General features: G+C 42.3%; 1 protein-coding gene across 4 annotated transcripts; it reads right to left on the bottom strand.

Annotated features, from left to right (window-relative positions):
• Window positions 1–13,994: 13,994 nt before the first annotated feature.
• Window positions 13,995–65,754, bottom strand: LOC123998630 (vacuole membrane protein 1-like). 4 transcript variants are annotated; one of them, XM_046303683.1, is made up of 5 exons: window positions 56,828–56,887; window positions 51,092–51,159; window positions 50,527–50,631; window positions 44,629–44,690; window positions 13,995–18,269 (listed from the first exon to the last, which is right to left on the bottom strand). In XM_046303683.1, the coding sequence occupies exons 2-5, from the start codon at window positions 51,134–51,136 to the stop codon at window positions 18,098–18,100; spliced, it is 384 nt and encodes a 127-aa protein (XP_046159639.1). In that variant the 5' UTR covers window positions 51,137–51,159; window positions 56,828–56,887; the 3' UTR covers window positions 13,995–18,097. The 4 variants fall into 4 exon arrangements, 1 of the variants encoding a protein (XP_046159639.1); XR_006832300.1 differs by lacking the exons at window positions 13,995–18,269; window positions 56,828–56,887 and adding exons at window positions 26,750–28,075; window positions 64,173–65,754; XR_006832299.1 differs by lacking the exon at window positions 13,995–18,269 and adding an exon at window positions 26,750–28,075.
• Between the last annotated feature and the right edge of the window lie 3,375 nt (window positions 65,755–69,129).

Raw genomic sequence — 69,129 nt, 5'->3', positions numbered from 1 at the left:
CCCACGAAAAGTACTTCCAGCCAACTTGACACAACTGTGGGAAGCATGGGAGTCAACATGGGCCAGCATCCCTGTGAAATGCTTTGTAGAGTCCCATGCCCCAATGAACTGAGGCTGTTCTGAGGGCAAAAGAGGGGGGTGCAATTCAATATTAGGAAGCTGTTCCTAATGTTTGGTATACACAGTGTATAATGTGTAACCTTCAATTACAACACTCTCTGCCTTGCACATGAAGATGTTTTATTCATTAGTGATTCCTGTGTGTAACTGAAACACCTGAGTGATATGCATTCTTTGGCCTAGGCTGTTGGTGCAGGGCAGGGAGAAAGAAATGAATTAAAAGGGATGAGAGGAAGGGAGGAAATGAGAGAGAAAGGGGAGACAAACATGGACAAATGAATAGGCAATATTTTTTTTATTCATGGCCATAGAGAGAGACCGTGGGTATGTATTTGGCTGTAGATGACTTTAGATGTTTTTATTCATGGCCATAGAGAGAGACCGTGGGTACGTATTTGGCTGCAGATGACTTTAGATGATGGTGGCAGATAGAAGCATGCTTGATCTGTAAGTAACAAATGAGCCTATTGGCTCCCTTCTCTCTTCCTCACAGCATGAAACCACAGGAATAGATTCAAAAAGGGTCTTTCTGGTTTTGATGTGTTGAAAGAGAGACAACACATTTACTTGCAAATGACTGCAAAGGGCAATTTCCAAAATATCTTCAAAGAAGTTGAGAGAACGGGAAAAAGTTGGGCGTTAATTATTGGCGCTTACATGGTTATGTTGTCGGTTTCTTCCCTTAAATAATCATCACGAAAACATGGTAGTGCTTTTTCCAAAGAAAATTAACTGCAAGGGGGCACTCTTTTGTTATGTATTAGTCAGTGACAGGATAACAATCACAAAACATGAAATGATTACAGTTATGTAATCTGTGAATTGGAGTGAATAGAATGTGGTGTGATGAACAGTAGATTTGAACAACGGGACAGAGCAGGACAGGTTGTGCCAGCCAGGTGATTACTAGGGTGTGTCTGTTCTCTTCTGTATGCTCACAGTTCACACATACACACACACACACTCTATATCCTGCTGACATTGCCACCTGGCTGGCTTTTGCGGTTAGGTTAAGGGTGAGGCACTCTGCCACACTGGCAATGGCGTGGGTAGGCAGAGGACTGGAAGCTGTTGCTCAAACTGCCCATATCTGACCAAAGGTCAAATAGAATCAGAATTTTAGGAAAACTAAATCCTAACCACTATTGGTCAAATAACAAATAATTAAGCAGCAGCAGTAAAATAACAAGTGAGGCGATATACAAGGGGTACCAGTAAAGAGTCAATGTGCGGGGGCACCGGTTAGTCGAGGTAATTGAGGTAATATGTACATGTAGGTTAAAGTGACTATGCATAGATTATAAACAGAGAGTAGCAGCAGCGTAAAAGAGAGGTCTGGGTAGCCCTTTGATTAGCTATTCAGGATTCTTCTGGATTGGGGGTAGAAGCTGTTAAGAAGCCTTTTGGACCTAGACTTGGCGCTCCGGTACAGCTTGCCATGTGGTAGCAGAGAGAACCACAGATTCTATTGCACTCCACACTGCCCTTTCCCACCTGGACAAAAGGAACACCTATGTGAGAAGGCTGTTAATTGACTACAACTCAGCGTTCAACACCATAGTGGTGGTAAGGGTAGGTAACAACAAATCCGCCATACTGTCCTCAACATGGGGGCCCCTCAGGGGTGCATGCTCAGTCCCCTCCTGTACTCCCTGTTCACTCATGACTGCATGGCCAGACACGACTCCAACACCAAGTTTGCTGTTTTGTTGTTGTTGAATTTTACCCCTTTTTCACCCCAATTTTGTGGTATCCAATTGTTTTAGTAGCTACTATCTTGTCTCATCTCTACAACTCCCGTAGGGGCTTGGGAGAGACAAAGGTTGAAAGTCTCCGATACACAACCCAAATAAGCCGCACTGCTTCTTAACACAGTGCCATCCAACCCGGAAGCCAGCCGCACCAATGTGTCGGAGGAAACACCGTGCACCTGGCAACCTTGGTTAGCGCATACTGCGCCCGGCCTGCCACAGGAGTCGCTGGTGCGCGATGAGACAAGGACTTCCCTACCGGCCAAACCCTCCATAACCCGGACGACGCTAGGCCAATTGTGCGTCGCCCCACGGACCTCCCGGTCACGGCCAGTTACGACAGAGCCTGGGCACGAACCCAGAGTCTCTGGTGGCACAACTGGCGCTGCAGTACAGTGCCCTTAACCACTGAGCCACCCGGGAGGCCCTGCATCTTGCCATCTTTAATGTAATACACGTATCACTAGCCACTTTAAACAATGCCACTTAATATAATGTTTACATAACCTACATGACTCATCTCATATGTTCTGTATATACTGTACTCGATACCATCTACTGCATCTTGCCTATGCCGTTCTGTACCATCACTCATTCATATATCTTTAGGTACATATTCTTCATCCATTTACACTTGGGGGTATAAGGTAGCTGTTGTGAAATTGTTCGGTTAGATTACTCATTGGTTATTACTGCATTGTCGGAACTAGATGCACAAGCATTTCGCTACACTCGCATTAACATCTGCTAACCATCTGCTAAGATGTGACAAATACATTTGATTTGATTTGATTTGATTTGGAGAGCGTGATCAAACAGTTGTCTGGAACAGCTGGTGCTCTCATTCATGTTTCAGTGTTACTTGCCTCGAAGCGAGTATAGAAGTAATTTAGCTCATTTGGTAGGTTTGTGTCACTGGGCAGCTCGCGGCTGTGCTTCCCTTTAATTCTGTAATGGTTTGCAAGCCCTGCCACATAGCGGGATTTTTTATAAACTTCCGGATTAGAGTCCCGCTCCTTGAAAGCGGTAGCTCTACCTTTTAGCTCAGTGCGGATGTTGCCTGTAATCCATGGCTTCTGGTTGGGGTACGTACAGTCACTGTGGTGACGACGTCATCAATGCACTTATTGATGAAGCCAGTGACTGATGTGGTGTACTCCTCAATGCCATCGGAAGAATCCCTGAACATATTCCAGTCTGTGCTAGCAAAACAGTCCTGTAGCTTAGTATCAGCTTCATCTGACCATTTTCTTGTTGACCGAGTCACTGGTGCTTCCTGCTTTAGCTTTTGCTTGTTAGCAGGAATCAGGAGGGTAGAATTATGGTCAGATTTGCCAAATGGAGGGCGAGGGAGAGCTTTGTACGCATCTCTGTGTGTGGAGTAAAGGTGGTCTAGAGTTTTTTCCCCTCTGGTTGCACATTTAACATGCTGCTAGAGATTAGGTAGAACGGATTTGAGTTTCCCTGCGTTAAAGTCCCAGGCCACTAGGAGTGCCGTCTCTGAATGAGCGATTTCCTGTTTGCTTATGGCCGTATACAGCTCATTGAGTGCGAAATTAGTGCCATCATCAGTCTGCGGTGGTATATAGACAGCTACCAAAAAGATAGATGTAAACTGTCTTGGTAAATAGTGTGGTCTACAGCTTATCATGAGATACTCCACCTCAGGTGAGCAAAACCTTGAGACTTCCTTAGATTTTGTGCACCACGTGTATTCTCTGTTCCCAACGCACTAGACGACCAGTTCTTTTAGCCTTTATCCGTAACCTTATCCTACTCCTCCTCTGTTCCTCTGGTGATGTAGAGGTTAACCCAGGCCCTGCAGACCCCAGTACTACACCTATTCCCCAGGCACTATCATTTGTTGACTTCTGTAACTGTAAAAGCCTTGGTTTCATGCATGTTAACATCAGAAGCCTCCTCCCTAAGTTTGTTTTATTCACAGCTTTAGCACATTCTGCCAAACCTGATGTACTAGCCATGTCTGAGTCCTGGCTTAGGAAGGCCACCAAAAATGCAGAAATTTCCATCCCCAACTACAACATTTTCCGCCAAGATAGAACTGCTAAAGGTGGCGGAGTTGCAATCTATTGCAGAGATAGTCTGGACTCCATATGTGAATTGATTTATCTTCAGAGTTCGTACTATTGGTTGACCTAAACTGGGATATGCTTAACACCCTGGCCATCCTACAATCTAAGATAGCTGCCCTCAATCTTACACAAATAATCAAGGAACCTACCAGGTACAACCACAAATCCGTAAACACGGGCACCCTCTTAGATATCATCCCGACAAACTTGCCCTTTAAATACACCTCTGCTGTCTTCAACCAGGATCTCAGCGATCACTGCCTCATTGTCTGTGTCCGTAATAGGTCCGCGGTCAAACGACCACCCCTCATCACTGTCAAACGCTTCCTAAAACACTTCAGCAAGCAGGCCTTTCTAATCGACCTGGCCCGGGTATGCTGGAGGATATTGACCTCATCCCTTCAGTAAAGGATGCCTGGTTATTCTTTAAAAGTCCTTTCCTCACCATCTTAAATAAGCATGCCCCATTCAAAAAATGTAGAACTAGGAACAGATATAGCCCTTGGTTCACTCCAGACTTGACTGCCCTTGACCAGCACAAAAACATCCTGTGGCGTACTGCATTAGCATCGAATAGCCTCTGCGATATGCAACTTTTCAGGGAAGTTAGGAACCAATATACACAGGCAGTTAGGCTAGCTTTTTCAAACAGAAATTTGCATCCTGTAGCACAGATTCAAAAAAGTTTTGGGACACTGTAAAGTCCTCCTCCCAGCTGCCCACTGCACTGAGGCTAGGAAACACTGTCACCACCGATAAATCCAGGATAGTCTCGATTTCAATGAGCATTTTTCTATGGCTGGCTATGCTTTCCACCTGGCTTACCCCTACCCTGGCCAACAGCTCTGCACCCCCCACAGCAACTTGCCCATGCCCCCCCCTCCCTCCCGCTTCTCCTTCACCCAAATCCAGATAGCGGATGTTCTGAAAGAGCTGAAAGAGCTGCAAAATCTGGAACCCTACAAATTAGCTGGGCTAGACCATCTGGACCCTCGCTTTCTAAAATTGTCCGCCAAAATTGTTGCAACCCCTATTACTAGCCTGTTCAACCTCTCTTTTCTATCGCCTGAGATCCCTAAAGATTGGAAAGCTGCCGAGGTCATCCCTCTCTTCAAAGAGGGAGACACTCTAGACCCAAACTGTTATAGACCTATATCCATCCTGTTCTGCCTTTCTAAGGTCTTCAAAGGCCAAGTTAACAAACAGATCACTGACCATTTCGAATCCCACCGTACCTTCTCCGCTATGCAATCTGGTTTCCGATCTGGTCATGGGTGAACCTCAGCCACGCTGAAGGTCCTAAACGATATCATAACCGCCATCGATAAAAGACAGTACTGTGCAGCCGTCTTCATCGACCTGGCCAAGGCTTTCGACTCTGTCAATCACCGCATTCTTATCAGCAGACTCAATAGCCTTGGTTTCTCAAATGATTGCCTCGCCTGGTTCACCAACTACTTCTCAGATAGAGTTCAGTGTGTCAAATCGGGGGGCCTGTTGTCCGGACCTCTGGCAGTCTCTATCCCACAGGGTTCAAATCTTGGGCTGACTCTTTTCTCTGTAAATATCAATGATGTCACTCTTGCTGCTGGTGATTCTCTGATCCACCTCTATGTAGACGACATCATTCTGTATACTTCTGGCGCTTCTTTGGACACTGTGTTAACAAACCTCCAGACGAGCTTCAATGCCATACAACACTCCTTCCGTGGCCTTCAAATGCTCTTAAATGCAAGTAAAACTAAATGCATGCTCTTCAACCGATCGCTGCTTGTACCCGCCCGCTCGACTAGCATCACTACTCTGGAAGGTTCTGACTTAGAATATGTGGACAACTACAAATGCCTAGGTGTCTGGTTAGACTGTAAACTCTCCTTCCAAACTCAAAGCATCTCCAATCCAAAATTAAATCTAGAATCGGCTTCCTATTTCGCAACAAAGCGTCCTTCACTCATGCTGCTAAACATACACTCGTAAAACTGACTATCCTACCGATCCTTGACTTCAGCGATGTCATTTACAAAATAGCCTCCAACACTCTACTTAGCATATTCGATGTAGTTTATCACAGTGCCATCCGTTTTGTCACCAAAGCCCCATATACTACTCACCATTGCCACCTGTATGCTCTTGTTGGCTGGCCCTCGCTTCATATTTGTCGCAAAAACCGACTGGCTCCAGGTCATCTATAAGTCTTTGCTAGGTAAAGCCCCGCCTTATCTCAACTCACTGGTCACCAGCAGCTCCAGCAGGTATATTTCACTGGTCATCCCAAAGCCAACTCCTCTTTTGGCCACCTTTCCTTCCAGTTATCTGCTGCCAATGACTGGAACGAATTGCAAAAATCACTGAAGCTGGAGACATATATCTCCCTCACTAACTTTAAGCATCAGCTGTCAGAGCAGCTTACCGATCACAGCACCTGTACACAGCCCATCTGTAAATATCCCCCCCAACTACCTCATCCCCATATTGTTGGTTTTTTGTTGCTCTTTTTTACCCCGGTATCTCTACTTCCACATCATCATCTGCACATCTATCACTCCAATATTAATGCTAAATTGTAATTATTTCACCACTATGGCCTATTTATTGCCTTACCTCTAATCTGACTATATTTGCACACACTGTATATGGATTTTTCTATTGTGTTATTGACTGTACGTTTGTTTTTCCCATGTGTAACTCTGTGTTGTTTGTGTCGCACTGCTTTGCTTTATCTTGGCCAGGTCGCAGTTGTAAATGAGAACTTGTTCTCAACTGGCCTACCTGGTTAAATAAAGATGCAATAAAATAAATAACTAAATAAAACCTGCGGTTGTTTACAAATATACATAGGCCGCCGCCCCTTGCCTTACCAGAGTCAGCTGCCGAAAATGATTAAAACCCACTAGCTGTATGTTAATCATGTCGTCGTTCAGCCACGACTCTGTGAAATATAAGATATTACAGTTTTCAATGTCCCGTTGGTAGGTTATACATGCTCGTAGTTCGTCTATTTTGTTATCAATTGATTGTACGTTGGCTAATAGGACCGATGGTACAGGTAGATTACCCTCTCAGTGACGGATCCTTACAAGGCACCCGGACCGTGATCCACAATATCTCTGTCTTTTCCTCCTGCGAAAGAAGGGGATGAGGGCCCTGTCAGTCGTCCAAAGTAAATCCTTCCCCTCCGACTCGTTGAAGAAGAATAATTGCTCCAGTACGGGGTGAGTAATCACTGCCCTGATATCAAGAAGCTCTTTTCGGTCATAAGACACCGTGGCAGAAACATTATGTACAAAATAAGTTACAAATAATGCGAAAAAACATACACAATAGCACAATTTGTTACGGGATCGTAAGAAAGGCAGCCATCTTCTTCGGCGCCATTATATCTTTAGTCTTGCAGATGTAGGATCTTAATTTGAGCCAGTTTGCTACAGCAGGAAAATAAGCCTGCAGCAACAGGAAATGTGGGTTATAATTAATGGACATTTGTTTTGTAGGAGTTGATACATTTTTCATTATGGCAAATCAAGCCTAACATTTAGGAGTTGTGGACTCCAGTCACATGATTTGGACTGGAGTCTGATTTGAGTACAACATTTGATGACTTGACTTGATAGAAAATAAATAACTCGACTTTGACTTCGGACTGAGGACTTTGTAATGTTTAGTCACTCATTTTGTGGCACAGGGTCTTCCTGGATTACACTACATACAGCCAGAGACCCTTGCAAAAAAACTGCTACAGTTTTAGTGAAACGCTAACTCAGCGCTCTGATTGGACCAGCAAACTATCAATCAACACAAATCAGATGAGCGAGCGAACAGATTGCTGATTTGCTGTACAGCTAGCTATATGATCGTGTGCAGCGTAGAGAGGGGATTGCAATAATAAACAAATATGCACCTACAAAAAAATGGTGATCAAGAATATGAACTGTTTACTTTGCAAGCTCACCAGCAATGGGACAACAATTACTAGCATAGGTATTTTGGTATGCAATCTCAACCACACTGCACACTGCCCTAACCCACCTGGACAAGAGGAATACCTATGTGAGAATGCTGTTCATCGACTACAGCTCGGCATTCAACACCATAGTACCCTCCAAGCTCGTCATCAAGCTCGAGACCCTGGGTCTCGACCCCGCCCTGTGCAACTGGGTACTGGACTTCCTGACGGGCCGCCCCCAGGTGGTGAGGGTAGGCAACAACATCTCCTCCCCGCTGATCCTCAACACGGGGGCCCCACAAGGGTGCGTTCTGAGCCCTCTCCTGTACTCCCTGTTCACCCACGACTGCGTGGCCACGCACGCCTCCAACTCAATCATCAAGTTTGCGGACGACACAACAGTGGTAGGCTTGATTACCAACAACGACGAGACGGCCTACAGGGAGGAGGTGAGGGCCCTTGGAGTGTGGTGTCAGGAAAATAACCTCACACTCAACGTCAACAAAACTAAGGAGATGATTGTGGACTTCAGGAAACAGCAGAGGGAACACCCCCTATCCACATCGATGGAACAGTAGTGGAGAGGGTAGCTAGTTTTAAGTTCCTCGGCATACACATCACAGACAAACTGAATTGGTCCACTCACACTGACAGCGTCGTGAAGAAGGCGCAGCAGCGCCTATTCAACCTCAGGAGGCTGAAAAATTTGGCTTGTCACCAAAAGCACTCACAAACTTCTACAGATGCACAATCGAGAGCATCCTGGCGGGCTGTATCACCGCCTGGTACGGCAACTGCTCCGCCCTCAACCGTAAGGCTCTCCAGAGGGTAGTGAGGACTGCACAACGCATCACCGGGGGCAAACTACCTGCCCTCCAGGACACCTACACCACCCGTTGTTACAGGAAGGCCATAAAGATCATCAAGGACATCAACCACCCGAACCACTGCCTGTTCACCCCGCTATCATCCAGAAGGCGAGGTCAGTACAGGTGCATCAAAGCTGGGACCGAGAGACTGAAAAACAGCTTCTATCTCAAGGCCATCAGACTGTTAAATAGCCACCACTAACATTGAGTGGCTGCTGCCAACACACTGTCATTGACACTGACCCAACTCCAGCCATTTTAATAATGGGAATTGATGGAAATGATGTAAATATATCACTAGCCACTTTAAACAATGCTACCTTATATAATGTTACTTACCCTACATTATTCATCTCATATGCATATGTATATACTGTACTCTACAACATCGACTGCATCCTTATGTAACACATGTATCACTAGCCACTTTAACTATGCCACTTTGTTTACTTTGTCTACACACTCATCTCATATGTATATACTGTACTCGATACCATCTACTGTATGCTGCTCTGTACCATCACTCATTCATATATCCTTATGTACATGTTCCTTATCCCCTTACACTGTGTATAAGACAGTAGTTTTGGAATTGTTAGTTAGATTACTTGTTGGTTATCACTGCATTGTCGGAACTAGAAGCACAAGCATTTCGCTACACTCGCATTAACATCTGCTAACCATGTGTATGTGACAAATAAAATTTGATTTGATTTGATTTGATGTATCAATTGCTTGAAATGTATATTGACTTATAAAGCTTGGATTTGGAATTTGTTCAAATGAATTATTACTATGGCAAAGACGCACCATATGAGTAGCGAGTGATTTTGTTTATCTTGTTGAAATGTTTTCTGTTGCTTTCACACTTTAAATACATTGGCTCTATGAGGCAAATCGATTTCCCACGCAATACTACAATAATTGACAGCATTTCATAATTCCATCCCGGTACCGTTTATTGCAACCTGTAGACATTTACATTTCATGTTTGATAGGCCTAAGATACATTTGAATTCTATAGCCAACCATTTCTTACACTGCTCTGAGTTGGCGACAGTTTTATAGTGCACGTTCTGAAGAGGTAGAAGTTCTGTTTATTTAATTCAATGGACGCGTTCCTGGGTTATGTCGGAATTCCCTTTGTGTTGCTGCGTTCAAAACAACTGAGAACTTGGAACTGGGAACTCGGACTTTCGACATCAGTGCTTTGAAAACAACTGGGAACGCTGAGAAAAAAATAGCTCCGACTGGGAAAAATATATTTGAACGGTCACCCAACTCGGAGGTCCAATTCGGGAACTCGGTCGAACTCTTTCTGACCTGAAAATCACTGACGTCATGATTTTTTCCAGTTATTTTGGACTCGGCATAAATCGTATGTCTGTCATTTTTGTTGTGCGTAACAGGATTTCTATGTGCCTATTTCTATGCGCATCAGTACTCATAGAAGTAAGCTACATGGCCTGCTCTCCACGCTTTGGATAATAAGAATAAGAATAAGATAACATGATTGTTCCTTGTATGCATGGTGTTGAAATATCATTGTCGGATTAAGATGAATGTACCAATAACCTTTTATGTTGTAGAACCAGTTTAATGGTTGCAATTGCCAATTGGGTAAAGGTATGGTCTCGGGGCCAAGTGTTTATATTATGTAGGCCTACCAGTTTGAGCTCTTGTTTGATGGATTTGATTTGGTTTCTCAAGGGGAAGCTGTACAGTCTTGCCAGCTACCAGTGTCTGTTTAGACAGGTCAGGTTAAGCCTGATATAGAGGCTATTTCTTTTTTTTTAACCTTTATTTTACTAGGCAAGTCAGTTAAGAACAAATTCTTATTTTCAATGACTGCCTAGGAACAGTGGGTTAACTGCCTGTTCAGGGGCAGAACTACAGATTTGTCAGCTTGGGGATTTGAACTTGCAACCTTTCGGTTACTAGTCCAACGCTCTAACCACTAGGCTACCCTGCCGCATTGGGCTATTGCTCATGTATATTTGGTTAATGGACTTGTGTATTTTGTATGATATGGAGCTTTCACCATTGGATCACCAAGTCTAGGTCCAAGAGGCTTCTAAACAGCATCTACCCCCAAGCCATAAGACTCCTGAACATCTATTTGCATTGCCCCCCCCCCTCTTTTTCGCAGATGCTACTCTCTTTTGTTATCTATGCATAGTCACTTTAATAACTCTGCCTACGTGTACATATTACCCCAATTACCTCGACTAACCAGTGCCCCCGCACATTGACTCTGTACCGGTTCCCCCTGTATATTGCCTCGCTATTGTTTTTTTTACTGTTGCTCTTTAATTATTTGTTACTTTTATTTCTTTATTTTTTTAGGTATTTTTCTTAAAACTGCATTGTTGGTTACGGGCTTGCACATTGACTCTGTAAATAAATCTACACTGGTTCCCCCTGTATATTGCCTCGCTATTGTTTTTTTTACTGCTGCTCTTTAATTATTTGTTACTTTTATTTCTTTATTTTTTTAGGTATTTTTCTTAAAACTGCATTGTTGGTTACGGGCTTGTAAGTAAGCATTTCACGGTAAGGTCTACGTATTCGGAGCATGTGACAAATAAAATGTGATTTGATTTGACCTGTAAATAAATCTACACTGAGCTGGGCTGATGTCATGCCCTTATGACTGCTGTGTGTGTGTGTGTGTGTGTGTGTGTGTGTGTGTGTGTGTGTGTGTGTGTGTGTGTGTGTGTGTGTGTGTGTGTGTGTGTGTGTGTGTGTGTGTGTGTGTGTGTGTGTGTGTGTGTGTGTGTGTGTGTGTTTTCAGAGGAACCCAATAACGTTTCTATGGTCAGTTTGGAACAGATGAGGCAAATGTTGTGGGTTTCTTACTCAGAAATTAAGCCCACATGCATATTCAGTAGAAACAGAGACTGGTGACTTGCATCAATGCATGTGGTTTGTGCAGAATGGAGCATGTGAAGATTTTCATCTCTCACTTTAACCCAAAATGACATACAAATGCAAATCACTGATAATGATTTGGTAAATGAGCAATTCATGTCCATTTTACTGTCTCGGCATGCCAGTGGTTGCAAACTAACATTTAAATGGTCAACCCTGTTTCAAATTGCAATCCAATGAGTGCCCAACAAAACCAGTGTCGACTCATTCCCCCAAGCTGTGTTCTCAGCTTCCGCAACGCATATGACTTCTAATGAACTAACACATGGTGGGTACTGAGCATATAGGTAGACCACAGCGCTGCCGAGATGTAAGAGCAGCACCCTCAGACTCAGGACCCATCTTCCTCTTCCCCTTGTAGGACCCTCAATTTCATTTTTTATATTTTTTATTTAACTAGGCAAGTCAGTTAAGAACAAATTGTTATTTACAATGATAGTCATGTGGACTTCATGCTCCTACCCCATCACAAACTGTGTTGTTCTTTTGAATAAATTGATTAGTGATGAGACTTGTGCCATTTTCTCTTCCGTGCTTTAGGAAGAAAGAGGCCATGTTTTTCAGTCACTGACTGGTGTCATTCCCCTGTAAGCTCCTGAGGTGAACTCAGATGTGAAATGGTACTGTACTGTACCAAACCCTGACCAACAGTAGGTCTTCATCCAGACGTTTACAATTGCTATCATAGACACCGCCCAAACCTGCCTGTTGGAGTAGACCACTACGTTCATCACCCTGGAACTAAGTATACATTCACATGAATATCTTAATCAGCCAGACGCCCACCCATCCCACCACCAGAATAAATTATCCAACACTACGTGTGAGTGGAGTTAAGTGGATAGCCACATGTGGGCTCATTGGGTTGTGGGAGTGTAAATGAAGTCAGGGATATTCCGGCGTGCCTCGCTGGTTAGCGTTGACAGGGAGGGGAGAAGCCCCCCACAGAAAGAGAGAGCACTCAGTGTGTGTGTGTCTCAGTCCTAACCACCAGCAGGCTCCCAGACGCTCAACACATGAACAGATAGATGAGCAGCAGCCAGCCAAACTGGTACTGGTGTTATATATAAATATATATTTTAAATGTTTTATTTAAATTGAACCTTTAACTAGGCAAGTCAATTATGAACAAATTCTTATTTACAATGACGGCCTTCACCTGCCAAATCCGGATGCTGGGCCAATTGTGAGTCGCCTTATGGAACTCCTAATCACGGCTGGTTGTGATACAGTCTGGATTCAAACCAGGGTGTCTGTAACGACGCCTCAAGCACTGAGATGGTGTCTTAGACCACTGCACCACTCAGGAGCACTTCTAGAGAACAACCCAAATAAACTGCCTGGTTCAAAACTGAACAGAATAGTACAACTGTTTGCTTATTGAGTTTTTTAAAAGTACGTTTTTAAAAAGTAAAATGTTAACATAGACCACGACGCCACTCGGGAGCAGTGAGGTGGTTCATAGGGGAAAAAAAGAACAAAAGTGGCCTCGTCATTTGAATACCGCTAGCCAAGCCTGTTTGGACAGGCAAGATACAATAATTACATATTGGTTGGTTTTCAGCATTATCATTGCCATCATAAACCCTGGAAGGGAGTCTGTGTGTTGGTCTGGGTGTGGCTGGCTGTTGTGTGTACAGTCCTTCTCATACAGAGAGCCCTGTATCACTACTGGGACATCATATAGGCTATATCTGTCCCCAGAACACAAAACTACTCACTACTGTACTGTGAATTGCCTGCTGTTGTCTTCTCCATTAGAAACAGAAATGGTCAAACAGAGAGCATACCTGCAGATGTTTGAGGAGACTGAACTAATTTCTTATACATCTAGATCCACCCTAGGACTAATTTAGGTGTCTGAACCCATATGAAGGTTGATGAGCCTTCTACAGGATCTATAAAAACATGATATGATGGTAATGTGGAGTATTCTAGGAAAGTCCATCATTCAGACATAAATAATCCATAACTGTAACCCAATAGTCATTTTCCGTAAACCATTATCAAACACATTGGTTACTGAACCTCGCACGGCTTACTTGATTTACAATCTGAAAGTAATATGATGTAAATGTTGAAGGGTGAGAGTCTAATGTGATAACCATTAAATGTGAAACATAAGAGGATGAAATGTGAGAGAAAATGAGTCAATGTCCTTCCTGTCCCTCCCAAAGGCTGATATTCACATATCTCTGTGGAACTCTAGGGTCAGTACTATTGGGTTGTGTGGTCATAGTCACTGCATATCACATGATTTAAAAAATAATGAACAAAACCCAGCGACTTTAGTACAGTTCACTTTATTAAAAGAGAAAACAGCTAAAACAGTATATACATACATTGAAAAACAGACACCCACCATTACACAGGCATTTACACATAGAAACGTAAACACACACAGACACCAAAAAAGGGGGCTCCCTTATGGAACAGGACGTTCTGAAACTGCCAAGGAAAACATACTCCCTGAGCCAGCGGGACCATTCCAATGTTATCCAAGGATGTTGCTTTTATAACCAGGAAAATTTTTCCCCCATATTCCAGAAAAACAAAAGTCATTTCTCAAAAGGTAAGTCATCTTGGCTCTGCAAATTTATGACCACAGAAAGAACATCTTAATGGTCAAGCCATGATTTAAGATTTTTCTACAATTGTAAATACAAACCCTGAAGCAAAAACAAGAAAAACAGTACCAATAAAATGCAACATTAGACAAAAAAATGCAGCTATTGAGCAATAGTGGAAACTGGAAAGAAGTGTGTGAGAGAAAAGAGGAAAGGGTAAAGGGGACCTACCTGAGGTGAGGACTGTACCAGAGCAAACACTGGCTGTATTTCACAATAGAATGTTTGCAATAAGGTGTGTGCTTTCTTGATTCTCTGGAAATCAAGGGGACTGAGCTAAACCCCGGAAACACACCCTTTTAACTGGAAGGCAATGATACTGGTAAAAAAAATGGAGACACATACACCAATGGGACACATTCACGGCAATACATTTTCATGTACAGACAGACCAAGCGATAGAACCACTTTAAACCAAGTCAATAAAGAATAAATACATCGATAGAAGAGTAAATAAACAACAGACTTGGGTCTCAAACATCATTTTACAAACAGAGGGGCTAACAGAGAAACTATAACATCAGAACACGCAGCTCAAAATGGGAACTGATGCTTCAGCAATGACAACACCACCAGACGGACAAGGAGAAAACAGGATGCTGGTCAGATGAAAGAGCCCGAAATGTCAGACAGCCTACAGACTGTTGTCGCCTTGCAATGTAACAGCCAACACCAGTCTGATAAGCTATCTGACAGGCCGAGAGTGTGACGGACATGCCTAAGACACACACACGCAACACGAAGAAAGAACAGGGGAAAAAATCCTTTCATTACTTACCCTGAGAGAGAGAGAGGCTGTATTTGAATAGTGTGATTAGCAGAGCTGCAGCAGAGCGGAGGGAGGTAGGCTCTGTGCGTTCAACAGTGCCCCTCTGTTTTGAATCTACTCGACTGATTTGTCTCCTGGCTCCGTCACTGGGGCAGTGCAGCGAGTTCCTAAGAGGGTTCACTCGAGGTAATGCCACAGAAGCTTTTCACTGCACTCGATCTCTCTCTCTGCTTGCTCTCTTTCCCCACCCTGCCTGCCTGCCCGGAGCTCCCAAACCAACATACCAGGGCAACGGAGCAGAAAAAAAAAGAAGAAAAAAAAAACATTTCACAAGCAATTAAGAAAAAGAGGAATCTTGGATCACGAACCAGCCGACGTTATCCAACGAGCTTAAGATACATAAAAAAATAAACATTGATGGCATAACATCATTTTTTAAGTGCTGCCCTTCCTTTCCTCCTTCCTTCCAGAGTAATGGTGAACATGAGCTTGCAGAGAGTCCAAGCTTTACAGGCACTGAAGACAAAGGGAACACTTACCACGAGCTTCAAACCAGGCACAAAATATCTTATAAACCACTAAATGATCTTATGAACTAAACAGATACCACCAAACACAACTTGGGATCCGAATGAAAGGCTCAATAAGGAAAAGTAACAAAAGTTGCACACACTGAGATCTAATTCAATCCATCAGTGCATCTGGTTGGTTGAGGAGCCCTGGGTCCCTGACTCATGTGCTCTCTTAATGGAAGTAGAACAATAACTCCAGACAAAGGGACCAGCAGATTGATTCATGGATAATTTATCATGTCTGAGCCAAAGGTGATCACTCTGGAATTTTAAAGCGTACAAATTCCATCAATAGCAGTACGTATGTAGGCCTACAGATACACATCGGGTTCTTTAACTCCCCATTTTGATCGATTGAGATCTATCTACAGCAGATTTGTAGAAGTAGAATTTGGAAAAACTGATTCATAAGATTATTAACAAGGTATCCATTTAATGTTCATACCTTGTCTTACCATAATGTCACAACAGTTGATTTTTTTTTTTTAAAGAACAATCCTAATAAATTAACTGGGAAAAAATTATTAGGCCTCGGAACTTAAGTAATATATAACCTTAGTCAAATAAAACCCATCCAGCACAAAAAATGTAAATTAAAAAATATAACCCGTCCAAGCCAAACATAATCCCGTAAATAAAGTGGCTCTATGATAAGACCATTAGTTGTAGTACTGGAAGCTGGACCCAAGAATACTTAAGGCCTCGCAGAGCTACTCACCCACCCACACACAGTCACTGTAGAGCAGCTCAATGAAATGGATGTCCTATCCATACAACACCACACCAAATTGCCAACACGTACCTTATAGTGAACAACCACTCAAGGAAACCAAAAACTATGAGCAATCATCTCTATAAAAAAGCCTGGCAAACAAATAAATTAAGTCCAAGTTCAAGGTAAACGGATAAACTTCATTACCACTACAGAAACAAAGAAAACGGTTACTTCACATGGTGGATATCCATCAATCGATAACATGGACACCCATAATTGGTATTATGACGGTTTGTGTCTCATTGGAGATTATTGGTAAAGAGAGAAAAATGAGGAAGAAGCAGAAAGTTTGTGCTGGGGATTATTTGAGCGAGAGCCCAGAATGTATGCTAGGCTAGCTGCTCTCCTCTCAGTGTCGCCTTCACTTGCTTTTGCCCTCATTGTACTTCTGCTGCCTCGCACTTGGCATAGCTCTGGGCTGTGGAGTTGACGATGGAGCAGACAAAGAAACAAACCATGACCACGATCACCTTCTCAAAGACCCACAACAGCCAGTTCGTCCTACGAGGAACAGAACAGAAATAGAAGGGCGAGACCCTGATTTCTATGGAGTCTACCTCCCTTGTCTCTGGTCCCTGATGCTAAAGTAGAACCTATGTTCTATCTGTGTGGGATGGGATCCGCTCCCACATCCATCCATGTGCAGGACAGAGATCAGTGGTAGTAAAAAGCGAACCCGCCAACCTCCTTCCTCACCCTTAGTGACCCCAACTGGCAGCCTCACTCTCCCAAAGTTAAATGACCTCTTTTCTCCTTTAACTGCAGGAGGTTCAAGTTACAAGAAAAAAGGAACATTGTTCTAGAAACAGCCTTAATCTCTCGTTGTGCAACTCAGTCTCTCTTTTCCTTTTTTCCCTCTCTCGCACTAGCTTCGGAGGAGGGAAAAATATAAAAACGTTTTCAATTAATCACTTTGAGAGAGGGAGACAGCGACCAAGAGCGAGAGACAGAGATAGAAAGGGAAGGAGAGAAAATGAAAAAAACTTTCAAAGAGATATGGCTCCAGCTACAACTGACTCTTTCTGTTCCAGACTGCTTTTTTTGATGGATTGTCATTGGCAGGGCTGGGGGGACCCCGCCCCGGTCTCTGGTCCCCAGTCAGCGCTAGCAATGGGTTCAGGCAGGGCACTCTGTGACACGGGGGAGTGACTGACCACTCACACACACCCTTCCATCCACTCAGACTGAGCATGACTCAGCATACCTACTGCGAACACTGTTAAGTGATAACAGCGGTAACACTACTACCAGAGCTACAGCGAGACCCTACACTGGCCCCCTCTCCCTCAGCCCCTCTTAGCCCTCCCTAAGCCTGCCCAGCCGCCGTGCACCCAGCGAACCCTCTCCCTGTCACTCTAAACGCTGCCTGAGGCACAGTGCTATTACATTATTACTGCTGGACTACGGTATCATCTGCACTGTTGATATTCATCCCACTACTGTTGAAGAAAGACAGTCAGGGAGAGATGGAAGGATGACAAATCAGAGAAAATAAAAGATTGGGAAAAAAAGAGAAGAAAAAGGGATTGAAAGGAAAGCACATTTGAAATGGAAAATTAATGAGAGAAAGAGAGAGAGTGAGAAAACAAAGAAAAGTGGAAAGAAGTGGAGAGAGAATAAAAGAAAACAGCGAGGGAAACACATTCTTCAGAGAAAGGCCCCTCCATGAGGGAGGCGGTGAATAGAGGGAGGTGGTAGAGTATAGTAGAGAACGAGGTACTTACGGTTGGGGTCCCCTCTCCCGTGCATCTTGGCCCTCTGGGCCTCCAAGTACTCCCTGAAGGGCTTCTGTAGAGAGGCGCCCAGCCCTGGGATAGCACTGCCACACAGCCAACAAATTGAGGGAAAAAGAGAGGGAGGGAGAAAAAGAGAGAGAGGGGAGGGAGCAGAGCACGTCACATCATTGTTACTCACCACCAGGCCAAGGGTAGCAACAAAGGGAGACATGCTGCACTGCCTCCTGTACAGTGTTGCTTCCCCCTCCCTCCCGGTTTCCCTCCTTCCACACAGAGTGTACGCGCGAGAGAGAGACTGCGGTCTCAAACAGCTCATCCCCACAGACAGGAATTCAGAAAAGACCAAAAAAAATGAAACACTGAAAAGTACAGGATGTACTGAGAGCTACATATCCTACGCACTTTAGCTTGTTTTTTGTTTTTTTGTAAAGAGAGAAAAGAAAAGGGGAAAAAGTTGGCTTGTCCTCTAAATCCACAGACACACTGCGGCTCCGGCACCCACACATCCATGAACCCGTTCAACTCCCCTGCACTGCTCCTCTCCTCTCCTCTTGGCTGCAGCGAGCAAGTAGAAATGAATGACTTCTCAGAACTCTCACATTTATCACCGGCGGTTCCTGTAAGAACTGGTTTCAGCCAATTAATGAGGAAGTGAGTCGTGCCTGTGTCATCACTGGCTGAGAGAGGGGGAAGGCCCTGCCCTCTACCAGCCATAGGAGGAGAAGGCTCAGTAAGACAGCCCATATTAGGAAAACCCTTTACAAGATTCAGCCACCAACTACAAGCACACTGCCCCACCCACCCCCACCCCAACCCACCCCACCTCACACACACACACAAAGAAGAAAGGGAGAGAGAGAGAGAGAGAGAGAGAGAGAGAGAGAGAGAGAGAGAGAGAGAGAGAGAGAGAGAGAGAAAGAGAGAGATAAAGAGAGAGATAAAGAGAGAGATAAAGAGAGAGACAATGCTCTGGAACAGAGAATGGCCCATCACTAGTCAGGAGTTAGTGATTAATCACTGAACAAATACATACTAAAGACCTTCACTTATACTCTTTGGTGGCACTGCCAATTATATCCCTTTACCACCATTGTTAAAAGCATTCCGACTCCTTCTGTAATGGCGGGGTGGGGGTGGTATGTTCCAAGACACAACTCAAAGCGCAAACCGTATGTTCACAAAAGGCAGGGCATGGTCATATACCAGGACTGATAACTTTGTCAGGACTGAACACTTTGTCTTTCAAACTACAGTAATTCCCTACATGCTGAACACACACACGTCTGTGTGTTCTCTCACATACACACACACGCTCACGCGCACACACACCTTCCCTCTAATTGTGTAAGAAAACAAGTTGTACCAGCTTCAGCGTTTGCATGAGTTTACAAAAGTTACGTTTCTTTTAATCATTAACCAAACACAGAGTTACCGATATCCTCATCAGGAATGGACAGAAAAAAGGCTGCAAATGACAAAGAGAAGCCTAGAGATGGATCATGCTCAACTGACACAATAAAGAACACCCAAAATAAGATTCAAATAAGGATCTAAAGACCAACTGAGGAAGATGAGTGTGGATTAAAGTTTTGTCCCCTACCCCATTCATCCTTCGAATTATTTAATCCCAAACACCTTTTACACACCTATAAACCAAACTGCTTCCAAAATGCTAACTAGTATAACAATCCTAGTAATAACGTAACTCAAAGATTCAATTTCCAACTGACTAAAAACAAACTGACAAGAACAAAGAGAGAAAGTCAGGGTTTGAGAAATAGCGGGCTCAATTCATGCCCTGTACGATGAGCAATAGTGAGTCATGAACCCGGCGCAAACACTCAACAAGTAGACAGAAACTCAAACCTAACAGTCATAAACATGTTTTTAATAACTTAGGGCTGTATCTGTGTGTCCTCATGTACATACATCTGCCTGTTTTGAGCTTTTGGAACTCTCTTAAACTTTCTAGAACTTTCTACAGACCAATGCTTTGTGAACCTTCTGGACTTAGATGTTTATTCTAATCTTGCTTTGTTTTATATACCTGTGAGTATTTTAAAAACCTTATTTTGTGCTGTTATTTTGTAAGAAGCTCAGACAGTGATTGTAATGTATTTTTGTTGAAGAGGAATTTAAAAAGTTACATTAAAATCAAATCACATTTTATTGGTTGCATACACATATTTTGCAGATGTTATTGCGGGATGTATAGACATTATGGACAGTATGTGGATAGACAATTTAGTATATCTATCTGTAGTATATATAGTATAGAATAGTATATACAGCAATAGTTGAATAGGATGGCATTGACTAGAACACAGTATATACATATGAAACGAGTAAAACAGTATGTAAACATTGTTAAAGTGACCAGTGATTCAATGTATATGTACAGAGGGCAGCAGCCTCTAAGGTGCAGGGTTGAGGACCAGTGAGAATGTGAGTATGTAGAATCTGGAAAAAGTATGATTTCTGAAGGCATGCATTAAAATGCTTGTGATGTAAAACATTTTTTTTTAACTGTGATGATTGGTCATTGTTGTAGTAGATTTACTCTCTGTGAGTTATTAAATGAAATGTTTTCTCTTCAATTATTTTTGTCATCACGTCCTGAGTTTGGTGGCTCGTTAATCATAAGAGGGAGAGTGAGAGTAGCCGTATTTAGTTAAAATCCAAATAAAATAGTGTTATTCAGTCAACTTTAAATTCCTGCTATTTGCTCAACAGCTACTGAACAAACCTAGTAACCACCATGTTTGTTGAAATCATGTGGTTTACAATACTAGAACATCAATATATTTACTATTCACTTACAGTGTGGATCTAATAGTGTGAGTGGGTGGAGAAATATACATATATGTGATATTAATGACTAAAGAAAGAATTTAAAGCAAACAAGAAAAACCTAGACACTTTTAGAATTAACTAAACAATCAAATACAAAATCATGTGGCTTTTATCTAGTTTCCGTAATAAGGATATTAAATAGAGCAGTCATAATTGATGTTTATGGATTCTAGCTAAAATAATGTCAATGGTTTCAAAATAAAATTGCTCCCTAAAATAACCACAAGCAAACATAATTATAGTCAACTGAACAAAAACGTATCACAAATGTAAATGATAGATTTGAATCAATTCTGTCAATTCCGATTAATAGTTCATTCTAAATCTATTCTACATTGAATGCTACATTCCATTTCTCACATTGAATGTGTTGAGTAGATTTTCAGTGAACCATAATAAGGGAGTCAAAATAGAAATCGAATGATGCAATCCGACGGGAGAAAAAACATTGCAATGTCTCCGATGGGAGACAAAACAATTATAATTTGCAGGTTAAAAAGATATCCATTTTGAATACCTAAAATACCATCACAATATTCAGTGATAATTTAAACGATTGAAACTTAAGCATTTGATATTCATAAAAAATGTAAAAATCCTCAATCTAATACTTTTTATATCAGACGGGTCATCATTCAGTGACTCACAATATACCAGTGTCTAAATAAATACATCAAGCAAAAATAATCAAACTGAAGATAGTTAAATAAAGGTTAAATAAAATACAAAAACCTATAGGCCTAAATTCATTATTAAGGCCAATCATATGGGATCAAAAGTTAGCTAAACACTTATTTTAGACAAATAAATCAAGGTTGTTTTTATGAGAAAACCTAAGGTTAGATTTAATCAATATGCGACACTGAGAGCAAATATATGGTGCCTTTGACCAGATAAGCTGGTATGTTTGGACTACAGAGCCCCCGCTAAAGCAGCTTTGTGGACAGAACGTGGGAGCAGACGCCAGCTAGGGCACAGGGTGTGACTTTATGACTTGTAATGTATCACTAACCTAAAATAACAGATCACTTTTGCAGCAAACAATGAGTGGATACTTTTTTACATTGATATACAGCACATGTACTTTTGATCAGATATTCGTAATTACTCTCTTGTTAACGTTATGAAGTGATATAAACTGTGGGATGCATACCGTAGATACATGGAAGGAGTGACTTTATCAATCAGGTGGTGCATCTTTATCAATCAGGTGGTGCATCTTTATCAATCAGGTGCTCACTGCACTATCACAGGTCAGCGGTGGGAACTGAGGACTGACTCAGATACACAAGAGGTAGAGGTATCATCACACACACACTGGAACATACAAAAACACATTCACACACACACACACTCTCTCCCAGGTTGCCTACTGACTCTACTCCCACACAATGAATCAATGAATGCTTGTTATGACTGAAAAAAAACTCAACAACACAAAAAGCACTTCATATTCCAGACGCTGATGGTCAACTGGTCAAATCAACAGTGTTCTGTCTAATGATGGAGGAGACGAGAGGCTGTGACTGAAGCCCTGCCAGCAGACCTGGGGACTACTCCTACATGTTCACATGCTGACAAGTAAGGGGTAGGGCCTAGGCCCCGCTTAGATGAATGGAAATGATTAGCACATAATGCATCATGATATAGATGTCTGCCTGTATGAAACAAGTAGTGCCAAATCAGATAGCCGCTGTCAGTGTTTTGAGTGCCCAGTCTAGCTGAGAAAAAGGTCTGTCTGCCTACTCACGGCTAAGTCACAACAAGGAGGAAAGCAGCTCATTGATAAATTGCCAGGGAGGTGTGAATTGCTCAAGTGCTGAACCGTGTTCTTAAGATCTCACAAGGATATAGATGGGGGGTTTTGGAGGGAAATCAGACTGGCTTCCTTCCTCAAACCACCACCACCACATCCTCCTCTTACATAGAGGACAAAACATGTAAGGGTTAATTTGTGACCATCATTAACATTCCTATTTGTTATGTGCTATTATTTCCTGCTGCCGTTACAGAGAGGAAGAAAAAAACTTTTTTTCTCATTATTTTTTTTCATTTCCTTGAGACCAAATTCCACAGAACATGAGTCAGAGGTAACCTATGACCCCTGGACTCTTCTGAAGCTGCCCTACACACACACACACACACACACACACACACACACACACACACACACACACACACACACACACACACACACACACACACACACACACACACACACACACACACACACACACACACACACACACACACACACACACACACACACACACACACACACAGCTCAGGTTGCCACCTCTGAGGAGGGAGAGGGGCACACACACACACTTTCTCTCGCTCTCTTACACACAGAGATATGCACACAAAGACATGTTGTCTCTACCTTCTTGACCTTTGTGCTGTTGACTGTGCCCAATAATATTTGTACCATGTTTTGTGCTGCTATCATGTTGTTGTTATGTTGTGTTGCTACCATGCTATGTTGTTGTCTTAGCTATATCTTTTTGTAGTGTTGTCTCTCTTGTTGTGATGTGTGTTTTGTACTATATTTATATTGTATACATTTTTTAGTCCCTGCAGGAGACCTTTTGCCAGGCCGTTATTGTAAATAATAATTTGTTCTTAACTGACTTGCCTAGTTAAATAAAGGTTAAATAATTGTTTTAATAAAAAATACACACAAGCACAAAATCTCTCACACTTTTTCACTCTCAAACAAGCACACATGAACACTAGTGGCGTGATCATACACAGCTATACACACACCTCCAACTCATAGGCAGGACATGACGGCTAGTTCAGGTAGCTAACCTCTGGCCAGATCCAACTAGTTGCAACATACCAACAAAGAGCTTGTACAACATAAGACCATCAGAACCCAAGTTCACATCAAACATAACTCTTCTGCCAGTATAACCAGATAGGCCTACATCCAGAAACTCAGGCTTGGTGTTAATGGCATTGTGTCTGTCTGACCTGAGAAACTGAAACCTCTAAGTCTTTGTCACACCTCTGAATATCAATGATTAAACCATTCACATAAAAGGTGCCCATCTAATTTGACTTATGGGCCAATTAAAGTTTTTCAATGTAAAGTTTCAAATCACTTATTCAGACAGTTAATTTGTTTTGTTCACACTGTACTACAAACAGTAGAATTGCTGTTATGTGGTCAAATAAAATACTGTTAATGATAGTAGAAGTAATATGTTCGTTGAATTACAGTGAAAGATACAGTGGGGAAAAAACAGAGCGTGTGTGTAGGGAGTGTGTGTCCCTCTGATTCCATGTCTCACTCTGTCAACCGGATCTGGTCCAGTTCAATCAGGCTCTTTCCCAATGACTTCATCACTGAGGCATGGAGCCCGCTCCTGGATGGAGATCCCCCTAGTACTACCCAGCCAGGGTGTTTATCACATCCCTGCCTGCTCCCCAGCCATCTGTGACGCGCACACACACACACACACACACACACACACACACACACACACACACACACACACACACACACACACACACACACACACACACACACACACACACACACACACACACACACACACACACACACACACACACACACACACACACACTAATTCTCTCACACTCTCACAGACATACACTCAAACACGTTCACAAAAAGGAGGGACCCTTAAACAAAGAGGAAAAAAGGGATGAGATCATTTCTTTTTTGGAAATTACTTATCAGCATGGGTCTGCCGGGAGGGACAGTCAGCTAAACACACTGCCTGTCCCCTGGGGGGCCCACTGCTGAGAAACAAAGAGCACCAATTATATATAGCACTCTGTTATTCCTGTCACCTGCCATGCATGTAGTCCTATAAAACAGTCCCCAACAATCCCCTGGGTCTTAGCCTGTGAGTGGCTGAGGAGGTGTGATGAGGTGAGAGGTCTGTCTCACTCAGTGACTGTGCTGCTGGCCTTTCCAGACGCAGAGTGTGGGGAGTGGAAGGGTTGACTGTGTCACAGGCGGATGGAGACAGCCAGGACTAGCCAGGCCAGGCTGCCCAACATAAGGTGTTGGGACCCAGGGGAGGCCAGGAGGAAGGTGGGAGAGCAGGAGGGGAGCAGTGGATCTGGGAGGAAGCTAGAACCAGAGTCCAGTCATTCTTCATCCTGTGGTGCCCGGCCTATCCCATTGATCGATGCCCACACTACTAACCTAGAGATCACCAATGCTTTATTTATTGTGGCAAACTCACCACACCATTTCAGTATCACTGTCAGCAAACCAATTATGTAAGTAACAAATCTATGACAGAACAATGCTGAATATGTGGGGCTTATACAGTATCCTGTGAATAATGGGTGACTGTACGTGCGGCTTCTATAATGTTCACCTTGTTGATTGTCTGCTTTGACAACACACAGGTCACCACATAGGTTACTATGGAGCTGGAGAAAACCACAGGCAGCAAGACAGTCTTCCTCTGTGAAATACTGTACAGCATGTTCTACTTTAAGTTTCAAGATTTATGTCACATGCACAAGTACAGTGAAATGCCTTTCTTGCAGACTGCAACAATGCAGTAATCAATATAAATGAGTACATGCACAGTAATAATTCGGTATTAAACTGATTACTGCAGTAGGTAGATTATATAATGGGCATGTAAACGCCTTACGATGGTTATTTGAATCGGTGGAAGGTCAGAATCGAAGTAAGCATACACCGATTAAAACACCTGTTTTTCTGACCAATCTTTACAATGATTAGGACATGTAAACACCTAAAACGACATTCCAGTGGTGTACTTGATAAAAGTTCAATAAAATAAACACATTTGATCAGGGCATGTGCTAGCAGCAGCCAAGCAAGCCTCCCTCTTTAGTGTGAGTGAAGTGAGTTCGGAACAACTGAATGTACGTGTCTTAGAAGTCGTTTTCACATACAACCTTTATGTCCCAACTCAGAATCAAATACGCTTCCCCAAAATGGACGCTGTGGTAGAACGTTTGTTTTGATTGCCGATTTTCAGAATTTATCAGAGCGGCATGAATTAGCCTCATTTCATATGTGTCCATGTAAAAAGGATTATTAGGGAAATCACTCTTCTTGCAAAACATGTAATTGTTTTAATCAAATTATTATACTAATCTGACTATCCACAATTATCGCATTATTGTGTGCATGTAACCATACTCAATGTAGCACTAAAAATAACATAAGGTAGAACAAAAACACACAAGAAATAAAAATAAGAACACAAGAAAGTAAGAAGCTTTATACAGAGTCAGTTCCAATACCATTAACAATGTGCAGGGATACTGGAGTGATAGATGTCGATACATGTATGTATACGGGTAAGGTGACTCGGCATCAGGATATATGATAAACAGAGTAGCAGCAGAGTAAATGAGGATTGTGTGCACGTGTGTGCATGTGTAGCCATTCTGTTAGCTATTTAGCAGTCTAATGGCTTGGGGATATAAACTATTATTGAGGCTGTCGGTGTCAGACTTGATACACCGGCACCACTTGCCATAAGGAAGCAGGAAGAGCAGTCTAATGGCTTGGGTGGCTGGAGTCTTTAATGATTTTCCAGCCTTTCCATTCACACCGCCTAATATCAAATCAAATTCTGGATGGCAGGGAGCTCGGCCCCAGTGAAGTACTGGGCTGTCCGCACCTCCCTCTGTAGCGCCATGCGATCGAGGTGCTGTTGCCATACCAAGCAGTGATGCAGTCAGTCAAGATGCTCTCAAAGGTGCAGATGTAGAACTTTTTGAGGATTTGAGGGACCCAACCTTTTCAACTGCAGCCCCATCGATGTGGATGGGGGGGTGTGCCCCCTATCTCCCTCCCCTGTAGTGCTTACATTACATCACTAAAAATAACACAATAACAAGTGACAACATTTTGTGCACAGTAATAGTTAGTTTCAGGTTTGAGGCTAGGGCTAGGTTGTGCATACATGTTGGGCAGGATGTGTGTCTGTCTAACGTACAGACAGCCAGTGAAAGTGCTGTTCAAGACCTACTTCCTCCTAACGCCACAACAATACAGTTTTAGCTATTTTCACTACAAAATAGCTTTTTTTTATTGCTAGTACAAGTGCTTTACAACCACTGTTATTACCTCAGGCGAAAAGGTATTTATGGTCAATCAAACAAAACCAGAAAACATTGAAAAACAGTGACTACATTTAGATTCTCAATATAAATAAACAAAACATAAAACATTTAAAACCATTAGTTGATGACTAATGGGAAAAATGACTAAACATGCAAAGAATGATCAATAATTACTAAATAACATGCAAGTACAATCAAGTAACAGATTCTTCCATTCATTTGTAAAAAAAAAAAAAAAAAAAAATTAATCTAATCAAATTGAACACCGATGTCTGCCTCAAGGTGTTAAATATGTATAAGAGAGCCAATAGTTGTTATTTAGTCTAGGCGGGGAAATGACCCGTTGGGAACAACAGGTAGTAAATGTAAAACAGTTTTACGGTACGTTTTTATAAATAACCCCTATTTACACACAACCCCCTACTAAAACATATCCTTTGACTCATTAGCTTGGCTGCCATTGTTCTGAATGGGCATTTTTACAATTGCTTTGTTTGTGTTAATGTTGAATGAGTGGCCTTAGTTGGAGCTGTGCCCTGCCCTGCTTCGTGTTCTTATAAACGGACAGGCAGAGACGTAAAAGCAGGCCTGTGACTCAGGACTCAGGAGGATCAGAGTTGGACTGGACTGTTCTTTGATGACTGGTTTTCAAGCTCTGGGGAGAAGTGCTGAATTCAGCATCATACAGACTTGAGCATCCTAACAGACCACAGTCTGATGCTACATTATACAAAACACTCATGATGCTGACTAAGATCAGACAGGAATTGTGCTGTTATATCAAGGCATATAACATAATTGTTGTTTGTGGCTGAATTCATCAACAAGGCTAAAATCATCACAGAATAAAACAAACTGATTCATAAATAGATGAGTAGCTCCACAGCTTGGACATGAACATATGAAGCCAAGTTTTGATGGCCGGGTGGGTTGTCTAGGCCTAGCAGGGAACAGGAGACGAAAAAAAATTAATCAGGGATGAATATAGCAGGAAGCAGCATGTCGTGCGAAGAGATCACACCAAACCGAAGGGCCCGACACACGACACCGGACCCAGAGTATTAATCTGACCCCCTACTTCACCCCCATCTCCCCCACTCTTATTCATCTGTACAATAAAATAAACACAGAGAACAGAACCCTGTGTACCAGTGGCCCTTCAGTGGCCCTCAATGTGCTACACAGTGCTTTCAGAAAGTATCCCCATCCTTGACTTTTATCACATTTTGCTGTGTTACAGCCTGAATTTAAAATGTTAGACTGAATTTAAAAAATAACCTTATTATGCATGATGGTTGAACCAAAAGATTACATGTAACAAAAATGTTATGAATTGGAAACTATTAAATATATATGTGAAATTAAATTCAACAATAATGTATGTTGATACTAATATTATGTAAAATATCTAATTATGTTTCCATATGATAACAATAGCCTAATATATGCAATATGCTGACACTATTGTCTTTTATTAACAGTTTCACTTAATCAACCTAATAATTATGTACACACCCCTCACTATTGTCATGTACTATTCATGACATTACCCTGAAGAAGGCACAGTGATGCAAAAACGGTGTTTTATCCATTAAATTATTGGGAGTTTTATATATATATATATATATAAAAAAACTCCCAATAATTTAATGGATAAAACACCGTTTTTGCATCACTGTGCATCACCATAAGGACAAACCTGGTTCAGTCTGCTTTCCACCAGACACTGGGAGACCTAAACCATAAGGACAAACACACTGGAGTTGCTTACCAGGATGACATTAAAATGTTCCCGAGTGGCCTAGTTAAAGTTTTGAAATTAAATAGGCTTAAAAATCTATGGCAATACTTTCTCTTTCTATATATATATATATATATATATATATATATATATATATATATATATATATATATATATATATATATATATATATATATATATATATATATATATATATATATATAGAAAGAGAGAGAGAGAGAAAGAGAGAGAGAGAGTGTGTGTTTGACTCTCTTTATTTAATTTTATAGCATGCAGTTCATTCTCCATTTGTTTTCTCTGGATGTGTGCCAGTTCATGCTAAAAATAAGTGTAAAAAACAGACATTGAATATCCATTTGACCATGTTGAAGTTATTAATTACACTTTGGATGGTGTATCAATACACCCATTCACTAGAAAAATACCGGCGTCCTTCCTAACTCCGTTGCCGGAGAGAATGAAGCAAATCTAATGCAACATATTATGGAGTACCACTCTCCATATTTTCAAGCATAGTGGTGGCTGCATAATGTTATGGGTTGCTTGTAATCATTAAGGACTGGGGAGTTTTTCAGGATAAAAAAAGAATGGAATGGAGCTAAGCACAAACCTGGTTCAGTCTGCTTTCCACCAGACACTGGGAGACCTAAACCATAAGGACAAACCTGGTTCAGTCTGCTTTCCACCAGACACTGGGAGACCTAAACCATAAGGACAAACCTGGTTCAGTCTGCTTTCCACCAGACACTGGGAGACCTAAACCATAAGGACAAACCTGGTTCAGTCTGCTTTCCACCAGACACTGGGAGACCTAAACCATAAGGACAAACCTGGTTCAGTCTGCTTTCCACCAGACACTGGGAGACCTAAACCATAAGGACAAACCTGGTTCAGTCTGCTTTCCACCAGACACTGGGAGACCTAAACCATAAGGACAAACCTGGTTCAGTCTGCTTTCCACCTGACACTGGGAGACCTAAACCATAAGGACAAACACACTGGAGTTGCTTACCAGGATGACATTAAAATGTTCCCAAGTGGCTTAGTTAAAGTTTTTAAATTAAATAGGCTTAAAAATCTATGGCAATACTTAAAAACAGCTTTCTAGAAATGCTCAACAACCAACTTAACACAGCTTGAAGAATTTTCAGGTGTGCAAGGCTCTTAGAGACTTCCCCAGAAAGGCTCACCTCTGTAATCGCCGCGAAAGGTGATTCTAATATGTATTGACTCATGGATGTGAATACTTATGTAAATGAGATATTTCTGTATCTAATTAACAATAAACGTGCAAAGATTTAAAAATAAAAAAAATCTCACTTATTAGGGGTTATTGTGCTTAGATGGGTGAGAAAAAAAAATATTTAATACATTTTGAATTGTAACAACAAAATTTGGAGTAAGTCAAGGGGTATGAAAACTTTCTTAAGACACTGTACGTATCACCTGTACCATATTTCCTACTGACCTCTAGCCATGTCGCTCTCAGAATAGAGGTTTTCTAGCCACAAAGGTCTTTGCAGGTTAAACACAAATTAAATAAATAAAAAATATCACCTAATAACTTCCACTTAATAAGTCATATTATTTTCTGAGGTCCGATTGAGAGAAATCTGTCATTTGAGGAGAGCCAAGACACGTAATCATAATGAGAGGAGATGAGAAAACGGGCTCCCCGCTATGACTTGCATTAAACTTAACGACGCCGTTATTAAAACCGTCACCGCCAATCTGGCCCGCCATCCCTCACTCCCTCTCTCATGTCCTCCTAAATGAGGGATCTGCCTGTGTTTCTCTTAGAGAGAGCTGGCCTGGACGGCCATTGGCTTGATCAATGCCATCTTTGTGAGGGCTTTCTTAGGTGACCCGTCCTTCCCAGCCTTCATTCTCAGTAGCCAGTGACTAACAACTAACAACGTAAGGGGGAAAATCCTGTGGTCTGCCCTGTCGGCCCTCCCCCCACCACCCAGCCCTATCCAAAACCCTCAAACAACCCCCACCCTCCCTGCAGAATGCATTAATAGGAAGAATTTTCTCATATTTCTTAAAGAGGCTATGGCTATTTATAGGACCAGTGAGGTGCATTCCGTGATGTAATCTATTAACCCTGGAATAAACATGAAGGGGTTCCACTCAAAGCCATTCATTTAACTTTTATTTGATTTTGGCCTTGTAAATAGAGTCTTGTGAGAGGTGAGTAGTCATCATAAGAATCAAATTGAACCTAAATGTAACTCATCACCTAGGCCTAAAATGCATCTTCATTTGGAACAATTACTTAGTATCTGGTCAAATTCTGATTGAATTACTGAGGAAATGTGGATAATTCTCTGTCAGATCTTTATAACTGGTCAGTTACTGATACCAACACAATTAGCCCAGGCACATCTCTCTCTCTCTCTGGAACCTCCGAGCACTCCTCTGGGCAGGGCTCACGGGGCTAAGCCTACTGTGTATTGTTAGTTGGTCTCGGGGGCAGGAAAGGCCATCTGCATGGGCATTGTGCTGATAATGTGTTCCACACTGAGCGATGGACTCACATGGAAATGAGTGCTTTCTCATGGAGAGGACCCCTGCTCCCCCTTCTCCATCACGCTGACATTCACAGGGAGACCCCAGTCAGCCTGGATTTTCACCACAGCACCCCCAGCATATCAATGGACCTCTCACCAGTAGTCCCCTCCATTGACACCCAATCTGAAGGATTACTGAATTACAATACACTACATGTTACGGTGGCTGATTGACCGTGGTAATTCGATGGGCTTCAATCAAGGTGAATGATTATCAACCAGGGAATTCCTCTGGTGCTTTCAAGATAAACACAAATGTAAGTAAAGTATAGCTACAGTAAGTGTGTAAGTGTTACAAAACACACACGCACAGCTAACATGGACCAATGGTTCCCAAATGTTGTTTTATTTTTGCTGTGAAGGTGAACCACGTAAGCTTTCTCAAGCCACCGAGGAGGAGGACGTAGCCACAACGACTCAAACCTTTTAGAAATCCCTGGCCTAGACCAGCCACGCTGTAGTCCACCAGACACTGAATCGGCACCTGAAACCCGACAATGAAATCATCAAGAACCTTTTCATTCCCACATGTGATCTGGCTGTTGTGTTGAACATCTCGCAAGTTTGTTTTACTCACTGCTTTAGCACACTCTGCTAACCCTGATGTCCTTGCCGTGTCTGAATCCTGGCTCAGGAAGGCCACCAAAAATTCAGAGATTTCCATACCCAACTATAACATTTTCCGTCAAGATAGAACTGCCAAAGGGGGAGGAGTTGCAGTCTACTGCAGAGATAGCCTGCAAAGTAATGTCATACTTTCCAGGTCCATACCCAAACAGTTCGAACTACTAATTTTGAAAATTACTCTCTCCAGAAATAAGTCTCTCACTGTTGCCGCCTGTTACCGACCCCCCTCAGCTCCCAGCTGTGCCCTGGACACCATTTGTGAATTGATCGCCCCCCATCTAGCTTCCGAGTTTGTTCTGTTAGGTGACCTAAACTGGGATATGTTTAACACCCCGGCAGTCCTACAATCTAAGCTAGATGCCCTCAATCTCACACAAATCATCAAGGAACCCACCAGGTACAACGCTAACTCTGTAAGCAAGGGCACCCTCATAGACGTCATCCTGACCAACTGGCCCTCCAAATACACCTCCGCTGTCTTCAACCAGGATCTCAGCGATCACTGCCTCATTGCCTGTATCCGCTACGGAGCCGCAGTCAAACGACCACCCCTCATCACTGTCAAACGCTCCCTAAAACACTTCTGTGAGCAGGCCTTTCTAATCGACCTGGCCCGGGTATCCTGGAAGGACATTGACCTCATCCCGTCAGTTGAGGATGCCTGGTCATTCTTTAAAAGTAACTTCCTCACCATTTTAGATAAGCATGCTCCGTTCAAAAAATGCAGAACTAAGAATAGATACAGCCCTTTGTTCACTCCAGATCTGACTGCCCTCGACCAGCACAAAAACATTCTGTGGTGGACTGCAATAGCATCGAATAGTCCCCGCGATATACAACTATTCAGGGAAGTCAGGAACCAATACACTTAGTCAGTCAGGAAAGCTAAGGCCAGCTTCTTCAGGCAGAAGTTTGCATCCTGTAGCTCCAACTCCAAAAAGTTCTGGGACACTGTGAAGTCCATGGAGAACAAGAGCACCTCCTCCCAGCTGCCGACTGCACTGAGGCTAGGTAACACGGTCACCACCGATAAATCCATGATTATCGAAAACTTCAACAAGCATTTCTCGACGGCTGGCCATGCCTTCCGCATGGCTACTCCAACCTCGGCCAACAGCCCCCCCCCCAGCTCCTCTCCCAAGCCTCTCCAGGTTCTCCTTTACCCAAATCCAGATAGCAGATGTCCTGAAAGAGCTGCAAAACTTGGACCCGTATAAATCAGCTGGGCTTGACAATCTGGACCCTCTATTTCTGAAACTATCCGCCGCCATTGTCGCAACCCCTATTACCAACCTGTTCAACCTCTCTTTCATATCGAGCGGAAATGGAGGAAAACTCGCCTCCCTGCGGACCTGGCATCCTTTCACTCCCTCCTCTCTACATTTTCCTCCTCTGTCTCTGCTGCTAAAGCCACTTTCTACCACTCTAAATTCCAAGCATCTGCCTCTAACCCTAGGAAGCTCTTTGCCACATTCTCCTCCCTCCTGAATCCTCCTCCCCCCTCCCCCTCCTCCCTCTCTGCAGATGACTTCGTCAACCATTTTGAAAAGAAGATCGACGACATCCGATCCTCGTTTGCTAAGTCAAACAACACCGCTGGTTCTGCTCACACTGCCCTACCCTGTGCTCTGACCTCTTTTTCCCCTCTCTCTCCAGATGAAATCTCGCGTCTTGTGACGGCCGGCCGCCCAACAACCTGCCCGCTCGACCCTATCCCCTCCTCTCTTCTCCAGACCATTTCCGGAGACCTTCTCCCTTACCTCACCTCGCTCATCAACTTATCCCTGACCGCTGGCTACGTCCCTTCCGTCTTCAAGAGAGCGAGAGTTGCACCCCTTCTGAAAAAACCTACACTCGATCCCTCCGATGTCAACAACTACAGACCAGTATCCCTTCTTTCTTTTCTCTCCAAAACTCTTGAACGTGCCGTCCTTGGTCAGCTCTCCCGCTATCTCTCTCAGAATGACCTTCTTGATCCAAATCAGTCAGGTTTCAAGACTAGTCATTCAACTGAGACTGCTCTTCTCTGTATCACGGAGGCGCTCCGCACCGCTAAAGCTAACTCTCTCTCCTCTGCTCTCATCCTTCTAGACCTATCGGCTGCCTTCGATACTGTGAACCATCAGATCCTCCTCTCCACCCTCTCCGAGTTGGGCATCTCCGGCGCGGCCCACGCTTGGATTGCGTCCTACCTGACAGGTCGCTCCTACCAGGTGGCGTGGCGAGAATCTGTCTCCTCACCACGCGCTCTCACCACTGGTGTCCCCCAGGGCTCTGTTCTAGGCCCTCTCCTATTCTCGCTATACACCAAGTCACTTGGCTCTGTCATAACCTCACATGGTCTCTCCTATCATTGCTATGCAGACGACACACAATTAATCTTCTCCTTTCCCCCTTCTGATGACCAGGTGGCGAATCGCATCTCTGCATGTCTGGCAGACATATCAGTGTGGATGACGGATCACCACCTCAAGCTGAACTTCGGCAAGACGGAGCTGCTCTTCCTCCCGGGAAGGACTGCCCGTTCCATGATCTCGCCATCACGGTTGACAACTCCATTGTGTCCTCCTCCCAGAGCGCTAAGAACCTTGGCGTGATCCTGGACAACAAACTGTCGTTCTCAACTAACATCAAGGCGGTGGCCCGTTCCTGTAGGTTCATGCTCTACAACATCCGCAGAGTACGACCCTGCCTCACACAGGAAGCGGCGCAGGTCCTAATCCAGGCACTTGTCATCTCCCGTCTGGATTACTGCAACTCGCTGTTGGCTGGGCTCCCTGCCTGTGCCATTAAACCCCTACAACTCATCCAGAACGCCGCAGCCCGTCTAGTGTTCAACCTTCCCAAGTTCTCTCACGTCACCCCGCTCCTCCGCTCTCTCCACTGGCTTCCAGTTGAAGCTCGCATCCGCTACAAGACCATGGTGCTTGCCTACGGAGCTGTGAGGGGAACGGCACCTCAGTACCTCCAGGCTCTGATCAGGCCCTACACCCAAATAAGGGCACTGCGTTCATCCACCTCTGGCCTGCTCGCCTCCCTACCACTGAGGAAGTACAGTTCCCGCTCAGCTCAGTCAAAACTGTTCGCTGCTCTGGCTCCCCAATGGTGGAACAAACTCCCCTCACGACGCCAGGACAGCGGAGTCAATCACCACCTTCCGGAGACACTTGAAACCCCACCTCTTTAAGGAATACCTAGGATAGGATAAAGTAATCCTTCTCACGCCCCTCCCCCCCTTAAAATATTTAGATGCACTATTGTAAAGTGGTTGTTCCACTGGATGTCATAAGGTGAATGCACCAATTTGTAAGTCGCTCTGGATAAGAGCGTCTGCTAAATGACTTAAATGTAAATGTAAATATCGTCTGAGATCCCCAAGGATTGGAAAGCTGCCGCAGTCATCCCCCTCTTCAAAGGGGGAGACACCCTGGACCCAAACTGTTACAGACCTATATCCATCCTGCCCTGCCTATCTAAGGTCTTCGAAAGCCAAGTCAACAAACAGGTCACTGACCATCTCGAATCCCACCGTACCTTCTCCGCTGTGCAATCTGGTTTCCGAGCCGGTCACGGGTGCACCTCAGCCACACTCAAGGTACTAAACAATATCATAACCACCATCGATAAAAGACAGTACTGTGCAGCCGTCTTCATCGACCTTGCCAAGGCTTTCGACTCTGTCAATCACCATATTCTTATCGGCAGACTCAGTAGCCTCGGTTTTTCGGATGACTGCCTTGCCTGGTTCACCAATTACGTTGCAGACAGAGTTCAGTGTGTCAAATCGGAGGGCATGCTGTCCGGTCCTCTGGCAGTCTCTATGGGGGTGCCACAGGGTTCAATTCTCGGGCCGACTCTTTTCTCTGTATATATCAATGATGTTGCTCTTGCTGCGGGTGATTCCCTGATCCACCTCTACGCAGACGACACCATTCTATATACTTTCGGCCCGTCATTGGACACTGTGCTATCTAACCTCCAAACGAGCTTCAATGCCATACAACACTCCTTCCGTGGCCTCCAACTGCTCTTAAACACTAGTAAAACCAAATGCATGCTTTTCAACCAATCGCTGCCTGCACCCGCATGCCCGACTAGCATCACCACCCTGGATGGTTCCGACCTTGAATATGTGGACATCTATAAGTACCTAGGTGTCTGGCTAGACTGCAAACTCTCCTTCCAGACTCATATCAAACATCTCCAATCGAAAATCAAATCAAGAGTCGGCTTTCTATTCCGCAACAAAGCCTCCTTCACTCACGCCGCCAAGCTTACCCTAGTAAAACTGACTATCCTACCAATCCTCGACTTCGGCGATGTCATCTACAAAATTGCTTCCAACACTCTACTCAGCAAACTGGATGCAGTGCCATCCGTTTTGTCACTAAAGCACCTTATACCACCCACCACTGCGACTTGTATGCTCTAGTCGGCTGGCCCTCGCTACATATTCGTCGCCAGACCCACTGGCTCCAGGTCATCTACAAGTCCATGCTAGGTACAGCTCCGCCTTATCTCAGTTCACTGGTCACGATGGCAACACCCATCCGTAGCACGCGCTCCAGCAGGTGTATCTCACTGATCATCCCTAAAGCCAACACCTAATTTGGCCGCCTTTCGTTCCAGTACTCTGCTGCCTGTGACTGGAACGAATTGCAAAAATCGCTGAAGTTGGAGACTTTTATCTCCCTCACCAACTTCAAACATCAGCTATCTGAGCAGCTAACCGATCGCTGTAGCTGTACATAGTCTATTGGTAAATAGCCCACCCATTTTCACCTACCTCATCCCCACACTGTTTTTATTTATTTACTTTTCTGCTCTTTTGCACACCAATATCTCTACCTGTACATGACCATCTGATCATTTATCACTCCAGTGTTAATCTGCAAAATTGTAATTATTCGCCTACCTCCTCATGCCTTTTGCACACATTGTATATAGACTCCCCTTTTTTTCTACTGTGTTATTGACTTGTTAATGGTTTACTCCATGTGTAACTCTGTGTTGTCTGTTCACACTGCTATGCTTTATCTTGGCCAGGTCGCAGTTGCAAGTGAGAACTTGTTCTCAACTAGCCTACCTGGTTAACTAAAGGTGAAAAAATAATAAAAAAATAAAAAAATAATCCGCCCATCTCACCACCACCCTAGTCTAAACAGCTTAAACAGACATCCATACTAGAGACATCAACCATCCCTCAGGCTGGGGCTAGGGGTGAAATTAATATGGAATCACTGAGCTCTCATTACTGACTCTTATCTACCATGTTTAACTCAGGAAAACAACCAATCTATCCAGTTCTAGTAAGGAACTTACAATGATGTGTGTGTGTTTCCTCCAATGGGTCTCTGGAATCCCAACCACACTGACTGGTCGCTTATCAGAGATAGGAGAGGGAAGTAAAGGGGGAATGTAACAAAAAAAACATGCTGGTTATCTGATTACACCACAAGAGTCATCATTGAGACTTGGGGGGGGGGGGGGGGGGGTATTATGATGAGTCTGGTGTGCCATGCAGCTGTGGGACATCAGTTCACACAGGAAGTAGCATGATCTATCCACTGTGATTTGTTTATGAATGGTTTGGCAACAATAAACACGGATAGGATGTGATGAAAGCTTCTGTATTTATGGTTGTGTAATGCTGGCATTACACAACCATAATGCCAGCGTCTATTTATGATTAGAATGTTTTATAGATTTGTTTTATTTTACCCTTATTTTACCAAGTAAGTTGGTAAAACATTCTAATTTACAGCAACGACCTGGAGAATAGTTACAGGGGGGTGGATGAATGAATGAGCCAATTGGAAGATGGGGATGATTAGGTGGCCATGCTGGTATAAAAGACAGATTAAAAAATTGCCAGGACACCGGGGTTAACACCCCTACTCTCACAATAAGCGCAATGGGATCTTTAGTGACCACACAAGGTCAGGATACCCGTTAAACATCCCATCCGAAAGTCGGCATCCTACACAGGGCAATGTCCCCAATCAATGCCCTGGAGCATTGGGATATTTATTTTTGACCAGAGGAAAGAGTGTGTCCTACTGGCACACCAATACCACTTAAATCAGAAGAGTTCAATCAGAAGCTAAATTAAACGAGAGGGGCACATTCTGATCAAACATGACAACCATGAAAGGAAAAGTACTCTCTTTTGATGAAGAGGCATCATAAGTCATCAAATATAATATACGGGTAGCTACATGTCTTATCAGGACCACCACATCATATCAAACCTTTCTATTATTGTTTAACAATCCATCAGAAAATCATTGGGATGTGTTGTATTACTATATACATTACTGTATGTATGGAGCAAGTACATCTCCTTTCAATTGTGTTTCAATTTTGAAATCTAAACAGAATTTACCCACATATACTTTTCTGTTTTTAATCATTTAGAATATTGTTTAGGTGTATGTTTTCAAAATGACCCAAATGATGGATGGGAATAGATTTTGTTTTTTGGCGAGAAGTGATCTCTCATTAAACGTCATGCTATGACATGTGAGAGGCGAATTTACGGCGTATATAATGGTTATTTTTCAGTTGTGTGTTCCTTCCCCGGCCTATTGTTTAGCAGATGTTCAGATGGACTCAAATCAAAAGGGCACATCCTCAAATCTCCTGGGCCAAACTATCTGTCTGAGCCACACAGATTAGGCTGTTTAATGCCAAAAAAGATTTTTATGAAATATTTCTGATACATTCACATGTGAACAACAGCCAATGGGCTGAGCAATAGAGAAATTAATCTTTACAAGTTGAGAATAGTCCAACAACATGTGTTGAAACATTTGCTTCTAACAGCTCTTTGCCAGTACTTTAATTTTCCTTCATGTTTCTCTATGTGAGGTTAAAAGGGCATTGACCTATATGTATCTTTGCAGTTAAATGGCTAACCTGACTGAATAATAAGAAGAGGGAAATGAATACCTTCATATCATGTCAGAGTGAAATCACCACAAGTCCAAAGGTCGCTTCATTCACAATAACCGAATAAGGAATTACATGACTTAATGCTTTCACTCCTCTTTCCTTCTGAGGCAAACATGGTGGTCAGCTTCTTGAAATTCAATTGTACACAATGGTGATGAAAAAAAACAATATAAAACGACGAGGGAACTGAGGAACAGTGAGCAAGAGAGTAAATATGGCTAAATCGTTAAACTATAAAATTCCAATACAAATATGGCTTTGATTTATTTCAGAATGTTCAATGAAAAAATAGGAGAATTTCAAATCTATAAACTAGATCAATTTGATTTAATAAAACTTTAGAAGTCAGTTAACTGTTATTTCAACCCACTTAAAAGCTCTAACATACTGCAAAAATAAATACAATTAAAAATAAGATTTGTAAGCACAGCATTTGTAATGATGCAATACAGTCATTATTGTTTGTTTGTGTAAAAAAGAAACAATGGGTTAAAAATGGACAGGAACTGTATATCTGTCTGAAGACTATAAAATATGAATACGATAGGTTAAAAAACATGTCACAATGTTAACAGTCAAGTTCAATTTGTAAGTCGCTCTGGATAAGAGCGTCTGCTAAATGACTTAAATGTAAATGTAAATGTAAGTTAGGACCCTTGTACTATATAATAACTGGCTGTACAGGAAAACCGATGGGGACTGGAAGAGCCGTTTCCTCATCAATTACTAAGAGACACAGGGGGTCTGTTTTCATGAACTGTGCATAGATAAATGTTAGAAACTGTTGTGATACACCCATAGCGAAAACAGAGATATCAGCAGACACAGTGCCTTCAGAAGGTATTCACAGACCGTGACTTTTTCCACATTATGTTGTGTTACAGCCTGATTTTAAAATGGATTAAATTGAGATTTTGTGTCACTAGCCTACATATAATACTCTAGAATGTCAACGTGGACTTGTGTTTTTAGAAATGTTTAAAAGTTTATAAAAATGAAAAGCTAAAATGGCTCGAGTCAAATTCCCCGTTCCGCTGGACAATAACCTAAAACACAAGACCAAATCAACACTTGAGTTGCTTACCAAGAAGACCGTGAATATTCCTGAGTGGCTTAAATCGGCCTGAAAATCTATGTCAAGACTTGAAAATGGCTGTCTAGCAATGATATACAACCCACTTGACAGAGCTTGAAGAATTGTAAGATGAATAATGTGTAAATGTCGTACATTCCAGGTGTGCAAATTACTTAGAGACTTACCAAGAAAGACTCACAGCTGCAATCGCTGCCAAAGGTGACTCTAACATGTATTGACTCAGGGGTATGAATACGTATGTATATGAGGTATTTCTGTATTTCATTTGCAATCATTTTGCAAATATTTATAAAAACATGTTTTCACTGTGTCATTATGAGATATTTTGTGTAGATGGGTGAGAAGAAAAATAGATTTAAGCCATTTTGAATTCAGGCAGTAACACAACAAATGGTGGAATAAGTCAAGGGGTACGAATACTTTTTTGAAGACACTGTACCATCTTCTATTCCTGTGTCTAAACATCACTAAAACCTACAAAATGGTTTTATATGTTTTAAGATTGTTCTACAGACAACACTGTTATATGAGTTTGTAACAAGTTCTACCATATTGCCACAGTCCACAGCAGCACAGCAGCACTGCTGACTGCAACCAACAGACATGAGAAAACCTAAGCTGTATGACTGAAAGAATGTTATTTAATACATATAAAAAGCTATGTTAAAAAGAATCCAAGGAATTGATTTAGCATTGATTAGCAATGACACACAGGAAATGTTACAATATTAAATCAATACTGAGTGTTAACTGCAACACTGCTCCAGTGTCTGTACGGGTCCACACTTTCCTGTGTTAAATAAATAGAGTTTTTTGTTTTATTTTTCTTTATTATTTTCCTCTAACCTTACCACCCCTTCCCTTAATTGGAGTAAACTAATGAACAACAACACTTAGGCTTCTACTTCCAACTTAAACATACTATATACATTTTACGGATACAATCTATTTTTACAATAGTAACCTTTTGTTTGTTTTCACTCCTATCCTACCGCTACCCTAAACCCCTCCCATCTATTTCTGAAAACCATCCAATTTTATTTTCTATTTGCCATATGTTTTTACCTGTGCTGTTTCACAAAGGTTCTGAATCTACATTTTTGAATATATTTTACAAGAGTTATCTTGTTGTTATTAGTCCCACCCTTTAGCTCCTCTCAACCCCTCCCTCCCATCTAGCGCTTCCATATTGGATTGGATTAATACACTTCTTAGTGTAAAGCCTTATTTGCATTTCCCAGGTTGCCTTGGGATTCGAGTGAATTGTAGAGTTATCACTCATGACTGTATTTGTTAGTGACAGAGATATGATCGTTGTGGCCTTCACCCAGTGAGAACCTTAAAATTGTATTATTCATGACAATACATACTTATTTTGAGCCTAGTTTTAGCCTAAAACAGTGGCCTGAAACTAATGGTTTACAGGCCACATTGGGCCTGCATGTCACATTATGTTGGCTTGCAAAGTGATGTGTAATTCCTATTGGAATCCAGCCAGATTGGAGATATCCAACATTTGGCATTTGTATTCACCCGCAACCTGCATTCAGAATGACTGACAGGGTTGTGAAGACTAAGATATGAGACTACATAAAGCATCTAAACTGGATCAACCATTTCAGTAAAGGGTGCAATAAATCTAAGTTAAAAATTGGATTATTTTAGAAACATTTACGTTACTTATATTTCAGTAACATAAGATGAATTAATCAAACATTCTAAAAATCAACCTGCAACAGAGCATGCTGGGAAATATGATTATGATGGGCATGGTTTTGATTCAGCACTGGTTATTAACACCAACACTGGGTTCTTTTACACCACTGAGTTCTACAGAGTTAATTTAACTCCTGAATCAACACTAGAGATGTTACACTGAAAAATCTACATGAAATGATACTGGCCAATTTGCTGTGCATAAAAAAAGGTAGAAAAGGAAAAAGTAACACTGGTCAACACGACAATAAACAGGCAAAAACAGACAATGAATGGGTTAACACTGAAGATGTGGACAAGCACCTAAAGGATGAACTAAAAGTGGCAATGGGCATGGGTTGGTAATTAAAGAGTTAATACTTAAGGGTTAAAAGTGAAGTTGTGGTCAGTCCGGTAAAGGGTTAATAATAGTGAAGGTGTGTGACGTGGATATGTCACAGAGCCATCACAGGATGACAGTTTCTGTGAGAAAGCTTGACTATCAGGCAATTGTCAAGGTGGATGGGCTTCAGTCAGGAAGGAAGTTGTCAAGGTGGATGGGCTTCAGTCAGAAAGGAAGTTGTCAAGGTGGATGGGCTTCAGTCAGGAAGGAAGTTGTCAAGGTGGATGGGCTTCAGTCAGGAAGGAAGTTGTCAAGGTGGATGGGCTTCAGTCAGGAAGGAAGTTGTCAAGGTGGATGGGCTTCAGTCAGGAAGGAAGTTGTCAAGGTGGATGGGCTTCAGTCAGGAAGGAAGTTGTCAAGGTGGATGGGCTTCAGTCAGGAAGGAAGTTGTCAAGGTGGATGGGCTTCAGTCAGGAAGGAAGTTGTCAAGGTGGATGGGCTTCAGTCAGGAAGGAAGTTGACGGTTAACAGGTTGTAAAAAGGAGAGTTTGTGACTCATAGTAAAACTTGCCAATCACCTCTGATAGCTCACTCACCTCTGTATCTCAATGACTAGGGCCTGAAACCATCATTACACACACACCGCACTGACAGCTATAAAATGTTCATAAGATTTATATGATAGTTAAATGAATAGCCTATATTCAAATAAATTAATTTGAAAATAGAAACGCTGAAAACCTTCATGAATGATAAAACTCTATGAACCCTTGTAATGACCAATAGACTTTAACCAAATTCTGCAGTTTTTCGTAACCTCAATTTGGGAATAATCTGTCAACAAATTGGAGAAAAAAGACAGATTTTATTAAAACAAGCACTAAAGAGTATGTATTCTTGAAACAAAGAAAAGAGCAGTAAAAACAACTGCTGATAAAGGATGTGAGCTGATGCAATCTCAAAGTATGATTTCAGCACAGCAGTGTGTGTGTGTGTGTGTGTGTGTGTGTGTGTGTGTGTGTGTGTGTGTGTGTGTGTGTGTGTGTGTGTGTGTGTGTGTGTGTGTGTGTGTGTGTGTGTGTGTGTGTGTGTGTGTGTGTGTGTGTGTGTGTGTGTGTGTGTGTGTGCGTGCGTGCGTGCATGCATGCGTGCGATGTCTCAGGTGCCAATTTAACACCATGTTAGGTATACACAGCAAGGGCCACTCCCCCAACTGGCAGGTGTACAGACCAAGGGTAGTTTCCTGCTACACACCCTGGTCCTGACACCTTGACAAGGGCACCAACCATCCAAGGCCTAAGCCTGCTTCCTCCTATCTGTGCCCAGCAGGCAGCCCTCCATACAGGGCAGGGTTATATAACCTTTTCACAGTATTGTGCTGACCCGAATCGGACTGTGCTGGCTCTGATACATTTTTTTGTACATAGTTTTCTTCCATCACGTTTATGGTAGATGCATAACTTGGCACGGCACATCTCGGCTCAGTAATGTGAAGTGGGTATTGGTGTGAGAGGCAGGCAGCGTAGGTGGGTGGGTGTGAAGGTTCTATTAGCAGGAGGCTTGGGAAGGCCAGACCACAGGGCTGGTGACAGTGACGTCTAACTTGAGATCAGATCAGTCTGGGAGGGTGACACCAAGCTGCCAGTGGTGGGCAACAGACGGAAAAAGTACACAGTTGTTGCTCCACTCATTACGGCATGTGTGAAATGTCTTTATACGCCGATATCACCTGACCCCATTTCCACTGGAGTGTCATATGACACTAAATGAAGAGCAGAGCACAGACAGTCAGTCAGTCTAAGGTCACCATGGAAAAGCGAGAGAGACAGCAGTGACACACTGTATCACGATTTTAAACTAGATTTCAACCAGACCGTAGGCCAGAGACGGTTCATCCTAACCTGAGAAACAGTCTTACATACATACTCATACCCATAGCCATCCACACCATGTTAGAGCATGGCCATCAGTTAGCATCCAGACTATGGAAGATATTGAGGGGACAAAAGATAAATCTTACCAGAGCAGCACAAATACATTTTCTACTGTTTAATCACCACACCCTTCAAGGGTCTGTCAAAACACTTGGAAAATAAAGTGTATTCCATAAAACACTGCATCTTCCAAAAATCCCCTTGTTAAATTGATGCTAACATTTTGGTCAGTGACCTGTGTCGCAGTCAGAACGAAATTAGAGCGGGTTTTCCTAAAAGGGGCACGAATGACCTCAAAATGCCACACTTGAACTTCTCTCAACCGTCATGTTCCAAATGAACGTATTCATGTGTGATACTACCTCCCTCATTGCCCCCCTGCCTCCCCCGTGACACACAGACGCACGCAAGCCTGCACACATACACACACAAACACACTTTTGCACAGACACACACATTTCCATTTCTTCAGCGGAGGCCCAATATTACTCAATGGCTAGGTTACTTACCCAATCAGAGACACCATCTGCTCCACTATGTGCCTGCTGAAGGTTATGATCACCAACAGTTTCTGTGACAAAGAAAGAGAGAGACAGTCAGTCAGTAGACCATGAGGTCATGGAGGGTAAATACAGGCCCGGCCGGGGCAGTACACTCATGGTTTTGATCATTAATACTCCCTATATTGGATTCCCTGTAGTCAACCAACACCACACTTGGTGACTGACAAAACCAGCCATGATGTGGCCATTTGTCATCAAGGCCAGAAACAAAAGTCTGAGCCCCTATGACACATAAATGCACTCAGGTCAGGGAAATTACTGTACACAGATAGGCAGGGTGAGGGAGGGTTTGGGGCTACTGTTGATACATAGAGAACACACACATTAAAACATACTATGGTATAAATACTATATATATGGTATAAATACTATAGTATTCACTTTGGTGTTTTTTCAGACATGACTGTAGTATAATGTAGTATTTACAGTTTACTATAGTTTAAATAATGTAGTAAAATAATATGTAGTATATACTGTACTAAAGTAATTACTGTAGCGTTTTTTTTACTGTAGTATAATAGGCAATTTGGTTAACGATGATGCTGAGTCTCAGATTTTTCACTTTAAAATGTCAAACAAAAAACAATTATTGCAATGTTATACAAACAGCACAAACTGTCATTGTTACCAAACTTTGCATCTGCACTGACATTTTTCAAAGTAGTCCTTTAAAAAAAAACATTTTAAAGTGAAAAATCTTTTACTGTGAAATTGCCCATATACTATAGTAATTACGGTAGTGTTTTTTGGAATGTAGTATACTATTGTATTTACTGTAGTGATTTGTGGACTGAGGTATACTGTAGTATTTACTTTATTTTGTCTTTTCCTTTTTTTTAAATGTTTTACTTTGACCCCTTTTTCTCCCCAATTTTGTGATATCCAATTGGTAGTTACAGTCTTGTCCCATCACTGCAACTCTCCTACGGACTCAGGAGAGCCATGCGTCCTCTGAAACACGACCCTGCCAAGCCGCAATGCTTCTTGACACATTGCTTGCTTAACCAATGTGTTCGGAAGAAACACCATCCAGCTGGCGACCAGAGTCAGCTTGCAGGTGCCCGGTCCACCACATTGAGTTGCTAGAGCGAGGTGGGACAAGAAAATCCTGGCCGGCCATACCCTCCCCTCACCCGGACAACGATGGGCCAATTGTGCATCACCCCATGGGTCTACCGGTCATGGCCGGCTGTGACACAGCCTGGAATCGAACCCGGGTCTGTAGTGATGCCTCAAGCACTACGATGCAGTGCCTTAGCGCACACAAACAATCCATGTCTCAATTGTCTCAAGGCTTAAAAATACTTCTTTAACCTGTCTCCTCCCCTTCATCTACACAGATTGAAGTGGATTTAACAAGTGACATCAATGAGGAATCATAGCTTTCACCTGGATTAATCTGGTCAGTCTATGTCATGGAAAGAGCAGGTGTTCTTAATGTTTTGTATACTAAGTGTATGATCTATATTTGGCATGTAGGTTTCTCACTTATGGGTGCAACCAATTGGAACATGGGGGAGGGGAATGGGCAGTGTATAGTGTTTTTGAGGACATTACTGTAGTATTTACTGCAGTGTTTTCTTGTGGATATTACTGTGGTATTACTATAGTATTATTTTCATGTAGGGAGTTGAAGAGGGGGATTTGGGGAGGGGGATAAGGATGAGCAAGGCTATTGAGGGGATGGAGTGATCAGGAGGAGATGTGTCACTCCTCTCAGACAGCAGTTCTTAACAGTAAAAGTGAAGTTTTGGGGATTTTGTGTTCCTGTCCAGAATGACTCCTGCTTACTCATTGCTGGACAAAGAAGACATGGGGTCTCAATAAGGCTCTGTTTACCATTCAGTTACTGTTCAGCCCCCAATTGAGCAGGAAACCAGGAAACACTGGGTCTGGGATAGACCAACATAACAAAGACCAAGTCTTACAAACATGTTTTTGTCCTCTTCTCTATTGACGCCTCTGAGTGAGTTCACATGTGTAGCCCTTTCCTGCAGTCAAATGAAACTAGCGGCCTCATGGGTGGAATGTTATTCATATTTTTCATAAATTCATAACCAATAAACATTTATTTTTTTTTTAAATGCCAAAAATGTGGTGTTTCTGTGTTACATTTAAGTTTTATGTGATGTATATAAAGTGTAATATTGGGATGGAAATTCAAAATGGAATACATTTCAACTCTATATCTGACATAGTACAGGTGTCTTCTTTCTTTAAGCCCATAACCATGTGTGTCAGGTGTAAACTTTTGTTTCAAAGTAGATTTGTTTAAGACTGCCAAGAAACACTCTGTGTGACCCTGATTTAGCCAACTGCAGTAAAAGGTTAACAAGATGATACTACCCCATTGTACCATTCATACAGGGAATCAACATTTGAGTGGGTTCTCACAATGGCAATGTGCATCTGTTGAAACCCATTGAAACACAGAGACTATACCTAAACTAGTAGGAATGTGGAAGTCAGAGAGGCTATCATAATGGAGATTACTCCTATCCTATTGTTTAGACCAGACTGTGTGTCACGGGTACTGAAAGTAAAAGGCAATAGCAGAAACTTCTGCTTAACAATAAACCATTTCCTCTAAGCTTTTACTGTCCGTTTGATAATGGAAGGACATTTACTCGTGTCTCCGCCCAGCTAAACCAAACTGAGCTATTTCAACACTTTACAATTAGGACTATAAAACCAAAATTCCTTAAATGTTATGATATAATTTTTGATAGTTCCTATCAATATTTCAAAACCTAGCCACATCACCACAGTACCGTCAGAAAAACAGATCCAGTTCAGAGTATGACAGGGTTAAGAGTTATGAAAAGGCTTTCATCCTCTGGGCCTCGTGTCACAGTTGGCAGGAACAGATTGTTGTTGTGAATCTAAACGCACCACCTGACCTGAAGGTACAACCCAGTTATCCAGCTCTCAAAGGGCATTTAAGGTGGCTGAGTATTACGCCCACACAGAAAACACATTGAGGTGTCCCAGTATTACGCCCACACAGAAAACACATTGAGGTGGCTGAGTAATACGCCCACAGAGAAAACACATTGAGGTGTCCCAGTATTACGCCCACACAGAAAACACATTGAGGTGGCTGAGTATTACGCCCACACAGAAAACACATTGAGGTGTCCCAGAAAACACATTGAGGTGGCTACGCCCACACAGAAAACACATTGAGGTGGCTGAGTATTACGGCCACACAGAAAACACATTGAGGTGTCCCAGTATTACGCCCACACAGAAAACACATTGAGGTGTCCCAGTATTACGGCCACACAGAAAACACATTGAGTTGTCCCAGTATTACGCTCACACAGAAAACACATTGAGGTCTCCCAGTATTACGCCCACACAGAAAACACATTGAGGTGTCCCAGTATTACGCTCACACAGAAAACACATTGAGGTCTCCCAGTATTACGCCCACACAGAAAACACATTGAGGTGTCCCAGTATTACGCCCACACAGAAAACACATTGAGGTGTCCCAGTATTACGCCCACACAGAAAACACATTGAGGTGTCCCAGTATTACGCTCACACAGAAAACACATTGAGGTCTCCCAGTATTACGCCCACACAGAAAACACATTGAGGTGTCCCAGTATTACGCTCACACAGAAAACACATTGAGGTCTCCCAGTATTACGCCCACACAGAAAACACATTGAGGTGTCCCAGTATTACGCCCACACAGAAAACACATTGAGGTGTTCCAGTATTACGCCCACCAGACCTAATCGTCTCTATGATGCTGCTGCCCACGCCACTCTCTGTATCATCACAGACAGTGTTAATCTTCTGTACAATAGGGGTTTCTCTATGGCCAACACCCATACCCACACAACTAAATTTACCTCACTACTAGGGTATCTAGAGAAATTTAGCCATGTGAATTTAACATTACTAGAGAGATAAAGAGGATACGTTTCATTTTTTGAATCAATCTTATTAAACGTCACATAATGAATCAGCTTACTCATTTGGCACCCTACAGTCTTTGGTCATTTTTTGTATTTTGATTTATAAAATAGTTTATAGAGGATTTAGAAAGATAATCCATTAAGCATACAGACACTGTCTAACATGGCACAAAGTGGATTAGGTCATTAATCCTTCCATGCATGGGGAAAAACTGAATCAACTTTTACACAGTAATCATCAGTGTATACTTCTTTGCAGTACAAATTCACTTTTCAGTTCAATAAATAAAATAAAGGTTCCTTATTTGTTTTCTCAAGTGATAAAAAAATATTATCCCTACTAAAGTACACTATATATACACAAAAGTATGTGGACAGCCCTTCTAATGAGTAGATTCAGCTATTTCAGCCACACCCATTGCTGACAGGTGTATAAAATCAAGCACACGGTCATGCAATCGTTATAGACAAACATTGGAAGTAGAATGGACTTAATAAAGAGCCCAGTGACTTTCAACAAGGCACCGTCATAAGATGCCATCTTTCCAACAACTCAATTTGTCAAATTTCTGCCCTGCTAGAGCTGCCCTGATCAACAGTAAGTGCTGTTTATTGGGAAGTGGAAATGTACAGGAACAACAATGTCTCAGCCGCGGAGTGGTAGGCCACATAAGCTCACAGAATGGGACGGCTGAGTGCTGAAGCGCGTGAAAAAAAAAATATATACAAAATAAAAAATACATTTAAAAAATCGCCTGTCCTTATTTGCAACACTCACTCCCGAGTTCCAAACTGCCTCTGGAAACAACATCAGCACAATAACTGTTTGTCGGGAGCCTCGGGAAATGGGTTTTCGATGGCCGAGCAACCGCACGCAAGCCAAAGATCACCATACGCACTGACAAGCGTCAGCTGGAGTGCTGCAAAGCTCGCCGCCATTGGACTCTGGAGCAGTAGAAATGTGTTCTCTGGACTGATGAATCAAGCTTCATCATCTGGCAACCTGATGGACGAATATGGGTTTGGCGGATGCCAGGAGAATTCTGCCTGCCCCAACTGTAAAGTTTGGTGGAGAAGTAATAATGGTCTGGGGCTGTTTTTCATCGTTCGGGCAAGACCCCTTAGTTCCAGTGAAGGGAAATCTTAAAGCTACAGCATACAATGACATTCTAGACGATTATGTGCTTCCAACTTTGTGGCAACAGTTTGGGGAAGGCCCTTTCCTGTTTCAGCATGACAGTGCCCCCATGCACAAAGCAAGGTCCATACAGAAATGGTTTGTTGAGATAGGTGCACAGAGCCCTGACCTCAACCCCATCGGAAACCTTTGGGATGAATTGGAACGGTGGCTGCGAGCCAGGCCTAATCGCCCAACATCAGTGCCCAACCTCACTAATGCACTTGTGGCTGAATGGAAGCAAGTCCCTGCTGCAATGTTCCAACATCTAGTGGAAAGCCTTCCCAGAAGAGTGGAGGACTTTATAGCAGCAAAGTGGGAACCAACTCAATATTAATGCCCATGATTTTGGAATGAGATATTCAACGAGCAGGTGTCCATATACTTTTGGTCATGTAGTGTATGTTTCCCTGAGTGCAGCAGCTGCTTTCACAAAATGGATGACAGACCCTGCTTTCACTGCACAAAATGGCCTCCTTACACTCTTAGCTGAGTACAGAACAGGAGGATCCCTCCTTATCCTCCACATAGTTTTACTATCATGTCTGAAATATCCATTTTCAAAACAAACTAAAGTCTTGATTAAAAAAAACTTTACTTTGTCAACATTTTATATCAAACTACGGATCTGAGTAGTCTCTTTGTCATTACAAAAGAATACATAAGAAAAGTGAGTTTTGTGTGCAAGACATTTTGTGCATTCATTTCTGCCATGTGCTGGTATACAGTACTCACCTGAATGTGCATTTTGGCTAAGGCTTTCCCAATTAGCGTTGCTCCAAAAAAAGGTCCAAAAGGGAACCATGTTATTTCTGCCAGGTCAAACATTGGATTGGTAATCTGGAGAACGAGATAATATAAATTAAATATCAGAAAGGAATATGGATAAGTGACAACAATTATAGAGCAAAGAAACAACTTAACTCTATAGAAGAGTGCAAGGACTCAATATTCTTCAATATTGTTCAGTCCAAACAAAGTTTTGTTAAATGCTCCTATGTTTGAAGTATTTAGCACTGACTGGAGCTATTTAACGCATTAGTAATACAATGACTAAAATACCCAGAATAAAGATAGCTTTATATTAACAATAATAATGATTCATCTGTTCGGTCTGTTGGTTTGAGGGTTGAGCCATCAGCAGTTCACTTTAAATTGACAGACAGTTTCATTATGCACAGAAATGCTATTTTAAAGGTCTGAATTTAGACTGTAGTCACTTTCTTGTATTTTCAGACATGAATAGGGATGATGATTTTTTTGTTTTATAGAATAGAGTTCCATATGTGATTTCACTTACAGAGGCGCAGACTAGAATTCCAAAGAATCCAACCCTCTGAACCATTTGCTGCACTTGCACTGTAAGTCCTGAAAAGAACAATGGCAAATATTTAACAGATCATTCTCATTTGCATGACAACATAGACATAAATTGTATGCCTCTTTAATTATTAAAATATGATTTTCAGATTAGCAGATTCAATTTTGTTCAGCAGTTTACATCAAAAGCTACACAGGGTCTTCAGAAAGTATTCACACCCCTTGACTTATTCCACTTTTTGTTGTGTTACAAAGTGGGATTCAAATTCATTTAATTGTCATTTTCTGTCAACGATCTACACAAAATACACTGTAATATGAAAGTGGAAGAAAAATTCTAAAATTTGTAAAATAATATATATAAACAAATACATGAAAAATAAAACACTAATATATGTTGATTAGATACATATTTAATATCAATATCAATATATGTTAGGATCTCCTTTGGCAGCGATTACAGCTGTGAGTCTTGGAGAGTGGTATTCAGTAATGTGATGTATTTGATTTGCCCCAAACATAATACTTTGTATTCAGGACAAAAAAATGAATTGCTTTGCCACATTTTTTGCTGCATTTCTTTGCTGCCTTGTTGCAAAGCATGTTTTGGAGAAAAAATATTCTGTACAGGCATCCTTCTTTCACGCTTTCAACTAAGTTTGTTTTGTGGAGTAACTACAATGTTGATCCATCCATCCTATCACAGCCATTAAACTAACTGTACTAAAGTGGAACTGATAATCATTAAAAACATACAATCATAACATCGGTAAAAAATATGAAATTCCCAGTTTATGCTGAAAAACCAACTTTATAAGAAGTTTACAAAATAGGTTCTATCTGACTCAACATTCCATGACAAACAATAAGGCATCGCTGGCAGAATAGATGGATGCAGTTCAATGCATGATTAATATAATTCACCAATACATTTCTTGGCTGTCTCTATTCGAGATGCACTTTTTCAGTTACAATAACAAAAATTGCAAAAATGTAACGAATGTAACTAAGGCTCGGAATGTCAATACAATCAAACGAGCAAGAGCAATGATCACAAGACAGTCATAAGAATGAGGAGAGAATTGTGGACTACAGGAAAAGAAGGACCAAGCACACCCCCATTCTCATCGACTGGGCTGTAGTGGAGCAGGTTGAGAGCTTAAATTTCCTTGGTGTCCACATCACCAACAAACTAACATGGTCCAAGCACAACAAGACAGTCGTGAAGAGGGCATGACAAAACCTATTCCCCATGGGCATTGGTCCTCAGATCCTCAAAAGGTTCTACAGCTGCACCATCGAGAGCATCCTGACTGGTTGCATCACTGCCTGGTATGGCAACTGCTCAGCCTCCGACCACAAGGCACAACAGAGTGTAGTGCGTACGGCCCAGTACATCACTGGGGGTAAGCTTCCTGCCAACCAGGACTTATATACCAGGCGGTGTCAGAGGAAGGACCTAAAAATTGTCAAAGAATCCAGCCACCCCAGTCATAGACTGTTCTCTCTGCTACCGCACGTCAAACAGTACCCGGAGCGCCAAGTCTAGGTCCAAAAGGCTTCTAAACAGCTTCTACCCAAAAGCCATAAGACTACTGAACATGTGCATTTTGGCTAAGGCTTTCCCAATTAGCGTTGCTCCAAAAAAAGGTCCAAAAGGGAACCATGTTATTTCTGCCAGGTCAAACATTGGATTGGTAATCTGGAGAACGAGATAATATAAATTAAATATCAGAAAGGAATATAGATAAGTGACAACAATTATAGAGCAAAGAAACAACTTAACTCTATAGAAGAGTGCAAGGACTCATTATTCTTCAATATTGTTCAGTCCAAACAAAGTTTTGTTAAATGCTCCTATGTTTGAAGTATTTAGCACTGACTGACATAAGACTACTGAACATCTAATCAAATGGCTACCCAGACTATTTGCATTGCCCCCCCCCCCTTTGCACTTCTACTCTCTGTTATTATCTATGCATAAGTCACTTTAATAACTCTACCCACATGTATATATTACCTCAATTACCTCGTATAACCAGTGCCCCCGCACATTGTACCAGTACCCCCTGTATATAGCCTCTCTACTGCAATTTTACTGTCATTCTTTAATTATTTGTTACTTCATAATTTTTTTTGTGGTATTTTTCTTAAAACTGCATTGTTGATTTAAGGCTTGTAAAGTAAGCATTTCACTGTATTCGGTGCGCATGTGACAAATCAAATGAGATTTGATTTGAATTTATGAGCGCAACACCCGCTGGATATGGCCAGTGTCAGTAAACGGAGGCAGAAAAAGTAATAGCCAGGAACACTCTAAAGTGAAATGGTCATGGTAAGGTGTTCTTAGCCAGTTAGCCTGGGTGCTTGGTTGGGACAAGTATACATTAGCAGGCAAGCAGCAGAAGGATGAGGATGCTACACTTGTTTATCAGTGAAATTTAGCGGAGAAAGTTTGAGAGGGTTAATCTAATGTTCCTTCGTTGGATATTAGCTCATCTTGCCTGGCAAGCATTAGTTGTTGATCTTGCTGTTGTTTATGTGCATAACTGAGGGAGAGAGAGACTACCCTTTCATGGTTGTTTGATCAGTAGGACTGTAAAGTTCCCAAATGTAAGAGGACTCCTGTGGTTTTAAAATATTTTCAGAATTCCATTCAGGTGTATTTTGTGGCTTTTGGCGAATGCGTTCTAATGATTTATAGTCACGCAATGGCAACTGTCTGTAAACCCACAGTCCAGTTCAAAATGAATAATGGCAAATGGCTTGTTTGTATAAAGGCCTACTGTAGCGCAGATTGGCTATAGCACACCGGTCTATGTAGACTCCAGTCTTGGACGAGACAGATGCTTTTATTAGGTTTTATTTACTGCAGTGTCTATTAATTGTCAAAAAGCTCAGCCGGTTTCCCACTCTATATTGCTATATAATTTTCACAAATGCCTTAGTATACGCAATTCCCAAACATTCTACAAAAATGACCATATCCAAGTGCTCTCTTCTTAGAAAATGTTTTAAGTGTCATATTCTTCCTGGGGGTGTATAGGAACTGATTTTGTATATGATTTCATGTTGCTAAAATGCTGTCAGCTCCACTTTAAAATCACCATTTGCCTCATGGTGAAATCCCTGAGCAGTTTCCTTCCTCTCCGGCAACTGAGTAAGGAAGGAAGCCTGTATCTTTGTAGTGACTGAGTGTATTGATACACCATTCAAAGTGTAATGAATAACTTCACTATGCTCAAAGGGATATTCAATGTTTTTTTACCCATCTGCCAATAGGTGCACTTCTTTGCGAGGCATTGGAAAACCTCCCTGGTCTTTGTGGTTGAATAGGTGTTTAAAATTATATTATTATTATTATTATATATTATATAAAATTCACTACTCAACTGAGGGATCTTACAGAAAATTGTATGTGTGGGGTACAGAGATGAGGTAGTCATTCAAAAATCATGTATATTATTGCACAGAGTGAGTCCATGCAACTTAATGTGTTAAGCAAGTGTTTACTCCTGAACTTATTTAGGCATGCCATAACAAAGCAGTTGAATACCTATTGACTCAAGACATTTCGGCTTTTCATTTTTAATTAATTTGTAAAAAGGTCAAAAATCATTTTTCCATTTTGACATTATGGGGTATTGTGTGTAGGCCAGTGACACAAAAACTAAATGTAATACATTTGGAATTCTGGCTGTAACACAACAAAATGTGAATATTTTCTGAAGGCACCGTATATGCTATCAATAACCGTTTCACTAATCTCTGGTGATTAAAGGTAGAAGGATTATCTCCTGCACATTTGAAATGTGTCATAGATGAAAACATGGTAGTAATATTTACTAAGAATACTACCAAAACATTTCTTCTTCTATCATTTCTCTGAACTTCATTATGTAATAGGTTTCCAAATTGTTGAATGAAGTCTTAAATCAATCTTAGACGATACTTGCACAATCAACACAAATGAAATTGATCCAATAAAAACAATTCAATTATTGTCTTGAAGGAATTGCATTTGTTTAAAATGGCTTTGTTTATATCTTATTGTCTCTAAGGAAATATCCTTCGGCATGGTGTTGTAAGTCATTTGTGAGTTCTGATGCATTTCTATCTTTCAAATTATACATACATTATATTAAAATGGGTTCGGTGGGGATTTGAGACTGAACATTAAAACATGTGAGATTATGGGGAATATCAGAAGATTTCCACACTAAAGAGAATATATTTACTGTGGGATTAGGACAAACCGGTGTCTTTTTTTTACCATATTTTCTCATTAATATATTGTGTTATGGACCATAAATATAAAGAAAGAAGGAAGCTGGCATTTCGTCTGTACAAATACATCAGAGAACAGATAATATAAACCACATTTTTCGTTAATCAATTAAATTCCTATTAAATAAAGCTTTTTTGTCAATGAAGTAAATGTACAATTAACATATTGAATTGTGGTAAAAACGTAACACATTTATTTTTCATTTAAGACGATACTGTGACACACTTCACAGACTTTTCCAAGTTATCTACTATCCCACTATTATCTAAATATATTATATTTCCTGTATATATAAATATTTCTGTTAAACAAAAAGCTTTTGTAAGCCCTGCAAAAATGGTGCACACCGTCAATTGTCCTGTCAGTTGTCTAATTGGAACAATCACCCTCTGCAAACTCCTCCAAACACCTTTTCTACTGGGACATTATATATATTTACATCCCCTAGCTGTTTCTTACCTCTGGTGACAGTTTTTAATCCATTACCATCAATGTCAGAAGACGATCAGACTAATTTCAAGGACTCACATATTCTTACTAATTCTGCTGCTTTTCCCCCATCTTTTCTGACAACTCAACAAAGGGCTCTTTTGAAAGCAATGACATGGATTTTCCTCATTATACCTATGTTGGGAAGGGGAGGGTTAAGCTCTTGTTGATGTAGTTTAAAATATTTCTGGGAACTGTGAAGAAATGATGGGGGAATTATCCTGGATTGATTACGATATGGTCATACTTCTGATGATTTCATTAGAATGTCACTAGAGATAAACAGTACAAATTGTATGCATGTAACTTTATTTCTTCGTTTTAGTTAAATTATTGTTTAGGTTTTTTTTTACAGATATTTAACTGTGCTAATGCCGTAAGGTTGGTATATCAATTGAAGGGGAATGAAAAATGAAATGACAGTGTTTTAAACTAAATACACACTGGGGGTAATTTGTCATGTTGAGGGTACTGTCTCATTTATATGTATAGATGTATTACTGCTAAAAGTACATACAGACTTCTATTAATTGGACTATAAAAATCTATTCTGTAGATATTGATTGTCCCAAGGCTGAAACATTTAATTTGTATGATATTAATTGATACAAATATGGGTGTTATTTACTGCATTTTTAATACTTCATCCCTTTAAAAACTCAACACATTTTTCCTTTGATATAAAATGTAAAATACATTTGAATTGTGAGTTATACATTCAGTCTAATTGAAGGAATATTTGGGAACATGTTTTACTTCTCTAAACAATGTGTTATGTAGCAGAAATGATAGCTCCACAACCAGAAAACCAAACAGTTATTAGAATGGGGTTTCCTATTTGACTGATATGATCTGTACATGAGGTGGTATTGCATGTACAAATATCAAACTAAAACTAAATGTTTTTTTTTCGGAGGAATGACTTGAATCATTCACTACCTTTTATTACGAGGTCATCTCTCTCAGGTCATCTCTCTCAGGTCATCTCTCTCAGGTCATCTCTCTCAGGTCATCTCTCTCAGGTCATCTCTCTCAGGTCATCTCTCAGGTCATCTCTCTCAGGTCATCTCTCAGGCTAAATCTGATATGAGGCATAAACCGTCAACTGTTAATTGATCCAGAACTCAAACTGCCATCTTTCAGATGACTGTAATTACCATATTACTACTGGTTAATGTTTTTTTATTTCATCAGTTGAATTGCTATATATTTTACTTATATTAAACTGCCCTAAAATCAGATAGGACGTGCCACCCTGAATGAACAATATTCCCTCATCCAAATCATCAAGTTTTACAAGAAGTTGATTAAACAGCATGATGAAAATGTCTTATTCACAATAGCTAAACAATAACACAACCTAAATGTACGGGTAAAATCTTTCACACATACCAGTACATTTAAACTTGAGAGGTTGAACTTGACTGGGGGAGGGTAGTAAGATATGAGCATGCCAAATATGGTCAACAAAGCAGTAGAGTAATCGCGGCATTTTTTCAAGAGCAGGAGCCGGCCCACAGGGAATAAAAGAAGGGGGGGCCAACTGACATCCACTCTGATTGGCTCACATTTTGAAATTCGCCCTAAGATTTTATACAATCACAAGGGCTTTTCACAAGGATAAACCTGCTTCTCTAATTCTAGTCTTCTGTTCCAGATTCTTTATTCCTTATTTTATTTTTATAATTTTTTCTTGGGAGACAGAGCAGGATGTCTGGGGGGTAGGAATGTGTATGTGGCAGCAGGTAGCATTGGGCCAGTAACCGAAAGGTCACTGGTTCGAATCTCCATGCCGACTAGGGGAAAAATCTGTCTGTGCCCTTGAGCAAGGCACTTAACCCCAAATACTCCTGTATGTCGCCCTGGATAAGAGTGTCTGCTAAAGGACTCAAATGGAAATGTTTACAGCTGAACCACTCTGGGCCGTCTGTTGACCGCAAACACCTGACAACTGTAGAATAGAGGAGTTATGTTTCAATAACTATTAACTGTTAGGAAAACAAGCACTGTTTAGTCAAATGGGTCACATTTATTAGATGACATTGCATTGGTATTGTTTACCAAGTCAGTAGAATTCTGGATTTCCCCTCACTTGACTGGTATGAATGAGAGAAAGGAAAATGGCTTCCTCTCTACCGAATGAAGTGAAGGTCCCAGTGGGCAGGGATATCGTGTGTATACACGTGACATTGCGATTTGCTCTTTGCTCGAGGGACTCCCCGTATGTGTACCTTCTGGACCACAGAATTGTCTATTGTACATGACCAGTGTTCAGAAATCCAGACACCACACAACGTGTATTGTATGCAGCTCATGGAAAATCACCATCTTGGCCAGGCTTCCACCCACGGCTGCCTCCCTCCCGCCTCTCCCATCCCCGTCACCGCACAACATGCTGTCCCCCAGGGCAGGGCTTACCAGCAATTACATTTTGGAGATCTTGTCAAGGGTGCAGGGTCATTAAAACCATGGGAGCATGGCTCCAGCCTTTTGCTGTCCGTCTCTTTACTCAGCACTCTGTACTACTACGCCCCCACATAAAGATAATGCCGACAGTGTGAAGTAAAAATCACATGTTTGATCTGCCGTTTATATGTTAAGGCTATTATAGTTAGTGGCCCCATTAACTGCTATGGAGTTTCCTTCTTATTTTACTCTTTAAATGTATCCAAAAATACAATAGCCTTCTTTAGGGTGGTGTCTAAAGGTACAGTAGCTGGTCTCCCATTGTAGGGTGACTGTCAGGGGCTTCTTAGTAATGAAATGATGTCAAACACAATGATTACATGGAATCTAGGTTCTAAGAATTTTAATGACATTAAACTATCAGAGCACATTCTATATTATTTACTGTCACGGAAAATGTCCACACAAAGGGGACCAATGAGCGCTATGTTTAACACAATAGTTTGAATACCAATGGTTACTGTTGCCAGAGAGATGACGAGAGATTGACGCAAATAGGCATCCCAGTGTGAAAAAAGGAAAAGAGTTCAATGATTCCCTCCACACATGTAATGATATAGCAACCCCTATTCTAAATTACGGGACTCTGTTTATATAAACAAACCAGCCCACTCCATGTTTATGATAACAACTTGCCCTGATATCAATTTATACAATATATGCATGACTCATTGTACTGATGCAAATACGTACTCCAGAATACAAATGTGTTCCTTATGATGACCTCAAAGGTTTGAAAACATGTGGGTGTAGACGTGATGAGGCTAAGGCAGCGTTTCCCAAACATGGTCCTCTGAAGCCAAGGGGGGCACATTTTGGTTTTTGCCCTAGCACTACACAGCTGATTCAAATAATCAACTAATCATCAAGCTTGAATCGGGTGTGAAAGGCTGGGGTAAGGAGTTCAAAAATAGGCAGACGACAATGCAATCTGCATCTGGAAAGTGTCCGTTAAGGAAAACTCGATGCATAGCCTATACACAAGTCAACATCCACACACAGTTTCTCTCTCTCTCTCTCTCTCTTTCGCTCTCTTTTTTTCTGAATGAAACTCTTTCACACAGAGAGAGGACGACACACATCTCCAGAGCGGAGCGAGGCGAGCCCCGACAGAGAGATGGCTAAAGTTCATCTTATTAACTGCTCACAAGCCTGTTCCCTCTCTTTCTTTCAAACACACACACACACGCACGCACGCAGCAGAGTGATTAAGGCTCCTGACGCAACCCAACCCAATCCCAGCCCCATAGTCCCTACAAAATTCAAATCTATCAACAAAAAAAAAACGGCCCGAGTCCACGTTGACAAATTCTTTAACAAGCTGTGGTTGAAGGGAAGCTGGTTTTACTCTGACTCACCCCCTCCTTTCAAACAGTTTACTGGAAATAAAGGGTGAGGAGGAGGGAGGGGGCACTTTCAGAGAAGTCACGTGATGGGTCTGGACAAACCACAGCACAGAGAGCCTTTGAGTGGAGTGTAGTAGGCCAAGGAGAGGGGGGGTGTGGGGGGGTGGTACAAGCCCAGCCCAGCGCAGATGGCTCTTATTCACAGGAGATACGATCCTGGGAGTTGGCAATCAAGAATTCACAGCGCTGGTAAACCCCTTCCATGCCGGCCAAACACTCCAAAACACAAAACACTTCAGGGAAACCACTGAATCACCAGGCTACCTTTAATTATAGAATGGAAATACATATTTTAAAAAACTTTGGGGATGAGGATTCCAGGATTAGTTTTTAGAAAATAAGTATCATCCAAATGTTCCATTTTTGTATGATTTATTTTTTCGATGAATGCTGACATCAACGTCTGGACATGCTTAGTAAAGTCATGACTTCATCATTCTTGAATAGCCATCTTGAAGGGGGGGAAAACCGTGTTCTTTTGCCGCCACTCAAGTGAGCTTGCTTGTGGCAGGAAGTTGGCATGTGCACGTTCTGAGAAATGCAACTGGGTTTAAGTCAAGCTCCTGGCACAATGACACCCCTATGACCTCAGAGTAAGAGAGGAGAGAGTCAGCATATCCAACCTGTTGTGGAGCCCAAAGATACGTCACACTCATAAATCATCACTGTTTAACCATCTACTTTCCACAAACATACAAACTTAACACATCTGATCACACACTTTCTCTCCCATGTTGCCATTCAATCACCTCTTGGTTTTCTATAATCGCTATTCTAACCTTGGTTAACATAATGATGCAATATAAATCCACCAAAGCGAGATGTCGATAATCACCGTGATGTCTTCTCTATAAAATGTATAGCATAATGAGCATGTGATGCAATAAGCATCGTCTCTCGCTCTCGGCCAGTGAAAGAATGCAGCCCCCCCCCCGTTGTAGGTGATAGATGGAGAGGAAAGACAGGAAAGAAAGGCTTCCGACTCCTGCAGCTCCTCCGTGGTATAAGGAACCTGCTGCCTGATGCGGTCCCCCAACACACACCAAGTGAAAGATATCAGAAGAAAGAGACAGAAACAGAGGGAGAGAGAGAAAGGGAGGGATATCAACGGAAATAGAGAATGTGTGACGGAGACAAAGTGAGAGAGGGAGAGAGAGTGGTAGAGCCTCAGAACACTAATTCAGACCCAGCAGCCCTGAGGCAGCAGCCCTGAGGCAGCAGCCCTGTGGCAGCAGCCCTGAGGCAGTAGCCCTGTGGCAGCAGCCCTGAGGCAGCAGCCCTGTGGCAGCAGCCCTGAGGCAGCAGCCCTGAGGCAGCAGCCCTGTGGTTGGTGACATGTGTTTAACCCTTCTCTCAGGGGATGCGAAACAAACAACCAACAAGCTTTCCCTGATACCTCGGACACGTCAACCCTACGCCGGAGAAAATTCAGAAGAAACGACAAGAGCAAATCAAAGCGACGAAGATTAATGCATCAACGGACGCATGGTGGCTCTCCACGATGGGACATCACACATTCCCTCTCTTTTCCTCTCCTGTCCCGCTCCATCTCTCTTCCACTTCGTTGGTTCGTTCTGGTAGAGATCCGAGTGGGACTTATCGGTGTTGGATGATTTCAGACTCCAGACTCACACGACGTGGTCTGAGGGCCAAGGGAGGCTGCAGCAAGTGCCAAACTCTGCAGATGCCCATGGTATTAGTAATAAACTAAACATGACAGTATGTACACCCATCATCACTCCTGTGCCACGGAGCACTCACCCACTATCAGTTCCATCAGTGTTTGTTACACGCTGCTGATCCACCGGATTAAAACACATCGAATCCACGTCAATGAACGTATTGGCACAAAGTAATCAATGTACAGTTTTGCCAGCCCGGGCCCTGAGTGTGAGCCTATAGAAATCTATTGAGACCAAAGAAAGACTCATTAGGTTAGGTCAATACCAGTACGTAAAGGAGAACAGGGTCCTTTTTTTGGCACCAGCTTCTCCAAACCGTTTGCCTTACGACAATAACTGCCTAAAGACCTCAAACTCAAATCTGGACCAGTAAGCCAGTTCCACTGCATTTTTTCATTGTTCCCCTCTAATCAGAGACTGATTTAGACCTGGGACATGAAGTGTGTGCAATTGATTATCAGGTAGATCAGAAAACAAAAAGGCTCCGGACCTAGTAGGGTAAGAGTTGGCCTAAAGGCTGGTTTATACTTTGTCTATCGACATGTCTGTAGACAATTAGAATGTGACAAGTGTCACTGGTCAAAACAACATTTCATTTATACTCCAGTGGAATGTCTGTATACCGCCTCTACGAATGTTGGTTTCCTTGTCGCAGACAGATGAAAAAAGTTCAACTTTGACCCTGTCGCTGCATCAGTTGTCATGATTACCTGACTGAGCCAGCAACAAGACAGTGCAAAAGTTCTAAAATGATCCAGTAGAATGCCCTACTTTTATTTCATCACAACCGTAAGCTATTTTCTGTAATTAGCACGCCATTAACTTGTAAATAATTATCTTGATGTGAGCTTATTTTCTGTAATAATGAATATAAATATGCTAAAGTCAAGACGTTGTCAGCTATGATATGATCATTTGAACTGGCTATACAGCTAATGTTAGCTAGCTAGCTACACTCATTTTTAAACGGATGGGTTTATTGGGGTTGAAATACACCAGCTACGCAATTTTGGACCACCAGTCTGCTGGTGGCGTACAGCCTGTCATTTTTGTGTTTATACTTTTTCATAGCGATAGCAATAGAATGTTCGTGATGTCACTGCGACAACTATCTACAGACATGTCGATAGACAAAGTATAAACCAACCTTGTCTGTTTGATCTGTATTGTGTTGGAAAGCAGATGCACTCAGAGAAGACAGGTTAAGATTAGGGAGGCACAAAGCAATTGACACCAGTCTCAATGTCAACAGTGAAGAGGCGACTCTGGGATACTGGCCTTCTAGGTACAGTTCCTCTGTCCAGTGTCTGTGTTATTTTGCCCATCTTAATCTTTTCTTTTCATTGGCCAGTCTGAGATATGGTAGCATCCCGGAGTCGCCTCTTCACTGTTGGCATTGAGACTGGTGTTTTGCGGGTACTATTAATGAAGCTGCCGGTTGAGGACTTGTGAGGAGTCTGTTTCTCAAACTAGAACCTAATCTACTTGCCCTCTTGCTCAGTTGTGCACTGGGGCTTCCCACTCCTCTTTCTATTCTGGTTAGAGACAGTTTCGCTGTTCTGTGAAGGGAGTAGTACAGTGTTGTACAAGATCTTCAGTTTCTTGGCAATTTCTCACGTGGAATGACCTTCATTTTTCAGAACAAAAATAGACTGACGAGTTTCAGAAGAAAGTTCTTTGTTTCTGGCCATTTTGAGCCTGTAATCGAACCCACAAATGCTGACGCTTCAGATTCTCAACTAGTCTAGTTTTATTACTTCTTTAATCAGTACACCAATTTTCAGCTGTGCTAACATAATTGCAAAAGGTTTTTCTAATGATCAATTAGCCTTTTAAAAGAATCCATTTGGATTAGCTAACACAACGTGCCATTGGAACACAGGAGTGATGGTTGCTGATGATGGCCTCTGTATTCCTATATTCCATTAAAAATCAGCCGTTTCCAGCTACAATAGTCATTTACAACATTAACAACGTCTACACTGCATTTCTGATACATTTCTGTTATTTTAATGGACAAAAAATGTGCTTTTCTTTAAAAAACAAGGACATTTCTAAGTGACCCCAAGCTTTTGAACGGTAGTGTACATCTAAGAGTTTTCAGCTGGCTACAACACATGTATACACTCTGAACGTTTAGGTTTCATCAAAGTTGCACAAAGGTTGATACAAACTGACGAGAGAAGGCAGAAGAAACAGAGTGAGACCTGGAGGACAGTAGTGCCAAAACAGGTAGAGCATGAGCAGCGAGAAGAGAAAGAGGGAGAAGAATAGAGAGCACAGACACAGAGAGACAGAGACACAGAGAGACAGAGAGACAGAGAGACAGAGAGACAGAGAGACAGAGAGACAGAGAGACAGAGAGACAGAGAGACAGAGAGACAGAGAGAGAGACAGACAGACAGACAGACAGACAGACAGACAGACAGACAGACAGACAGACAGACAGACAGACAGACAGACAGACAGACAGACAGACAGACAGACAGACAGACAGACAGACAGACAGACAGACAGACAGACAGACAGACAGACAGACAGACAGACAGACAGACAGACAGACAGACAGACAGACAGAAAGGATGTGTGCCACCTTTGCGGTCTATGTCAGAGAAGACAAAGACAGAAAGGGAAAGAGAAGAGCAGAAAGATAACGTTATGTGTTAAGAGGGAAAGACAGAGGGAAGACAACAAATACAGATTGAGGTTGGAATAAGGATGAGAGGTTACCTGTGGAGTCTCGGCCTGCTCCAGCAACTTAAAACTTGTCGTAGTCTTTATCACCAGGGTCTGCTGTCTACGCCATGAAGTAAGGGAGCAGCTCTCTGATGGCAGTGCGCACACACACACTTGTGCACACACGTACACGCATGCACGCACGCACGCACACACACACACGAGAAAGGGCCATACGTGAGAAAGGAACAGCAACATTACACCATGTACAACACATACACCTACAACACTGGCAGTAAATCTCACATGATTTTAAAAATCTCTTACAAAATTCCACTGTTTTTCCCAGGCTTTCAGTTATAAGCTGGCATCACTCTGTGATTTCTGGAGCCGAATTATGAAGAAAAAACGGAAGAGATTGGAGTGAAACAAATCCTCATCCCAGGTAGGTTCAGTGGGTTCATACCTCCAGGAACATGGGGATGAGGGAGTGAGCGCAGAGCAATAGACTTAATTAATACAATGAAAAACCTTCAGAGAAGCTGAGTGCTTTGGAATGGCTCATAGCTCATTATGGTAATGTTTCCAGGCACAGAAAAACCTGTTAGAAGTGGTGGGGTGAGGGAGGTGAGGAGGGAGATAGGTGAGGAGGGAAGTTTTGGGGTGAGGTGGTGAAGGAGGGGAGGATGGAGGGAAGTTTTGGGTTGATGGAGGGGAGGAGAGAGGTTATTGGGTGAGGAGGAGAGGAGGGAGGAGAGGAGGGATGTTTTGGGTTGATGGAGGCGAGGAAAAAAGTTATGGTGTGAGGTGGGTGAGGAGGGAGGAGAGGGGGGGCGTTTTGGGGTGAGGGGGAGAGGGAGGGGTAGGGTGTGGGAGGGGAAGGACGGTTGGGGTGTCGGAGAGAGAGGATGGGGAGAAGGAGTGGTGAGGGGGTACTTAATCTGGACATCTTGTTCTATGTCAACACAGCAGTCGTTGATGAAACCTGCCAGTTTACCCATAATTCAGACATGCCCTAATCTCCAGGGCAGCTGTTTCATTCACTGTACTACTGTGTGTGTGTTTTATGTGTGCCAACCTTCTGCCACCTGCAGCGTATTTTTTTTAAAGTGGACACACCACTGTGCCCTTACCGCATAATTACTCTCTGGTGTGGACACGGCTTGCCAGCTAAACAAACCATGAGCCGTCTGTACTGAAATCGGAGTCTTCCTGGTAAAATAGAAGAGGAATGAATGGGGAAATCACACTTATCCTGGCGTAACTAAAACTATGGTTGTAGAATACACCTGACTGAGCCCTCAGCACTAAAGAGCACTCAACTCTTAATGAGGTGTTATGAAGTTCACACACACACAAACACACACACTACAGGTGATGATGATAAGCCTCTGGTACAAAGCTACAGGTGGTGTAGTTTTCGGTTGAGGTGAGATGGGGTGGACCTTGCAGCCTGTCTCTCCAGCAGGCCTGGTCTGGCGCCGTGGATGTACCCACCCACACACTCCTGATCCAGCTACCCATCTATACACTTCCTGATCCAGCTACCCACCCACACACTTCCTGATCCAGCTACCCACCCACACACTTCCTGATCCAGCTACCCACCCACAGACTTCCTGATCCAGCTACCCACCCATACACTTCCTGATCCAGCTACCCACCCACACACTTCCTGATCCAGCTACCCACCCACACACTTCCTGATCCAGCTACCCACCCACAGACTTCCTGATCCAGCTACCCACCCATACACTTCCTGATCCAGCTACCCACCCACACACTTCCTGATCCAGCTACCCACCCACACACTTCCTGATCCAGCTACCCACCCACAGACTTCCTGATCCAGCTACCCACCCACACACTTCCTGATCCAGCTACCCACCCACACACTTCCTGATCCAGCTACCCACCCACAGACTTCCTGATCCAGCTACCCACCCATGCACTTCCTGATCCAGCTACCCACCCACACACACAGCAGATCGAGTAGACTAGCATCACCACAGAATACATGATCAAGCTTCTGTATAGGTCCAGTCCAATGTTCAAATGTGATGCTGCGATAGTCAAATGTAATGTACAGTATCTGTGAATACACTACAACTCATTCATATCCAATCTTATGATGTGTGTGTCTGTGTTCCTGTGTTAAGATATTGTGACACAAACAATAAGGAAGTCACAAGCTCTCTGTCCCTCTGAGTAGAGTACAAGGGGCCCGGTAAAGGGCAGCCAGCCCAGCAGAAAGCAACTCTGTTGAGGGGAAAGGCAGCAGCAGTAGTGGTAGTAGTAGTAGTAGTAGTAATATATGCCATTTAGCAGACGCTTTTATCCAAAGCGACTTACAGTCATGTGTGCATACATTCTACGTATGGGTGGTCCCGGGGATCGAACCCACTACCCTGGCGTTACAAGCGCCATGCTCTACCAACTGAGCTACAGAAGGACCACAAGTAGTGGTAGTGGTAGTGGTAGTAGTAGTGGTAGTAGTAGTGGTGGTAGTGGTAGTAGTAGTAGTAGTGGTAGTAGTAGTGGTAGTAGTAGTGGTGGTAGTGGTAGTGGTAGTAGTGGTGGTAGTAGTAGTGGTGGTTGTGGTGGTAGTAGTGGTAGTAGTAGTAGTGGTGGTGGTGGTGGTGGTAGTGGTGGTAGTAGTGGTAGTAGTGGTGGTGGTAGTAGTGGTAGTAGTAGTAGTGGTGGTGGTGGTGGTGGTGGTAGTGGTGGTAGTAGTAGTGGTAGTAGTAGTAGTGGTAGTGGTAGTGGTAGTAGTAGTAATAGTGGTAGTAGTAGCAGTAGTGGTAGTAGTAGTGGTAGTAAATGTACTCTGTTCCCAACGGCCAGTAACATGTGAAATGTGCTCTAGACCAGAGTAAGATAACAGCTTCCATTTCTAATGTTATGTCAGCTTAGATCAAAATGAAAAAGACCTCCACAGTTCACCACAGGTCATAGAGATGAGTTCTCTATTCTCAGAGCTCTCTGTCTGTTAACCAGCAGTTAACTCTCTGTCTGACTCTTGTTTCTCAGTAGATACAGTTATACTCTGAGAGGGAAGCGCTGAAAAAGGGCCTGACGCTGCTTGACTGCCGGTAAAAGAGCTGTGAGAGCTGAGAATTCAGGAACAGTACTGCTGATCATCAGTGGGAAACTGATACCATAGAAATATAATCTCATTGTAGTTTTGTGGCTGATACAATTAGAGATATGTCTGAGTCATTGTAGTGGTCAACACAGCCACAAGGCCTCCAGAGTCAGAATGCATCCAGAATAACTGGGTATAACCCTCTACCTGTGCCAGGTGCTGGCTCTTGTTACAGTGTTACTGTATGTGTGACAGTGGCGTGTGTGTGACAGTGGTGTGTGCGTTTGGTGTGTGTGTGTGTGTGACAGTGATGAAGGATTGTCAACTGTCAGTCTCAGGTCCCCAGTACCTAAGCACATGGCTAGGTTAAGCCACATTAAGTTTTTAGGGGAATTCACCGTGAAAGGCTGGGGTTTTCCAATCAATCAGAGGTTAGTTATTATTGCTAAAAATGGTCAATTAAATGTTTGATATTTCTCAACCCCTACCAATACTGATAGTCCAGTAGACTGTGTGTCTATGTGCCATGGACTGTCCAGTAGACTGTGTGTCTATGTGCCATGGACTGTCCAGTAGACTGTGTGTCTATGTGCCATGGGCTGTCCAGTAGACTGTGTGTCTATGTGCCATGGACTGTCCAGTAGACTGTGTGTCTATGTGCCATGGACTGTCCAGTAGAATGTGTGTCTATGTGCCATGGACTGTCCAGTAGACTGTGTGTCTATGTGCCATAGACTGTCCAGTAGACTGTGTGTCTATGTGCAATGGACTGTCCAGTAGACTGTGTGTTAACCGTGTGTAGGCTACAAGTACAGTTACAGTAGACTCATCCACATGCAGGCTTCCAGGCGGACCTTGACGACGATGGTCCAGAGGGAGATGTCTCACTGTACAGCTGCTGCCCCCCCCGGACCCCGGCCTCAGTCTCCCCCAACAGGAATTCCTCCTGGGGGCAGATGATCTTCTCTGGGTAGGGGGGCTCCGGGAAGTCCACTGAACTACATTCATATGCTGCAAGGATCACTGGAGCTATGTGTGGACCCTAAGAGACAGAGAGGAGAGAGAGAGAGAGAGAGAGAGAGAGAGAGAGAGAGAGGAGAGGGAGAGAGAGAGAGAGAGAGAGAGAGAGAGAGAGAGAGAGAGAGAGAGAGAGAGAGAGAGAGAGAGAGAGAGAGAGAGAGAGAGAGAGAGAGAGAGAGAGAGAGAGAGAGAGAGAGAGAGAGAGAGAGAGAGAGAGAGAGTAACATTAAGAAATGCTATAGATGGAAGGAATGCAGTTTAGAAACCTACCAAAAAACAATTAGGCAACAACAAATTCAATCCCTTTTAGACAATTTCCTGGATAAAACTTTCCACTGTAATAGTGAAGGTGTAAACCTGGCAGTAGAAAATCTTAACAGTATATTTGACCTCTCAGCTTCCCTATCAAATCTAAAAATCTCAAATAGAAAACTGAAGAAAATTAACAATAATGACAAATGGTTTGATGAAGAATGCAAAAATCTAAGAAAGAAATTGAGAAACCTGTCCAACCAAAAACATAGAGACCCGGAAAACCTGAGTCTACGCCTTCACTATGGTGAATCACTACAACAATACAGAAATACACTACGGAAAAAGAAGGAACAGCATGTCAGAAATCAGCTCAATGCAATTGAAGAATCCATAGACTCTAACCACTTCTGGGACAATTGGAAAACACTAAACAAACAACAACACAAAGAATTATCTATCCAAAATGGAGATGTATGGGTAAACCACTTCTCCAATCTTTTTGGTTCTATAACAAAGAACAAAGAGCAAAAACATATACATGATCAAATACAGATCTTAGAATCAACTATTAAAGACTACCAGAACCCACTGGATTCTCCAATTACATTGAATGAGTTACAGGACAAAATAAAAACCCTTCAACCCAAAAAG

Source organism: Oncorhynchus gorbuscha, linkage group LG16, assembly GCF_021184085.1.
Source record: "Oncorhynchus gorbuscha isolate QuinsamMale2020 ecotype Even-year linkage group LG16, OgorEven_v1.0, whole genome shotgun sequence".
NCBI classification, from domain to species: Eukaryota; Metazoa; Chordata; class Actinopteri; order Salmoniformes; family Salmonidae; genus Oncorhynchus; species Oncorhynchus gorbuscha.
This window is presented reverse-complemented; position numbering and strand designations above follow the sequence as displayed.

Excerpts from the sequence above, each read along its gene's own strand:
- LOC123998630 (XM_046303683.1), bottom strand. The coding sequence starts at position 51,136 with ATGGTTCAGAGGGTTGGATTCTTTGGAATTCTAGTCTGCGCCTCT. Across the intron at positions 50,632-51,091 it reads GAATTCTAGTCTGCGCCTCT|ATTACCAATCCAATGTTTGA; the intron begins GTAAGTGAAATC and ends CTCGTTCTCCAG. Across the intron at positions 44,691-50,526 it reads TAGCCAAAATGCACATTCAG|AAACTGTTGGTGATCATAAC; the intron begins GTGAGTACTGTA and ends TCTTTGTCACAG.